Genomic DNA, 70,937 nt, shown 5'->3' with positions numbered 1-70,937 from the left:
CCTGCCAGGTTCAAGCGATTCTCCTGCCTCAGCCTTCTGAGTAGCTGGGACTACAGGCACATGGCACCATGCCCGGCTAATTTATTTTTATTTTTTTTTTATTTTTAGTAGAGACGGGGGTGTCACCATATTGGTCAGGCTGGTCTTGAACTCCTGACCTCATCATCCACCTGCCTCAGCCTCCCAAAGTACTGGGATTACAGGCATGAGCCACCATGTTCAGTCTAGAGACCATCTCTATTTAATACAAATTAATTTTTAAAGAACAGAATGCCTGGGAGGTGCTGGGGAGACTTGTAAGAGTTATGTGACAGCTGTCAGTGGTTTGGGTCACAGGAAGGAGAGAGGCTGTACTAAGGACATGATTTGGGTTTGATTTTTTTCAAGGACAGAGGAGATAAGGATTCCATTTACAGCCTGTGAGGATGATGTCCGGCTAAAGACAGAAAGAAAATGTAAGAGAGACTTGGGAAATCAAGAAACGCCCAAGAAACGGGGATGAGTAGGATGAGTTCAAGGGGTAGGTTAGCCTTGGGAAGGTGTATGACCACTTAGTCAGGCTGCTTCAGGAAGGATCTGATGTGCACATGGACACACACACACACACACACACACACACACACACACACACACACACACACACACAGGTGAAGGCAAGGCCAGTTCACCAGGCCTGGGAAGAGAAGGAGGCCCCAGAGAACTGTTCTGTAGGAGCTGGGGCTGGGGAAAAGTCACGGCTTTGAGCCTGCCGTCAGGAAGAGCAGGGAGCCGCCTGGGATTGTCAGGCATAGAGCTGGAACTTATTAATCAGTAATGAAGCCAGTCAGCGGGTTTATGGATTCTACCCTAGCAACCTGGGAGCAAAGCGGAGAAATAAACATTTCAGATGCCAGTTCCCTCTCAGTCCCCTGGACCATGCTGGCTTCTCCCTGTCAGGCAGAACGTCTGGATGGGCCTGTCCCTGGTGAGGTGGGGAGGCTGCTGTGCCGATGAGGCCTGGCCTGTGCCCTCCAGCAAGGCGCCCGCTTCTCAAGGGCTTCTGCTTGTGTGTGCCTTAGCTGCTGTGCACTTGGTCATCTCAGACCCCTCGCCAGGCCTTAGGTGTGTGGGGTGGGAGGCGGGACTGGAAGAGGGGTGCATCTGCTGTGTTCACTGTCAGCCCCAAAGTCCCTTTGCTCAAGGGGGAGAATGGGCAGAGGTTCCTGCGAGTCAGCTTCCTCCGGAGCCCTGACCTTTCATCTGCTTCTCAGTCACCCCCAGGGATTTACGCAAAAGCAGAGCCACTGCTGTAAAGAAAAAAAGCCCTCCCCTGAGGTGGCTTTCAGCCAGAGCCTGAACACTTTTTATGCGTATCTGTCACATGATGTCCTCCTCTGTTTAGTTTTTTTCCACCTTTAATTATCTTATGATTGCAAGATTACATGCTTATTGTCAGACATTCAAACTATGTGGAAAGGCCGGGCACAGAAGCTCATGCCTGTAATCCCACCCAGCACTTTGGGAGACCGAGATGGACGGATCACAAGATCAGGAGTTTGAGACCAGCCTCGCCAACATAGTAAAACCTTGTCTCTACAAAAAATACAAAAAAATTAGCCAGGCGTGGTGATGGGAGCCTGTAATCCCAGCTACTTGGGAGGCTGAAGCAGGAGAATTGCTTGAACCCAGGAGGCAGAGGTTGCAGTGAGCCGATATTGGGCCACTGCACTCTAGCCTGGGCAACAGAGTGAGACTCCATCTCAAAAAAAAAAAAAAAAAGAATATTCATATACATAAGAATGTAATCTTTATTTTTTATTCTGGTAAATATATACAACTTTAAAATATTTTGTAAAATTTTATAAAATATTTAAAAACAGGCTGGGCACAGTGGCTCGTGCCTGTAATCCCAACACTTTGGGAGGCTGAGGCAGGCAGATCACTTGAGGTCATGAGTTCCAGACCAGCCTGACCAACATCGTGAAACCCTGTCTCTACTAAAAATACACACATACACAAAATTAGCCAGGCGTGATGGCGCGCACCTGTAATCTCAGCTACTTGGGAGGCTGAGGCGGGAGAATCACTTGAACTTGAGGGGCAGAGGTTGCAGTGAGCCGAGATTGTGCCACTGCATTTCAGCCTGGGCACCAGAGTAAGACTTCATCTTAAAAAAAAAAAAAAAATGAAAAGGCCAGGCACAGTGGCTCATGCCTGTAATCCCAGCACTTTGGGAGGCTGAGGTGGGTGGATCACGAGGTTAGGAGTTCGAGACCAGCCTGACCAACATGGTGAAACCCGGTCTCTACTAAAAATACAAAAACCAGCTGGGTGTGGTGGCGTGCACCTGTAATCCCAGCTACTCGGGAGGCTGAGGCAGAAGAATCACTTGAACCCAGGAGGCAGAGGTTGCAGTGAGCCGAGATGTGCCATTGCACTCCAGCCTGGGCAACAGAGTGAGACTCCATCTCAAAAAAAATTAAAAATAGAAAAAATATATAATTTACTGTTTTAACCATGTTTAAGTGTACAGTTCAGTGGCATTCAGTGCATTTACATTGTTGTGCAACCATCATCACCACCCATCTCTAGAACCTTCTCATCTTCCCGAAATGAAATTCTGTATCCCTTAAACACTAATTCCCTATTTTTCCTTCCCCACTAACTGCTGGTAACCACCATTCCACTTTCTGTCTCTATGAATGTAACTATTCTAGAGACCTCAGATAAGTGAACTCACAATATGTGCCCTTTTGTGTCTGGCTTCTTCCACGTAGTAGAATATCTAAGGTTCACCCATGTTGTGGTATGTGTCAGAATTTCCTTCCTACAAAATTTATTTTCTACAAAAAATTAAAAAATATTAAAAATACAATTAGCTGGGTGTGGTGGCGCATGCCTGTGGCCCCAGCTACTCAGGAGGCTGAGGTGGGAAGATTACGTGAGCCTGGGTGGTCCAGGCTGCAGTGAGCTATGATTGGACCACTGTACTCCAGCCTGGGTGACAGTGAGATCCTGCCTCAAAAAAAAAAAAAAGTCCTTCCTTTTTAAGCCTGAATAATACTTCATTGTATAGATGTATCACATTTTTTACCCATTCATTCACTGATGGACATTTGAGTTGTCTCCACAACCCAAATATATTCTTTTTTTTTTTTTTTAATTGAGACAGTGTCTCATTCCATCACCCAGGCTGGAGTGCAGTGGCGCAATCTCAGCTTACTGCAACCTCCGCCTCCTGGCTTCAAGCGATTCTCCTGCCTCAGCCTCCCTCGTAGCTGGGGTTACAGGCGTCCGCCACCATGCCTGGTTAATTTTTGTGTTTTAGTAGACATGAGGCTTTGCCGTGTTGGCCAGGCTGGTCTCAAACTCCTGGGCTCAAACAATCCACCCGCCTCGCCCTCCCAAAGTGCTGGGATTATAGATGTGAGCCACCACACCTGGCAAGAATGTATTCTTAAATGAAAGAATATCAGTGAATCTTGTTTCTCACTCCCAAAAATTCTTTGGATGGTTTTAGTTTCTGATTGACACAGAGGAGCCCAGCAGGCAGGCCTCTCACACTCTGGATCCTGCAGTGCTTTTTGCTTCTGCACCTTTGTCCACTGATTTTGCCTTTCTCCTGGCAGTTTCCGTTGCCTGAAACTCTCTCTGTGCTCCCTCCCACCTGGCCATTCCCTTCCTGGCCCCTGGGAGTAGGCCAACTCTCCCCTCACCCAATCACTCCCTGTTGCTTGTATCTACAGCAGTACTTTGCAGATTAGCATGAGATTTACTTCATGTTATTTTGACTTTCCAACTAATGGTAGGCACCCCTTGTAAGGTGCCTTGTCTCTGGCATTCTCCCTGGTTCTACGTTTGATACTGGGCACAGTCATTTATGGAGGACTGGACTCCGTAGGATTCTGAAAGCCAGGTCAAGCAATTTAGACTCTGTCCTAGTGGGACATTCTTAAGCAAGGCAGTGACAAAACCAAGCAGTATTGTAGGCAGATTTGTGTTGGGGCAGGGGAGTAAGCTAGACTAAATGCCCTTTGCAAGCCCTACGAACTGAAGCTTTCTCTCCACATCTGGTTAATGCTCCCTGTCTTATCAATAAATGGACAATATACATTTACTGCACATTTGCAGCTGGTGTTCAGAATAATGGTTACAAAGTCATTGTGCAGCCTGGGCACGGTGGCTCATGCCTGTAATCCCAGCACTTTGGGAGGCTGAGGAGGGTGTTCGAGACCAGCCCGACCAACATAAAAAAACCCCGTCTCTACTAAAAATACAAAATTAACCAGGCGTAGTGGTGCATGCCTGTAATCCCAGCTACTCAGGAGGCCAAGGCAGGAGAATTGCTTGAACACAGGAAGCGAAGGTTGCGGTGAGCCAAGATCGCACCATTACACTCCAGCATGGGCAACAAAAGCGAAACTCTGTCTCAAAAAAAAAAAAAAGTCATTGTGCAGGCCTTGTGGCACAAGACTGGACAATAGTCAGCATGGTGGAGAGGAAAATGTACTGAATGAAGGGATCTGAAAAATCACATGAAATTGATGTGAACAGCTTTGTGCCAATTAATTTGGAAAACTAGATGAAAGAGACAATCTTCTAGATGCACAAGAACTAAATCAGTTAAGAAATCGGATATCAGAATAAACTAATAACCCTTTTAAAAAATACAAAACAGAAAGCCAAAAATCTCTCCCAAGGCTCCCACCTACCTCCACAAAAGAAGGAAAAAAGAAAGGAAGAAAGGAAGGAAGGGAGAGAGGGAAGGAGGAAGGAAGGAAGGGAACCAGGTTCAGACAATTTCATGGATGTGTTTTACCTAATCTTCAAAAAATAGGAAATCCTACCTAATGTAAATGGTTACAAAAAATAGAAAAGAGGACTGGGCATGATGGCTCATGCCTGTAATCCCAGCACTTTGGGAGGCTGAGGTGAGTGAATCACGAGGTCAGCCCGGCCAACATGGTGAAACCCCGTCTCTACTAGAAATGCAAAAATTAGCTGGGTGTGCGTTCTGTGCAGGAAACGCTCAAGGGGAGAAGAAAAGATGCACACATAATAATACCTTCAAGGGTAAACAACTTTTATCCCATGTAAATGGCAATGCAGATATAATAAGCAAATGATATAATAAGCAAATTGCAATGGGAAGGGGAGAAAAGAAAAGATACATATATATATCTTTATACTCACTAGACTATGGAGGATTCAGCACCAGACGAGGAAGCAACAGCTTGGGCTCCAGAGTCGGCCACTTGTCCATGCACAGACTAGGAGATGTCTCATGAAGCTTCCGCGCAGTCTGGGACCCTAGCTCTTTTCGTCTTTTTTTTTTTTTTTCAATATATATATTTTTTAGAGACGGGGTCTCGCTATGTTGCCCAGGCTGGAGTGCAGTGGCTATTCACAGGTGCGATCTCACTACTGATCAGCACGGGAGTTTTGACCTGCTCAGTTTCTGACCTGGGCCGGTTCACCCCTCCTTAGGCAACCTGGTGGTCCCCCGCTCCCGGGAGGTCACCATATTGATGTCGGACTTAGTGCGGACATCCGATTTGCACAGCACACTACAGCCCAGAACTCCTGGACTCAAGGGATCCTCCCACTTCAGCCTCCCGAGTAGCTGGGACTACAGGCACGCACCCCCGCGCCTGGCCCTAGCTCTTTTTTGTAACGAGTTGTTACGCATGAGGCCCAGTCACGAGGGCCCTTCGCAGCTGGGCTCAAGGAACACGAAAAGGTCAACTTGTTTTTGCGACTGTCTGTTGTTTTTCAGTAACTAACATATAGGAATAGGTTGAAATAGAGATTTCTCCAACTGTTCCGGGATTTGGTGACCATTGTTTGTGTCCATGTTCAATTGAATTTAAATTTAATATTTAACTTTTCTGGCTGGGTGCGGTGGCTCACGCCTGTAATCTCAGCACTTTGGAAGGCGGAGGTGGGTGGATCACCTGAGGTCAGGGATTTGAGACCAGCCTGGACAACGTGGTGAAACCCCGTTTCTACTAAAAATACAAAATTAACTGGGCATGGTGGCACGTGCCTCTAATCCCAGCTATTTAGGAGGCTGAGGCAGGAGAATCGCTTGAACCTGGGAGGTGGAGGTTGCAGTTAGCCGAGACTGTGCCATTGCACTCCAGCCTGGGCAACCAGAGCGAAACTCCATCTCAAAAAAAAAAATTAATATTTAACTTTTTCCTACACAGTGTGGTGGTGGATGCCTGTAATCCCAGCTACTCGGGAGGCTGAGGCAGGAGAATCACTTGAACCCGGGGGGCAGAGGTTGCAGTGAGCCAAGATCACGCCACTACATTCCAGCCTGGGCGACAAAGTGAGATTCTGTCTAAAAAAAAGAAAAAAAAAAGTATAATACAATTGGGAAAATGTGAACATAGATACTTGATGATACGAAATAATTACTGTTCTGTAAGTAAGAAGCCAAAAAAAAAAAAAAAGAAATAATTATTGTTATGGTGGGTATTAATGGTACTGTGGTTATGTTCTTTTATAGAAGTCCTTAGCGCTTAGAGGTATCTCTGAAAAAATCTACAAATGAAATGATATGATATCTGGGATTTGCTGCAAAGTATTCTGGGCATGGGGGAGTGGGTGAAGGTGTAAAGGCAACAAGATTAGCCATCAGTTTTTGTTTTGTTTTCGTTTTGCAACAGGGTCTTGTTCTGTCACCAGGGCTGGAGTGCAGTGGTGTGATCACAGCTCACTGCAGCCTTGACCTCCTGGGTTCAAGTGATCCTCCTGCATCAGCCTCCCAAGTAGCTGGGACCGGAGGTGCATGCCACCATGCCCAGCTAACTTTTATTTTTGTAGAGATGGGGGTCTTGCTATGATGCCCACGCTGGTCTCGAACTCCTGGGATCAAGCAATCCTCCCTCTTCAGTCTCCCAAGGTACTGAGATTATAGGCGTGAGTGACTGCACTGGGCCAGACATCAGTTTTTGAAATGGGGTTTATTTTACTGTTTTCTCTACTTGGATATATGTTGAAAATTTCCATAATAAAAAGTTTTAAAGGCTGGGCTTGGTGGCTCATGCCTATAATCCCAGCACTTTAGGAGGTCGAGGTGGGTGGTTTACTTGACCTCAAGAGTTCAAGACCAGCCTAGGCAACATGGTGAAACCCCATCTGTACCAAAACAAAATAAAACAGAACAAAAAAACAAACACAAAAACTAGCCAGGTGTGGTGGCATGCACCTGCTGTCCCAGTTATTTGGGAGGCTGAGTTTGGAGGATCGCTTGAGCCCAGAAGGTCAAGGTTGAAGTGAGCTGTGATTGTGTCACCACGCTCCAGCGTGGGTGACAAAGTGAGACCCTCCCTGTCTGAAAAAAAAAAAGTTTGAAAATGTTCAAATAAAAATGTGTGCATAAATATGTACAGCTGCTTTCCTGGTCACACTACATTTACCATAGAACTGAGTCCAGGACAGAGAAGAGAGATGTTCCAGGATGGCATGCCCATTGTACGTGGACTTCCAGCCACTTGGCCAACTGAAAGGAAAAGGAGAGAAAGAAAGGGAAGCTGGGGCCAGGTGCAGTGGCTCACACCTGTAATCCCAGCACTTTGGGAAGCTGAGGCAGGTGAATCACCTGAGGTCAGGAGTTTGAGACCAGCCTGGCCAACATGGCGCAACCCTGTCTCTACTAAAAATACAAATATTAGCCAGGCATGGTGGTGCTTGCCTGTAGTCCCAGCTATTTGGGAGGCTGATGCAGGAGAATTGATTGAACCTGGGAGGCGGAGGTTGCAGTGAGCTGAGATCGCCCCACTGCACTCCAGCCTGGGTGACGGAGTGAGACTGAGTCTACAAAAAAAAAAAAGAAAAAAAAAAAGAAGAGAAGTTGGGATGATGTTGAGAAGAGAGGGGAAAGGAGTTTGTGGAAAGGGAATTCTACATGATGGGAGAAGTAAACCAGAAGGGCCCAGAGGAGGGTGCCTGGGATAGGCAGATGCCTGGAAATGCACAAGGTTGGAAAGGACCTTCCTGGGCTCCACCGCACAGCCCTGGGATGCCCTCTCTCTCCCAGCTTCTTTCCCCAAAAGCCTCCATCTGCTTTTTGAACACGTGATTCAGACTGCATGCCCACTGGGACCATATGCCCATACTGCATGCACACTGTGTGCCCACAGAGACTCTGGGAGCACCGCCCAGGTAACTTGGGGCCTCTTTCACCAGTTCCGCCTGCGAATCCCTTAACTACTCCAGTGGCTGTTGCTGATGGTTCACACCTGCAACCCTCTATAGAGGTTTGCCCTCATGCCCTCAAATAATTGGTGCCACTCAGACCTGAGGTACTCTGGAGCTAGGCATTTTCTTTCTCTCTCTTTTTTTTTTTAAACAGAGTCTCTTTCTGTCACCCAGGCTGGAGTGCAGTGGTGCAATCTCGGCTCACTGCATCCTCCACTTCCCAGGTTCAAGTGATTCTCCTGCCTCAGCCTCTCAAGTATCTGGGACTACAGGCGCGTGCCACCACGCCCAGCTAACTTTTTGTATTTTTAATAGAGACAGCGTTTTACTGTGTTAGGCAGGATGATCTCAATCTCCTGACCTCGTGATCTGCCCGCCTCGGCCTCCCAAAGTGCTGGGATTATAGGCATGAGCCACCACGCCCGGCCGGAGCTAGGCATCTTCAACCACTGATTGGTATAGAGGCATACAGTCTCCTTTTCCTGGCTTCTGTGCAGAACAGATTCTGAGGTCCTGTGCCTGCTCCAGAGCTCCCCTCCCCGTGGGATCAGGCCTGAGGCTACACTCCCGGAACCACATCCTTGCTAGGCTTCTTCCCTCCTTTTCTCTCCTTACAGCTTCCTGCTGAGAGCACCCCCACTCACTAATTGCCACTTGTGCAAGAACTCATGTCCCTGGCTCTACTTTTAGGGAGGCTGACTTGAGACAGAAGGTGGGGTAGGCCTGCGGTTTGTTCTTCTCTGGGTTGTGACACTCAGAACACACTGTAGTGATTATGCATATGTTTCTCCCCACGGCAGAGACCAAGTCTCATGCCTATTTCTTTCCTCCATGCAACCTAAAATGATTAAAGCCAAAAAATCCTGGCTTGAAGCGCCCATTGGAAAGGATGTGCATGTGCCGGAGCTACTGGGCTACAAAGGAAGCTGTCTGGCACTGGTCTAAGCTGTGTAGGAAAAAGAAAAAACAGAAAACCTAGTTCTGTGGATTGTCACACCCAAGCTAAGCCACTAGAACTCAGCTTGAGGACCTCTCTGGCTGATTGTGTCCTGTATGTTTTCTTCTTCTTCTTCTTTTTTTTTTTTTGAGACAGAGTCTCACTCTTGTCACCTAGGCTGGAGAGCAGTGGCGCAATCTCAGCTCACTGCAACCACCACCTCCCGGGTTCAAGCGATTCTCCTGCCTCAGCCTCCCTAGTAGCTGGGATTACATGTGTGTGCCACCACACCTGGCTAATTTTTGTGTTTTTGGTAAAGACAGGGTTTCAGCATGTTGGCAAGGCTGGTCTCGAACTCCTGACTTTGAGACCAGCCTTGAACTCCTGATCCACCCACCTCAGCCTCCCAAAATGCTGGGATTACAGGCGTGAGCCACCACGCCTGGCCCTTCATTTACCTTTAGAAGTCCCCGGTGGGAGTCGACCCCATTCTAGTTCACCATAGCCTGTTTTAGTCTTCTCAAGTGTGGGTCTGACAGGGTCCCCCGAGCTTCTAGACAGCAGCATCTCCCTCAGTGCTGGAGCATCTCTCACGCTAGCCCTGGGGCTTCTTTGTGGCCCTGGGACTTCTTGTGTCTGGGTTGGGAGACTCCACCTGAGCATTCTGAAGCTTATGCAAACACCCCGAGGGCAACCCTTGGCTGAGTGGGGCTGGGAGCCATAGATAAGTACTTCCCTGTTCTACCCTTTGGGCAGAGAATTCTGAGAGTCATTTACATGGCTTGGAAAGTCTCCAGTGATAGCAAGTCCCAGTTTCCTACAATAATGAGGGGCTTGGATCAGCTTTCCCTCCTCCATTTCACTCGTCCCTGTCACTCCTGTTCCTCAGGACCATTCCAAGAAATCAACTAACTATAAAGAAGCCCTGCTTTGGGGGCCAGGGTTGGGAGAGTGAGGGTGAGGAGACAGGCTCAGGCGGACCCCTCATTAGACTTTGGTTAAGAGGTAACACCTTCCCATATACATCCTTCCCCATATAACCTTTCATTTTCAGGGCTTGGGTGGGGTCTCAGACACCGCAGCTACTACCCCTTCCCCCTAAATCTCTTCCCCTTTCTCACTCTCTGACCTTTCCTGTCTTTGATCTGGGTGAGACCCTCCAGATTCGCTGAACAGGCCCGGGAACCATTTCTTTTGTAAATCTATATATGGCGATTTGGCACCTGAGTCTGAAATTTCACGTTTATTGTAGCTCAGTGTCTCTGCAGAAGCTTCCATTTTTATATCCTGTTACACACTGATCATTCCATCCAGAGTTCCTCTTCCCAAAAACGCTGACACCTAGTTTTTTTAGTGTCTGTAACACAAGTTCCAGTTTTCCTGCTATTCGGGTCCACCCCTCTGGTCCTGTTCTGAGCTGGGTTACTAACGTCAGTGTTAAAATATTCCCACTCCCTGCCCACTGCACTCCCTGCCCACTGCCAGCGAAGCCAATGAGGCACACTCCCCAAAAGACCTGACTGGCAAATAGTCGGTGATTGCCTCTGCCTGAATACTACTTGGCTCTAAGTGCAGCCTCATCTTGTCCTCGTTTTAGCAGCCGAGTCATCTGGCTACTTAGTAACTGCTGATCCCTATTTCCTAATGCCTGCCCGACATTTCCACTGGGATGTCTTCAGGATCCTCACATTAATAAACCCATGATAGCTCATTATGTCGTCCCACAGAGCTCTGCCTCATGTATTTGTGGTCTCGGTGAATGGAGTCACTCAACCTCCCAGACTAGCCACCTCAGAGATACTCTCTCGTAAGGACTCCAGCCCCTCCACCCTCCCTATCCAATTTCATCTCTCCCGATCCTCTGGGTTCCTCAGCTTGAACGAGTCTCCATCCCCACTACCTCAGCTCATGTCCCATCCCTCCAACAGCCTCCTATCTGGTACCCCTCTGACCTCCATGGGGTCTTATCTTTCTCTGAGTCAACTCAGATCTGGTAGCTTTTTGGTTTAGAAACTTGCGTGATCTTTCCATCATCGGCCATATGAGCAGCCAGCTTTCGGTTCACAGGTGAGAACAACGATAAAAGTCTTCACAAATCAGCCCTAAGACCTTTCCCCAGCCTCAGTTCGGGCACGTTTATGAGGCCTCTGACCTTCCTTGAAGGTCATGATCTTAGGTCCAGTGGGACTAAGGTTTGAAGCCCTCATTCCCTTTTCATTTCTGCCACCAAGTCTCTGAATCCCAGCTTCTGACAGTAACCCCGTGACTGTGGTTCTCAAGTCCTCAGTCATTACTCTCTGCTCTCATCATTCTCTTCCTGTATTGAGTCAAGTTTCTCAATGATGACTGCCTGCTATTAATTTTCAAAGTCCCTAGCATACTGCTGGCTGTATCCAAATAACAGTCATCTGAGTACATAGTCCCCAGTCCCCTGGGGAGCATCAAGTGGCCAAAGCTCATTAGGAAACTACAGAAGTGGCCTGCAATGTTCACTCTTCATACCTGCTTTGAGGGCAGGATTCCAGAACACAGCGATCTTCTCCACCCACTCGTCTCAGTTTTTTTTTTTTTTTTTTTTTTTGAGATGGAGTCGTGCTCTGTCGCCCAGGCTGGAGTGCAGTGGCAGGATCGTGGCTCACTGCAACCTCCACCTCCTGGATTCAAGTGATTTTCCTGCCTCAGCCTCCTGAGTAGCTGGGATTATAGGCGCCCACCACCACGCCCAGCTAATTTTTGTATTTTTAGTAGAGACGGAGTTTCACCATGTTGGTTGGGCTGCTCTCAAATTCCTGACCTTGTGATCCACCCCCTTGGCCTCCCAAAGTGCTGCGATTACAGGTGTGAGCCACCATGCCAGCCTCTTCTCAGTAGTTCATGTCATCCTGAGAGACTCAACTTGGGCACATCATAGTACCTGCTTGAGTCTATTGATATGCTGAGGACAGGCCCCACCTGCTCTTGGAGTGGCCAAAGGGCTGGGTGTGGGGGGGGGAGAAGGTCAGGGAACCCAGGACCGCTGGAGCAGGTGCCAAGAGCCAACCAAATCCACATACAGGTTGGAAGCCACCCAGACTGCGGATGAACAGTTCTGAACTCAGAACTTGTGAACCCCTAGGTCGTGAATCCCCAGAAATTATCGGTAAAATCTGATAATATATATACTGGCACTTCTGGGAAGAAGATTCACAATTCTCATCACATTCTCAAAGGCGTTTGTAACACAAACATGAGCTTCAGGAAAGGAGAACAAGTGGCCCTATGGAATTATTATTTTGTCAGAATATGTTTCTTCCTGATTACAAAAGCAATTCACGTTCATTGGAAAGTTGGAAAACAAAACGAGCACCAAGAAAACTATAAAATCAGCACTGGCTGGGCGCGGTGGCTCACGCCTGTGATCCTGGCACTTTAGAAGGCCCAGGAGGATGGATCACCTGAGCTCAGGGATTCGAGTCCAGCCTGAGCAACATGGTGAAACCCCAACTCTACCAAAAACACAAAAAATTAGCCAGTGTGGTGGTGCACACCTGTAATCCCAGCTACTTGGGAGGCTGAGGTGAGAAGATCACTTGAGCCTGGGAAGCAGAGGTTGCAGTGAGTGAAAATGGCACCACAGCATTCCAGCCTCGGTGACAGAGTGAGACCCCTTCTCAAAAATAATTAATCAATTAATTAATTATTTAAAATCAGCCCTGATTCTACCCTTCCAGAGATAACCATGTCAATATTTTTGTGTGTTTCGTTCCACTCCTTTTTCTGTGCACACGTAGACACATGTTATGCTTCTAAACCTGGGGAAGATGCTCCTTTGTCATCTGCTTCTATTTAAGATTTCATAAACCATTTCCCAGGTCATTAAATATCCTTCTACAACTTTAATGACTTAGATGAATTCATAGTATTCAATCATTTCAGTGCCTTATTTTATATTGCTTTTTGGTATATATTGCTATTATAAATAACGTTGGGAAAAATATCCTCTTACATACACTTTTTAAAAAAGAGATTGGGGTCTCAGTTGCCCAGGCTGGCCTTGAACTCCTGAGGTCCAGTGATCCTCCTGTCTCAGCCCTCCTCATAGCTGGTATCTACAGGCATGCACCATCGTCCCCAGCTTTACATACACTTTAAAAAATATTTCTTTGTTTTCTTTTAGTACAATTCTAGAAGTGGAGGGGGTTTTTGTTTTTCAGAATGTTTTGAGACAGAGTTTCGCTCTGTCACACAGGCTGGAGTGCGGTGGTGTGATCTGGGCTCACTGCAACTTCAGCCTCCTGGGCTTAAGTGATTCTCCTGCTTCAGCCTCCCAAGCAACTGGGATCACAGGTGCGTGCCACCACACCTGGATAATTTTTGTATTTTTTTGTAGAGATGGGGTTTTGCCATGTTGGCCAGGCTGGTCTCAAACTCCTGGCCTCAAGCAATCCACCTGCCTCGGCTTCCCAAAGTGTTGGGATTACAGGCATGAACCACCATGTCTGACCAGAAGTGAAGTTTTTCGAATGAAAGAGTATAAACACTTTTATTTAAGGATTTTGTATTGAAAAACGATTCTCCATAAAGTTGACTGCAATTTATTCTCCTACCACCAGTTTATGAGAATACTCACTTCCTTGCATTTTCTTGCAACGAATAGTTGTTGGGTGTTATCTTTTCGGGAGGTGGGAGGGGAACGTTTGCAATCTGATAGGTAATATACCACATTTCAGGTTTTACTGAAGCCCTGTGTGGAAGCCGGTCAGGACTGCAACTGTTGACTGCAAGGTTAACATTGCCTGAGAATTTTCCCCAGAGTTTTGGTAACCCTATGACAGGTGCTATTCAATAGAAGATGATTCTGCTTTTCTTTGCCTGTGTAGCAGACCCAGAGACGTGGCAACAGCTTAATTTCCAGGCAGTGACTAGTTTAGAGTCCATGAGATTGAGTGGCAGTAAGTAAACATTTGGTGGCTCTTTAAAAAGAAAAGATCCCTTCCCCTCACCCCCAGTTTAAGTCAAAAGTTTTCTTTTTTTTTCTTTTTTGAGATGGAGTTTCGCTCTTGTCACCCAGGCTGGAGTGCAGTGGTGCAATCTCGGCTCACTGCAACCTCCGCCTCCTGAGTTCAAGCAATTCTTGTGCCTCAGCCTCCTGAGTAGCTGGGAACTACAGGTGCCCACCACCACGCCTGGCTAATTTTTGAATTTTTAGTAGACATGGGGTTTCACCATGTTGTCCAGGCTGGTCTCAAATTCCAGACCTCAGGTGATCCACCTGCCTTGGCCTCCCAAAGTGCTGGGATTACAGGCATGAACCACCGTGCCCAGCCTAAGTCAAAATTTCTGTCTTGTGAAAGTTTTAAGAATTGTGGCTCATCCCAAAGGCCCCCTAGCATGCACCAATTTTCTGGATAATTTCAGGAAAAAATGAGCATGTCTGAATAAAAGCCATTCATAATTAACAAACATCTGCATAAAGGCATGTCTTAGTCTACACAGTGGACATGCTGGGGACTCCAGAAACTTGCATGTAACTGAAATCCTATAAAAATTATATGTTTTTAAATGTATATACAACTTACATTTCTCCATTTTTAACTTCTCTAAGATTACCCTCAAAAGTAAGCCCAAGGACCAGCCTGGTGGCTCATGCCTGTAATCCCAGCATTTTGGGAGGTGAGAGGATCACTTGAGCCCAGGAGTTCGAGACCAGTCTGGGCAACACAGTAAGACTCCGTCTCTACACAACAACAAACAAGTAGAATAAAATTAAGCAAGCCCGGGGTGATTCTTTTATAAAGTAAGTAATAACCTATGTTGCAAATTCACGTTTTTGCCTAGCGAGAGGGCTGGAAGTCACTTACTCAGTTAATTCACTCACCTCACATCGTTACCTCACATAGGGTGCCTAACACTGTGTTCGGAGTTGAAGAAGGGATTTTCATTTTTGTTTTGGGTCTCAGTCTTGTCCCTTGGGGCTTTTTTTTTTTTTTGAGATAGAGTCTCACTCTGTTGCCCAGGCTGGAGTGCAGTGACGTGATCTCGGCTCACCGCAACCTCCGAATCCTGGGTACAAGCAATTCTCCTGCCTCAGCCTCCCAAGTAGCTGGGATTACAGGCGTGTGCCACCACACTCGGCTAAGTTTTGTATTTTTAGTAGAATCAGGGTTTCACCATGTTTTCCAGGCTGGTCTCAAACTCCTGACCTCAAGTGATCCCTCCACTTCGGCCTCCCAAAGTGCTTGGATTACAGGCGTGAGTCACTGTGCCTGGCCAAGAGTTTTTATTTATCTGAAATACTATTGCTTAAAGAAACCAGACTTCAGGCCGGGAGTGGGAGGATCCCTTGAGCCAGGAGTTCGAAACCATCCTGGGCAGCATAAGGAGACCCCATCTCTACAAAAAATTTAAAAATTAGCCAGATGTGGTGGCAGACACCTGTGGTCCCAGTTACTCAAGAGGCTGAGGTAGGAGGATCACCTGAGCCTGGGAGGTCGAGCCTGCAGTGAAATGTGATTGTGCCATTGCATTACAGCCAGGGTGACAGAGCAAGGAAAAAAAAGAAAAGAGCAAGAAGGAAAAAAAAGAATCTCCTAGCACACTCAGCCTTCAGACCTCAATTAGTTTCTCCTTAAATCTTACTCATAGGTCCTTTGCTAGGTTAGAAGTCTAGAGATTATAATTAAGGAAAAGAAATAAGTAATAATGGCCATGAGCTCTTGAGTGAAGGTCATCCTGGAGAGTAACAAAGGTAACATTAGCTACTTGTAGCAGTCTGGTGGGGCTGCCGTGGTGGAACCTGGAGGTAATTCTGGGCCAAAGATGCAGAGCTGACTGAAAAATTGTTTCCTGTCTCTACAGTTGCACTGCTATTAGTGAAAATCTCTTATGTTTCTGTATCATATCTTTTTTTTTTTTTGACAGACGGAGTCCCTCTCTGTTGCCCAGGCTGGAGTGCAATGGCGCGATCTCTGCTCACTGCAACCTCCACCTTCCGGGCTCCCCACTTCCGAGTAGGTGGAACTACAGGTGTCAACCACCTCGCCTGGCTAATTTTTTTTTTTTGAGATGGAGTTTTGCTCTTGTTGCCCAGGCTGGAGTGCAGTGGCGCGATCTCGGCTCACCGCAACCTCTGCCTCCCGGGTCAAAGCGATTCTCCTGCTGCAGCCTCCCAAGTAGCTGGGATTGCAGGCATGAGACACCACACCCGGCTAATTTTGTATTTTAAGTAGAGACGGGATTTCTCCATGTTGGTCAGGCTGGTCTTGTCTCGAACTCCCGACCTCAGGTGATCTGCCCGTCTCAGCCTTCCAAGTGCTGGGATTACAGGCATGAGCCACCATGCCCAGCCTAATTTTTGTATTTTTAGTAGAGACGGGGTTTCACCAACTTGCCCAGGCTGGTTTTGACCTCCTGACCTCAAATGATCCACCCACCTAGGCCTCCTAAAGTGCTAGGATTACAGGCGTGAACCACCGCGTCTGGCCTCTATCGTGTCTTTCTAAGAACCAGTTGCTTCTAGAGACATAGAGCAGTTCAGGTGATTTTTGTTTTTCACAGACTAGCTTAAGGAATTGGGTAAAGAAAGACGTTCTGGGCACATTGCTGGAGATTCCTTGTGCTGTGGAAATGACTTGAACATAGCAGTCATTTTCCAGATGAGTTGTCAGTGGTTTGTTGTTTCTTATGACAAGGCTGCTAGACTCATGGTTGAACAATTACACACATTCAGCCAGTCAGGGTAACACAGTCACTGAAGCGATGGAGAGTTTCACTAATTCCTCCCTGTCAGAAGAATGAAGCATATGATTATGTTAGACGAACTGATAAGAACCAGAGTTTGAAGCCAGGGGAGGTGTCTCGTGTCTGTAATCCCAGCTACTTGGGAAGCTGAGGCAGGAGGGTGGCTGGAGCCTGAGAGTTCAAGACCAGCCTGGACAACATAGAGGGACCCTGTGTCTCAAAAACACAACAGCAATGGCCAGGTGCAGTGGCTCATGCCTGTAATCCCAGCACTTTGGGAGGCCGAAGCAGGCAGATCATCTGAGGTCAGGAGTTCGAGACCAGCCTGGCCAATATGGTGAAACCCTGCGTCTACTAAAAATAAAAAAAAAATTACCCAGATACGGTGGCGTGCGCCTGTAGTCCCAGCTACTTGGGAGGCTGAGGCTGGAGAATCACTTGAACCTGGGAGGCAGAGATTGCAGTGAGCCAAGATCGTGCCACTACACTCCAGGCTGGACGACAGAAAGAGACTCCATCTCAAAAACAAAACAAACAAAAATCACAACAGCAATGGCCAGGCGTGGTGGCTCATGCCTGTAATCCCAGCACTTTGGGAGGCCGAGGCAGGTGGATCACTTGAGGTCAGGTGTTTGAGACCAGCCTGGCCAACATGGTGAAATCCCGTCTCTACTAAAAATAAAAAAATAAAAATTATCTGGGTGTGGTGGTGCATGCCCGTATCCCAGCTATTTGGGAGGCTGAAGCAGAAGAATCACTTGAACCTGAGAGGCGGAGGTTGCAGTGAGCCTAGATCGCACCACTGCAGTCCAGTCTGGGCAACAAAAGTGAAACTCTGTCTCCAGAAAAAAAGGAGAAAAAAAAAAAAAGCACAAAAGTAACAACAAAAATAAGACACAGAATTTGTCTGGGAGTCAGTGCCCCCTACGAGGTTGATAATCAACAGCAGTTGCTTTCCTCTGCCTACCTGCAATGCTGTCGTGAAGCACAGATGGCATTCAAAAATGTTTGCCTAATGAATGAATCTATGACTTAGAAGTCCTGAAACTGAGTAGCTTGGAGTCAGGTAACCCACAGGGATCCTATAAATAGCAAGACTGAAAACAGCTCCATTCATGCAGTAATTGAGTTACACCCTAGCTAACTATACAGGGTGTCCATGCCGTCTGGAAACAGGCAGAAATATAGAATGTCATCAAGAACAACTTCAGAAAATAAATAGTGGGTCCAATGCGGTGGCTTGCACCTGTAATCTCAGCACTTTGGGAGGTCAAGGCGGGGAGATCACTTGAGGTTGAGAGTTCGAGACCAGCCCGGCCAACATGATGAAACCCTGTCTCTACAAAAAAATACAAAAATTAGCTAGGCCTGGTGGCAGGCACCTGTAATCCCAGCTACTTCAGGAGGCTAAGGCACAGGAATTGCTCGAACCCGGGAGGTGAAGTTCAAACTGCTGGGAACCCCAGCAGCGCTGGGCTGCAGGACCAGAGGCAATAATGGCAATAGGGAAGGCAGGAGCAGAGGTGGGGCCAGTCCACAGAACAAGGAGAGCCCTGATTCCACTCCCACGCCGCTGGCTCCCAGGTCTTTCTGGAGAAACAGTTCCCTTAAGGGGACTTGCCTTTCTTTTCTCTCAGCTTCCCCAGCCAACCCAGTGCTGGGTCACCTCAGATTGGAGGACCTGGGAGAAAGTTCATCACTTGTCCTTGTGATGAGGTCAATAAGTAATACAAGGGCGGCGCGGTGGCTCACACCTATAATCCCAGCACTTTGGGAGGCTGAGGCAGGTGGTTCATGAGGTCAGGAGTTTGAAACCAGCCTGGCCAATATGGTGAAACCCCGTCTCTACTAAAAATACAAAAATTAGCTGGGCACAGTGGTGCGCGCCTGTAGTCCCAGCTGCTCCGGAGGCTGAGGCAGGAGAATCGCTTGAACTCAGGAGGCAGAGGTTGCAGTGAGCCAAGATTGTGCCACTGCACTCCAGCCTGGGCAACAGAGCAAGACTCCATCTCAAAGAAAAAAAAAAAGAAATAATACAAGGAGGTTGATTGTTAAATTAACTACCAAGTAACGAGGCTTTCCTGTTGTTAATGAAAGAGCATAATTGGTCAATAAATGTTTGGGGAAAACAGTTAAAAGGATTCTCCAGGATGGGTGTAGTGGCTTATGCCTGTAGTCCCAGCTACTCTGGAGGCTGAGGCAAGAGGATTGCTTGAGCCCAGGAAGTTGAGGCTGCAGGGAGCTACGATTCCACCACTGCACTCCAGCCTGGGCGACAGAGCAAGACTTGTCTCAACGACAACAACAGAAAAGAATGTTCTAGCATGTACAGTGCCAACTGGTTTATGTTTCTAGACATTATATTAATCTTCCAGGATCCTCAGAAAACACATCACCCTGCCTGGTCCGAGTGCAAGTGATGTTTACAACTAATTGATCACAATCAGTTACAGTGGGTTTTTTTCTGTTGTTTTTTTGAGATGGAGTCTTGCTCTGTCACCCAGGCTGGAGTGCAGTGGTGTGACCGTGGCTTGCTGCAACCTCAACCTCCCAGGTTCAAGCAATTTTCCTGCCTTAGCCTCCCGAGTGGCTGAGATTACAGGCATCCGCCACCACACCCGGCTAATTTTTTTGTATTTGTAGTAGAGACGGGGTTTCACCATGATGGCCAGGCTGGTTTTAAACTCCTGACCTGAAGTGATCCACTCGCCTCAGAAAGAAAGAAAGGAAAGAAAGAAAGAAAGAAGGAAGGAAGGAAGGGAGGGAGGGAGGGAGGGAGGGAGGGAGGGAGGAAAGAAAGAAAGAAAGAAAGAAAGAAAGAAAGAAAGAAAGAAAGAAAGAAAGAAAGAAAGAAAGAAAGAAAGAAGAAAAAGAAAAAGAAAACACTTTACTCCAACATTGGCCAGAGAGTTTTACCAAGGAGGAAGGCAATGATGATTTCTACACTCAGGAAGGAAGGGGAAGGAACCTGTATTGGGCCTTTAAAAGAAATCTGCTCACATTATTACCACCATGAAACAATCACAAAAGGTTCAAACTCTAAAAGCACATTTGAACCTCTACATATTTCAATGGCTGCAAAGTTCTCACACATCCTGATGTAAGAAACAGTTTTAAAAAGACAGTGTGGGCCATGCACAGTGGCCCACCACTGTAATCCCAGCACTTTGGGAGGCCGAGGTGGGCAGATCACTTGAGGTCAGGAGTTCGAGACCAGCCTGGCCAACATGGTGAAACCCCGTCTCTACTAAAAATGCAAAAATTAGGTGGGTGTGGTGGCAGTGGCCTATAATCTCAACTACTCGGGAGGCTGAGGCAGGAGAATTGCTTGAACCCACGAGGCAGCAGTTGCAGTGAGATGAGATGGTGCCACTGCACTCCAGCCTGGACAACATAGTGAGACTCCGTCTCAGAAAAAAAAAAAAGAGAGAGAGACAGTGGTGTGCATAAAGAAAAAACAAAGTTGCAAGTCAGAAATAAATACTGACTAGTTTCTTTTTTAAACTTTTAATTTTGAAATAATTATAGATTCACAGGAAGTTGCATAACTGTAGTACAAAATCAAAACCAGGAAATTGCCACTGGTACAATCCATAGACCTTATTCAGATTTTGCCAGTTTTACCCACACTCATTTCTGCATGTATGTGTGTATATGTGTGTGTGTGTGGCCCTATGCAATTTTATCATATGTAACTTGCACTACATCAAGATGCTTAACTCTACCATCACCACAAGGCTCCCTTGGGCTGTCCATTGACTCCCCTCCCATTCCTAATCCCAGGCCACACTAAACTGTTCTCCATCTCTAGAATTCTATTATTCAGTGAATGTGATATAAATGGAATCATGTGACACATATCCTTTTGAGGTTGGTTTTTTTCTCCACTCAACATAATTCCCTGGGGATCCGTCCATGTTGTTTGTAGCAATAGCTCCTTCCTTTTTCACTGCTGAGTAGTCTTCCACGGCATGGCTGTATCAAAGTTTGGTTAACCATTCATCCATTGAGCAATGTTTGGATAGCTTCCAGGCTTTGGCTATCACAAATAAAGCTGCTGTGAGCATTTGTGTAGAAGTTTCTGTGTAAAAATAAGGTTTATTTCTCTGGGATAAATGGCCAAAATTGTAAGGGCTGGGTTGTATGGTAAATCCGTTTTTAGTTTTAAAAGAAACTGCCATGGCTCAAGCCTGTAATCCCAGCACTTTGGGAGGCTGAGGTGGGAGGACAGCTCTAGGCCAGGACTTCAAGAGCAGCCTGGGCAACACAGTGATAGACAGATAGATAGATAGACAGTAGATAAATAAACACATAAATGGACCTGGCACAGTGGCTCATGCCTGTAATTCCAGCACTTTTGGAGCCCGAGGCAGGTAGATCACTTGAGGTCAGGAGTTCGAGACCAGCCTGGCCAACATGGTGAAACCCCATCTCTACTAAAAACACAAAACTTAGCCAGGTGTAGTGGCACATGCCAGTAATTCCAGCTACTAGGGAGGCTGAGGCAGGAGAATTGCTTGAACCCGGGAGGCAGAGGTTGCAGTGAGCCAATATCATGCCACTGCACTCCAGCCTGGGCAACAGAGCGAAACTCCATCTCATAAATAAATAAATAAATACGTTTTAATAAAGAACTGCCAAGCCATTTCCAGAATGGCTGTACTATTTTACATTTCCACCAGAAATCTACAAGTGATCCAGTTTCTCTGTGTCTCCAGCATTCGATGTCACTATTTTTAATTTTTGCCATTCTGATAGGTATGTGGTGATACCTCATTGTGGTTTTTATTTTTTATTTTTTAAAAGTGGCCAAAGATAATTTCTCTAAATGCCTGGCCAGTGGCCAATGGCCTTCTGGGTAGTCAGAGGCTTAGAACCTCATTGTGGTTTTAATTTGCATTTCTCTAATGTCTAATGACAGTGAGCATCTTTTCACACGCTTAATTGCCATCGTATATCTTCTTCAGGGACATATCTGTTCATGTCTTTTGCCCTTTTTCTGATTGGATTGTTTATTACTGATAGGTTTTTTTTTTCTTTTTTGTCTTAAGGTCAAGTGAAAGTTTTTTTTGTTTTTTTTTGTTTTTTGTTTTTTGTTTTGAGACAGAGTTTTGCTCTTATTGCCCAGGCTGGAGTGCAGTGGTGTGACCTCAGCTCACTGCAACCTCTGCCTCCAGGGTTCAAGCAATTCTCCTGCCTCAGCCTCCCAAGTAGCTGGGATTACAGGCACCTGCCACTATACCTGGCTAATATTACTGATAAGTTTTGAGAGTTCTTTACGGACTCCAGATACTAGCCCTTTGTCAGATATGTGATTTGCAAATATTTTCTCCTAGTCTTTGTCTTTTCATTCTCTTAACAGGGTCTTTGGCAGAGTAATTTTTAATTTTGATGTGGTTTCTTCTTAAAGGTTAAAAAATAATAATGCTCTCAGGCCAGGTGAGATGGCCTGTAATCCCAGCACTTTAGGAGGCTGAGGCAGGTGGACTGCTTTAGACCAGGAGTTCCAGACCAGCTTGGGCAACATGTCTAAACCCCATCTCTACCAAAAAAAAAAAAAATTAGCCATGTGTGGTGGCACGTGCCTGTGGTCCCAGCTACTCAGGAGGCTGGGGTGGAAGGACTGCTTGAGGCCAGGAGTTGGAGGCTGCAGTGAGCTGTGATCATACCACTGCACTCCAGCCTGGGTGACAGAGCGAGCCCCTGTGTCAAAATAATAAAAATGAAAATAATAATAATCATTATTATCATCTCCTGGCCTGCCCTGTCATCCATGCGAAGTAAAGGGCCTGTACAAATCTCATCTACCCATTCAGTCAACGTTTATCGAGTATCTACTGTGTCCAGGTTCAGTCCCAGGTGCTAGTGATCTGAAAATGAATAAAATACAGTTGCTATTAAGTGTTCATAGTCTAGTGGGGACAGAGACTTTTTTTTTTTTTGAGACAGAGTCTCACTCTGTCAGCCAGGCTAGAGTGCAGTGGCGCAATTTCGGCTCACTGCAACCTCTGCCTCCCAGATTCAAGCGATTCTCCTGCCTCAGCCTCCCGAGTATCTGGAACTACAGGTGTCTGCCACCATGCCTGGCTAATTTTCGGTATTTTTAGTAGAGACAGGGTTTTACCATGTTGGCCATGCTGGTCTCGAACTCCTTACCTCAGGTGATCTGCCTGCCTCAGCCTCCCAAAGTGCTGGGATTACGGGCGTGAGCCACCGCACCCAGCCAGGACAGAGACTTCTGAGCACATGCCTTCCATGGAAGTGTGGTAAGGGATGTAAAGCAGGCTGTGGGAGCCCAAGACAGAGCACCAGCTCTGACCAGGGAAGTGGGGAAGGCCACTCCTTGCTTGTCAGTTACAAACCAGTTGAAATTTTAGTATTATTCTTGCTATATACAGGTTATAGTATATTCTATAAAAACATTTCCAACCATTATTTTCATCACGATTACCACTGGTTCATTTTCTGCAAGATTCTTTTCCTAAATACCAAATGGCTAATACCCAAACCGAGATCTTGTGAAATTAATGGGGATTCACCCCTAGAAATGATCGTTTTGCAAAAATACGATGACAACGATTAGTTCAACAAGTGGTCTTTGCTGTGAAGCTCGGGCATCAAGGAAAGGTGTAGATAGGTCTTGTTGCATAACAGTCCTTGGTCCTAATATAGCAACGTTCATCTGAGAAGCTTAAAGGACTTGCCTCACATGACAAGCTGCCTCATTTTTGCACTGACTCTTTGAGGAAGGCAAGATAAGATTTATTATCCAGTGGCCTATATTCCAAGTAGAGAAGGATCCTCCCTACCCAGGTAACTAGAAAGGTATGTCTAATGATACATTTAGGAGGGAGGCAGGGATCCAGGGGTAAGAAGGAGATTGAATCTTTGGTTTTAGGCTGCAGTTCTCCATCAATAATTTTTTTTTAAACGTAAGTCCTGATCTTGCTTATATAGGACTGATTAAATTCTTTCTTTTCTTTCTTTCTGTTTTTTTCTTTTCTTCATATGAGCTGTGGTTTTGCTGTAGGACTTTCTGTTTGTTTTGAGACAGAGTCTCAATCTACAGCCCAGGCTGGAGTGCAGTGGTGCAATATCTGGCATTGCAACCTCTGCCTCCCGGGTTCAAGCGATTCTCCTGCCTCAGCCTCCCCGGTAGCTGGGACTCAGCCTTTCCAGTAGCTGGGACTACAGGTGAGCGCCACTAAGGCCGGATAATTTTGGTGGTTTTAGTTAGAGATGGGGTTTCACTATGTTGCCCAGGCTGGTCTTGAACTCCTGGCCTCAAGTGATTTGCCCACCTTGGCATTCTGAAGTGCTTGGATTACAGGCGTGAGCCACCACACCCAGACTGATTATTATTATTATTATTTTTTGAGATGGAGTTTTGCTCTTGTTGCCCAGGCTGGAATGCAATGGTACAATCTCAGCTCACTGCAACCTCTGCTTCCTGGGTTCAAGCGATTCTCCTGCCTCAGCCTTTCTAGTAGCTGGGATTACAGGCGCCCACGACCACGTCCGGCTAATTTTTGTATTTTTAGTGGAGACGGTGTTTCAGCATGTTGGTCAGGCTGGTCTCGAACTCCTGACCTCAGGTGATCCACCTGCCTCGGCCTCCCAAAGTGCTGGAATTACAGGTGTGAGCTACTGCGCCTGGCCTTTAAATTTTCATTATAATAAATACTTGAGCCTCAAAACCTGAGAATGCTTTTCAGCCCTATGTCTAATCAGGACCTTGTCTTATTGATTTTCCCTCCATGATGTCCTCCCCTCATATCCTCCCTTCCTTCCTATTCTTACTGAGGTTTGGTTCACTGGACACTTGACATCTCGCTGTCCAGCCTCAGCTTCTCTCTGCCCCAATCCACCCTGTACACAACCCCAGTGGATTAGTATCACAACAGCAACATCTCCTCCTCTCACTCCGTGACTCAGAACTCTTCAGTCGCTCCCCGCTGCTTACAAAAAAAAGTCCAAACACTTCACTCTCCACAATCAGCCTCAATCTCCCTTTCCAACCTTTTTTTTTTAAAAAAAAAATAAGAGATGGGGTCTTGCTCTGTTGCCCAGGCTGGAGTGCAGTGGCTATTCACAGACGCAGTCCCACTACTGATCAGTATTGGAGTTTTGACCTGCTCCGTTTCCGACCTGGGCCGGTTCACTCCTCCTTAGGCAACCTGGTGGTCCCCTGCTCCTGGGAGGTCACAATATTGATGCCGAACTTAGTTCAGACACCCGATCAGCATAGCACACTACAGCCCAGGACTCCTGGGCTCAAGCGAACCTCCCACCTCAACCTCCTGAGTAGCTGGGACTATAGGCACGCGCCACTGCGCCTGGCCCTCTCCAACGTTTTTTTATCTCTTATGATTTTTCTCTTTTTTTTTGAGACGGAGTCTTGCTGTGTCGCCCAGGTTGGAGTGCAGTGGCACGATCTCAGTTCACTACAACGTCCGCCTCCTAGGTTCAAGCAATTCTCCTGCCTCAGCCTCCTAGCTGGGATTATAGGTGCCTGCCACTACACCCGGCTCATTTTTTGTAGAGATGGTGGTTTCACCATGTTGGCCGGGCCGGTCTCGAACTCCTGACCTCAGGTGATCCACCCGCTTCGGCTTCCCAAAGTGTTGGGGTTACAGATGTGAGCCACCACACCCGGCCCTCTCATGATTTTTCTAAGCACCCACTTAAACACCACGATCAGTAGATGGTCAGCTCCATGAGGTGAAGGACTCGTATCTTTCTTGTTTGCCACCATATTTCCAGCTGTCAGGACCATGCTTTGTGGGTTTTGCTGAGTAAATGAATGAACCATCCCCTCCAACCATTGTTTCCAAAACTCACTGCTTCCAAAAGCTCCTTTGCCATTCCTATCCCCCTCCCCACAAGTCTCTGCACACTAGGTGTCTTCTTCTCATCCCCAGAGCTAACCCCACCAGAAATAGCCTTTTCACTCCCATCTGATGATCTGAATCCTGTCCATGTTTCCATTTCCAGGTATGACTCAAATTCCAACTTCGAAGCCTTCACAAACATTTTTCTTTCTTTTTCTTCCAAATGATTGCATTCATTCTAAACAAGGGTACAGACCCTACACTCTCAGAAACACAGCAACAGATGCGTATGAAGCTAAGCCAGCTCTGGTGAAACAGTAACAGGGAGAGAGCTGCCATCCAGGGCCCCATACCCCACCTTTGGTCCAGACGGCCCCTTGGCCCTGGTGTCCCTGCTGTCGGAACACACTGGACTGGGGTACAGGAGTTGCAGATTCGCTGAGGCCGGTGTCAGGGGAAGCAGGGACTCGAACATGAGCCAGGTTATTCCTCTCCTCCGGGCCAATTTCCCTCCACAACCCAGGGGCTTCAGTCTCACATCACATTTAAAAACAGAAAATAGGCAAAATGGGCCGGGTGCAGTGGCTCACGCCTGTAATCCCACCTCTTTGGGAGGCTGAGGCGGGCAGATCACGAGATCAAGAGATTGAGACCATCCTGGAGAACATAGTGAAACCCCGTCTCTACTAAAAATACAAGAATTAGCTGGGTGTGGTGGGGCATGCCTGTAATCCCAGCTACTCAGGAGGCTGAGGTAGGAGAATCGCTTGAACCTGGTAGGTGGAGGTTGCAGTGAGCTGAGATCGTGCCACTGCACTCCAGCCTGGCGACAGAGCAAGACTCTTTCTCAAAAAAAAAAGAAAGAAAGAAAATAGGCAACACGTTTGGCTAAAATAAAACGAAAACGCTGCAGGGAAGAGACTGCTGTGCTGGTGGACGGGCTGCCCTGCTCACCTGTGGGAAAGGCAGGGCCAGCAAAGGCAGGAGAGCTCCCAGTGGGCAGCTAGGCTGTGTGTGTGTGTGTGTGTGGTCCTCCAGGTGGTGCCAGGGAGGATGCAGGGACAGGGACAGTCCAGGCAGACAGCTATCTGGTGAGTAGGGCTCTGCTTGAGGTGTTCTGGCATCAGGAGGCTGCCTGACCCCCAATGGGCATGACACAGGCTCCAGGGAACAAGGGGACATCTGCCTAAAGAATAAAAGACCAACTTGGCCGGGCGCGGTGGCTCACGCCTGTAATCCCAGCACTTTGGGAGGCCGAGGCGGGTGGATCACGAGGTCAAGAGATCGAGACCATCCTGGTCAACATGGTGAAACCCCGTCTCCACTAAAAATACAAAAAATTAGCTGGGCATGTTGGCGCATGCCTGTAATCCCAGCTACTCAGGAGGCTGAGGCAGGAGAATTGCCTGAACCCAGGAGGCGGAGGTTGCGGTGAGCCGAGATCGCGCCATTGCACTCCAGCCTGGGTAACAAGAGCGAAACTCCGTCTCAGAAAAAAAAAAAAAAAGACCAACTTGGTCAGAGCGCAAGCTTTGCCTGCATCATGGCCCTGGCTCTGCAAAGGGTACCCCCAACTCTGGAGACAAGCCGTGGCCTCAAGCAGCAGCTGACTATGCTGCTGAAACCAGGACACATCTGCATCATACTCACAGAAAGCTGCGCCATCTTAGTGTGACAGGCCACACTCGGTAACCCTAGGGTAAGCTGGAAAAGAACTCCAGATGTGCCCTGGAGAGCCCCCCACCTCTAAGGAGCCACCTCCCAGGGAGCCCCCACCACCCCATTCTTCAAGTTTGGCTTGAGATTTTAGGAAGCATAATTTCAGGTGAGGAAGAGAACAAAGTCCTGGCCCGGCCCACTCTGGCAAGGATCACTTCCTACCTCATCGGCACCAGAGGAAGTCACATATACAGACAGGACACACACAGCATGCATGGGGCTCGAGGAACCATGCCTGCACACCACTCCCACACACATGATATAACCAAGTGGCAGCCAGAGAGGCCCAGGCACACTCAGGGTGCCGCCTTTGGGGCATCCATGTAGGCCGGGTTGGAAGGAGGCTGGCTGGTGGGGTAGGGTGCAGCTGCTCCTCCAGTCTCATGGTAGGCCAGCAGGCCCATGGGCTGGGCCAGGTAAGGTGGTGGGTACTGTTTGGGGTAGGGTGCTGCTGGCATGCCTGGCTGGGGAGGACATGGGGTGGTAGCCCTGGTAGCTCTGTCCAGGGTAGCTGAGCTGCACACTTGGATGCTGAGGGTAAGGGGCATGCACCACAATAGTGGACATGGTGGTGGTCACAACCAGACGCAGTCAGCCTCACATCTTGTAGAGGGAGCAGCAAGAACAGGTGAAGCAGATGATAATAGTGACAACAGACAGCACAAAAATGGTCAGGCTGACTGCCACGGTGGCGCTGAACCCCTTATTAGCCTCTGCTTTCACCCAGGGCTTCCTGTACCCCTGGACTTCCTCTCTTTCCATCATGGGCCACTCAGTTTCAATTTCCTCTCTTTTCAGAGAAAGGGAAAGCAAATCTCCTCCAGATGACATCAGCCACAGGAAGGACTGCTTCACGAACTTTCGAGCCCACGATGGTACCTTCCTCCTGAGAACAGCTACTGTGTTTTCGGTACTATTCATTCATTAGTTCCACATTTACGAAGGTGAATAGAATGCAGGCCCTGCCATTGAGGAGCTCACAGTCTAGATGGCCGGCTGCATACTGCCTCATGTTGTGTCATGATCTTTTTGTGCGTGCGTCTTGTCTCTCCAATTCCATGACAGCAGAGGCCATGTCCTAAACTTCTTTGCCTTTCCCAGAGCCCTTACTTAGCATGGTGTTCGATTAATATCTCTCTTTTTTTTTTTTTTTTTTGAGATGGAGTCTCACTCTGTCACCCAGGCTGGAGTACAGTGGTGCAATCTCGGCTCACTTCAACCTCCGCCTCCTGGGTTCAAGCGATCCCCTGAGTATCTGGGATTACAGGTGCATGCTACCATGCCCGGCTAATTTTTTTTTTTTTTTTTTTTTGTATTTTTAGTAGAGATGGGGTTTTGCCATGTTGGCCAGGCTGGTCTCAAATTCCTGACCTCAGATGATCCACCCACCTGAGTCCCCCAAAGTGCTGGGATTACAGATGAAAGCCACCATGCCCGGCCAATAAACATCTCTTGAATGAGTAAAATAATTTGATTTCATTTGATACTTTCCCCCTCTGTGGTTTACTTCTGCTACCTAGGTAAAATACCACCCATATGTAGAAATGTATTTTATTTATTTATTATTATTATTATTTTCATAGAGATGAGGTCTCGCTTTGTTGCCCAGACTGGTCTTGAACTCCCGGGCTCAAGTGATCCTCCCACCTCAGCCTCCCGAAGGGCTGGGATTACAGGCGTGAGCCACCGCACCCGGCCTAGAAATTTATAAGTGAGGAAACTGAGGCACGGAATGGTGAAATAACTTGTTCCACACTTCAAGTGACTCATGGTTGCTTCATCCAGAACACATGCTGGACAGCTTTGGAACCAAAGACAGCTATGTGTCCTTGGTGCCAGTATTTACATGTCTCTTAGATTCTGAGATGCAAATTGTGCCCCATATACACCATGCAGACTTTACCAAAATCATGCATATGTTTGAAGTCAGACTTTGGTTTATGCAGAATGATTAATATTTTTTCTTATATTCAATATCAAGTTGTGTGAAAGGTAACACATGATAGATTCAGAAATATTCCAGAGAGGAAAGAGTGGGTGGCAGTTGGTGAGCTGCAACATTTTTCCTTTCACAGAACAATTCTTGTAGAAGAAACAGCATTGCTGACTTTTTCTATTTTCAGCACAAAGTAACACTTAACTAATTAATATTCAAGTGAAGGTGTATAGCCACAGACCTCATTTAATTGGCAAGTACTGCAAAACAGCAAACTAACCCACAGCAGGGGATGCAAATGGGTGGTCTGCCTGCGAAACTGAACTCACAGAAAAGGTTTCAAGGTTTCTCAACTTAATTTTGAATACATGTGAAATGATATTTATGGCCGGGCGTGGTGGTTCATGCCTGTAATCCCAGGTACTTTGGGAGGCCAACGCAGGCTTACCTCCCAAAGTACCTGGGATTACAAGGTCAAGAGATCGAGACCATCCTGGCCAACATGGTGAAACCCCATCTCTATCAAAAATACAAAAAAATTAGCTGGGCATGGTGGTGCACACCTGTAGTCCCAGCTACTCGGGAGGCTGAGGCAGGAGAATTGCTTGAACCCAGGAGGCAGAGGTTGCAGTGAGCCGAGATCGTACCACTGTACTCCAGACTGGTGACAGTGCAAGGCTCTGTCTCAAAAAAAAAAAAATTATATTTATATATTTTTTTCTTTTTTTTTGAGACGGGGTTTTGCTCTTTCACCCAGGCTGGAGTGCAGTGGTGCGATCTCAGCTCATTGCAACCTCTGCCTCCCACCACCACCATCCCCCGGGTTCAAGCAGCTCCTGAGTAGCTGGAGTTACAGGCACCCACCACCACATATGACTAATTTTTATATTTTTAGTAGAGACGGGGTTTCACCATGTTGGCCAGGCTGGTCTTAAACTCCTGACCTCAGGTGATCCACTTGCCTTGGCCTCCCAAAGTGCTGGCATTACAGGCATGAACCACCACATCCGGCTGATATTTATATTTCTATAAGGCAAGAAAAATACGGGAAAACCAAAGACTCACGTATCCATCAATCCAACCTGAAAAACAGAACAGTACCAGTAGCCCTGAAGGCTTCTAGACACATACAGTGCATTGAAATAATCGGAATTAGCTGTCAACAGTTACAAATTGGGACATTTCACACAAAAATCTGGATTTCCAGCCTCTCTTGAAAAAGCTGGCACCCCTGTGCCTATGTTCCCATAGGGAAATACGGGGCTGGCACTGCATGGGATGGCATGCGGATCACCCCATCTCACCCTTATCTGTTCTCTGCTGCCTCCTCCATCCACATGACCCGTCCAGCCCTGGAGGCACCTGCGTTGGTAACCCCTGCCATGCGTTTCCTTTCTGGATTGGCTCCTTCTCCCTTGATGCTGTTCAAGCTCTCCATTTCCCTAGTTCTCCTGCCTCTGTTTTGGGATATCTCCTTTCCTGATGGAGCAGGACCTTTAAGAGGCACTAGAAGGCCAGGTAAGGTGGCTCATGCCTATAATCCCAGGATATTGAGGGGCTGAGATGGGAGGATCGCTTGAGCCCAGGAGTTCGAGACCAGCCTAGGCAACATAGTGAGATGCCATTTCTACCAAAAAAAAAAAAAAAAAGAAATTTAAACCTAGCCAGGCATGGTGGTGCACATCTGTGGTCCTAGCTACTCAGGAGGCTGAGGCAGGAGGTTCACTTGAGTCCAGGAGTTCCAGGATACAATGAGCTATGATCATGCCAGTGCAACTCCAGTAAGGGTGACAGAGTGAGACCCTGTCTCTTTAAAAAAAAAAAAAAGTACAAACCACAGTGCTTCAAATGGTCATTAAAAAAAATAAAAAGAGCCATTAGGCTCCATGGAGATGTGCAGACAAGGAGAAACTGTCTGCCTTCAATGGACAAGTATCCATGGAGGAAAATGACCTGTGGACCAGGCACGGTGGCTCATGCCTGTAATCCCAGCACTTTGGGAGGCTGAGGCGGGAGGATCACTTGAACCCGGGAGATGGAAGTTGCGGTGAGCGGAGATTGCACCATTGCACCAGCCTGGGTGATAGAGTGAGACTCTGTCTCAAAAAATAAAAAATAATAGCCTTTCCAGCCCTGGACCCAGACTCTACAGCCGCCGAGATGTTGATGCCTAAGAAGAACTGTATTGCCATTTATGAACTCCTTTTTAAGGAGAGAGTCATGGTGGCCAAGAAGCATGTCCACATGCCTAAGCACCCGGAGCTGGCAGACAAGAATGTGCCCAACCTTCATGTCATGAAGGCCATGCGGTCTCTCAAGTCCCGAGGCTACGTGAAGGAACAGTTTGCCCGGAGACATTTCTACTGGTGCCTTACCAATGAGGGTATCCAGTATCTCCATGATGACCTTCATCTGCCCCTGGAGATTGTGCCTGCCACCCTATACTGCAGCCATCCAGAGACTGCCAGGCCTCGGCCTAAAGGTCTGGAGGGTGAGCAACCTGCAAGACTCACAAGAGGGGAAGCCGACAGAGACACCTACAGATGGAGTGCTGTGCCACCTGGTGCCAACAAGAAGGCTGATGCTGGGGCTGCGTCAGCAACCCAATTCCAGTTTAGAGATGGATTTGGTCGTGGACGTGGTCAGCCACCTCAGTAAAACTGGAGAGGATTATTTTGCATTGAATAAACTTACACCCAAAAAAAAACCTTAAAAATAAATAATAAGGCTGGGCGTGGTGGCTCATGCCTGTAATCCTAGCACTTTGGGAGGCTGAGGTAGGTGGATCACCTGAGGTCAGGAGTTCAAGACCAGCCTGGCCATCATGGTGAAACCCCATCTTTAAAAAAAAAATTAAAAAATAAATAAATTAATTAATTAAATAAATAATAAATACCTTGATAGTGACGTCGAAACTGGTGTTTGACCAAATATTTGGGTACCGTGACCTAGCCAAGTTGACGCATTAAAATTAACCATTTTTCATTGTCTGGGTGAGCGTGTATGCAGGAATTGGAAGGTGGAAACACAGGTGCCAGAAGGGGGCGTGGTGAACAAAGGTGCCGAGGTGGGAAGATGCTGAGCACTCTCAGAGAATTGAGAGAAGCCCAGCGGAGGAGCAAAAAGTACAGCATGGGGGTGAGGTGGTAGAAGGGGACAAAGTGCACAAGACGGGTGGGGAACCGTGGAGGATAGGAGCAAACGTGACTGGATGAGCGCTAGGTCCACAAGGACCTTGAATGCCGTGGGAGGTGTCAGAGGTTTTCAAGCAGGGAATGGGCACAAGAGGACTGTGTTCAAAAACTCTGGTAGACACATAAAGGGTGAGGTCGAGGGGGACAGATTGGAAAGTTCTTCTGGACAAATGATCCAGTTTTTTTGTTTGTTTGTTTGTTTCGAGATGGAGTTTCACTCTTTCACCCAGGCTGGAGTGAAGTGGCACAATCTTGGCTCACTGCAACCTCTGCCCCATGGGTTCAAGTGATTCTCCTGCCTCAGCCTCCCGAGTAGCTGAGATTACAGGTGCTCTCCAATACGCCCAGCTTTTTTTTTTTTTTTTTTTGTAGTTTTAGTAGAAACGGGGTTTCGCCATGTTGGCCAGGCTGGTCTTGAACTCCTGACCTCAAGTGATCTGCCGCCTCACCCCGCAAAGTCTTGGGATTATAGGTGCCCGGCCTGTTTTTTTTTTTTTTTGAGACACAGTCTTGCTCTGTCACCCAGGCTGGAATGCAGTGGTGTGATCTCAGCTCACTGCAACCTCCGCCTCCCAGGTTCAAGGGATTCTCCTGCCTCAGCCTCCCAAGTAGCTGGGATTACAGGCATGCGCCAGCATGCCCAGCTAATTTTTTTGTATTTTTAGTAGAGATGGGGTTTTACCATGTTGGCGAGGCTGGTTTTGAACTCCTGACCTCAAGTGATCCACCCACCTTGGCCTCCCAAAGTGCTAGGATTACAAGCGTGAGCCACAGCGCCCGGCCTTTTTTTTTTTTTTTTTTTAGATAGGGTCTCACCCTGTGTTGCCCAGGCTGAATGCAGTCATACGATCATGGCTCACTGCAGTGTTGCACTCCCAGACTCAAGAAGTCCTCCCACCTTAGCCTCCTGAGTAGCTGGAACTACAGGTGCATGCCACTACACCTGGCCAATTTTTTATGTTTTGTAGAGATGGGAGCTTGCTATGTTGCCCAAGCTGGTCTCAAACTTCTAGATTCAATGGATCCTCCCACCTTGGCCTCCCAAAGTGCTGAGATTATAGGCATGAGCCACTGTGCCTGACCCAGATTTTCTTTTTCTTTATTTAAGAGATGGGGTCTTGCTCTGTCATCCAGGCTGGAGTGCAGTGGTGCAATCATAGCTCACCACAGCCTTGAGCTTCTGGCTCAAGTGGTCTTCCAGCCTCAGCCTCCCAAGTAGCTAGGACTACAGGCATGAGCCACTGTGCCCAGTTTGTATTTCTTGAGAGGACACTAGGTTGGACAGTTAAAGCAAGATGTCTTTAAAGGGCTGGGTGCAGTAGCCCATGCCTATAATCCCAGCACTTTAGGAGGCTGAGGCCAGAGGGAGGATCACCTTAGCTCAGGAGTTTGAGGCTGCAGAGAGCTATAAGTGCACTACAGTCCAGTCTGGACAGCAGATCGAGACCCTGTGTCTTAACAAAAAAGTCTTTAAATAAATCAAAGCTAAAATCTTGAAAAAGTTTTAAAAACTTTAAAAATGAGCCGGCACAGTGGCTTACACCTGTAATCCCAGCACTTTGGGAGGCTGAGGCGGGCGGATCATGAGGTCAGGAGTTTGAGACCAGCCTGACCAACAGGGAGAAACCCTGTCTCTACTTAAAAATACAAAAATTTGCCGGGCGTGGTGGAGTGCACCTGTAATCTCAGCTACTTGGGAGGCTGAGGCAGGAGAATTGTTTGAACCCAGGAGGCAGATGTTGTGGTGACGCAAGATCATGCCATTGCACTCCAGCCTGGGCGACAGAGTGAAACTCCGTCTGATTAAATCTAATAGACATCAAGGTCTGTAGGACAATAACAGCAATAATCTATCTGTAAGTAGGAAGGTGTAGGGGAGAGTGAATTGGTTTGAAGTACGAAGTATAAAATTTCAACAAGGGACTGATATGCAGCCTGCAGCCCTGTGAGGTAAGGCCAGGCTTTCAGTTCTGTATCACCTGAGAGTGATTGCTAAAAATGTTCCTACTACCTAAGAGGCAGCGTGGCCTCCTGAGGGCATATGACTCAACCCCCTTCACTGTACTTCCAAGACTACAGTCTTCGTTCACTTTGCATGAACAAAGGCAGAAGTGCACTAAGCTTTGCTGTTTGAAAATATTTTTACCAATTTTAGTGGTAGAGAAGATGCCCTTTGATACAATTTTGGTTTTGGTCTTGTCTTCTTTGTGGAAGGAAAGCAGATTCCAGGCTGTATCTGCTGTTCAGGAGTATAACAATTGCCTAAAACATTCCTAGTTTTGTATGGACCAGACCCCAGCCTAGAGTAGAAGGGCTTACAGCAATATCTTAGAGCCTAAGGTCTCTGCTTTTCCCTTTAGAACTTTTATTGGCCTCCATAGTAACATTCTTCTAATTATCATGAATCTGATGATTTGCTTTATCGGAAGTCGCAAACAAATGAACAAGCCCAAAAAGGCTATGATATTTTAAAACATAAAAAGAGAATAAGTAGGTCTGGGTGCAATGGCTCATGCCTGTAATCTCAGCACTTTGGGAGGCCAAAGTGGGTGGATCATTTGAGGTCAGGAGTTCAAGACCAGCCTGGCCAACAGGGTGAAACCCCGGCTCTACTAAAAATACAAAAATTAGCCTGGCATGGTGGCAGGCTCCTGTAATCCCAGCTACTTGGGAGGCTGAGGCATGAGAATAGCTTGAACCTGGGAGGTGGAGGTTGCAGTGAGCTAAGATCACGCCACTGCACTCCAGCCTGGGTGGCAGAGCGAGATTCTGTCTCAGAAAAAAAGAAAAAAAAGGCCGGCGCGGTGGCTCACACCTGTAATCCCAGCACTTTGGGAGGCCGAAGCGGGTGGATCACGAGGTCAAGAGATCGAGACCATCCTGGTCAACATGGTGAAACCCCATCTTTACTAAAAATACAAAAAATTAGCTGGGCATTGTGGCACGTGCCTGTAATCCCAGCTACTCAGGAGGCTGAGGCAGGAAGAATTGCCTGAACCCAGGAGGCGGAGGTTGCGTAAGCCGAGATTGCGCCATTGCACTCTAGCCTGGGTAACAAGAGTGAAACTCCGTCTCAAAAGAAAAATAAAAAAATAAAAAAATAAAAAAAAGGGAGCGAGAGAAAGTAGGGAACTGCATTTACCTCCACACCTATAATTATCCTTATTATAGGGAAGTTCCGTGTCTGAACTTTATTCCAAATCCACCCTAAAGAAAAGTATGAATCAGCTGGCCCTTCCCTTGGACCTTGCAGAAAAATGACTGGCAATTATGAAGTTCACTAAAGGCTTTAAGTTACCTATCTCTTGGAATCCCTTTTACAACTCCTTTTCTTCTAGCTTCGGAATAGCCCATCTTTGTGCCAAGTTTTAGGTTACTTGGGCACATTATTTAGGTGCATTGCAATCATGTGATTTTAGTCTATCTTAGTCTCCACCCTGCACAGAGAAGTGTGACAAATTTTCTGTCCTCTGTGGGCTCACACACAGCTGCAGTACCATACGGAATTACAATGGCGGTTTGAACAGTGGAGACTGTGGGAGCCCAGCGTACAGAGCAACCTCCTCTACTAGGGGAGTTGAGAGGATGGGGAGCTAGACACGTATATGTGGATCCAGATGCTACCTGGTGCTAAGCTCTTACTCCCTACAAAGCATTAAAAAAAAAAAAAAACTTAAACACTACCTCTCCTCCCCCGCTCCCCCCTTTTTTTTGAGACGGGGGTTTCACTCTGTCACCCAGGCTGGAATGCTGTGGCGCAATCTCAGCTCACTGCAAACTCTGCCTCCTGGGCTCAAGCGATTCTCCCACCTCAGCCTCTGGTGTAGCCGGGATTACAGGCGCGAGCCACCACGCCAGAACTCCTGGACTCAAGTGATCCCGCGTGCCTAGGCCTCCCAAAGTGCTGGGATTACAGGCATTATCCATCACGCCCTGCCTCAAAAAGCACTTTCAATTCATGCACAAGCCCTTGAATCCCAAACACTCTGAGAGGCAGAGACTACTTTTTGGGCGGGGGAGGGGAACGGAGTTTCGCTCTTGTTGACCAGGCTAGAGTGCAATGGCGCGATCTCGGCTCACCGCAACCTCCGCCTCCCGAGTTCAAGCGATTCTCCTGTCTCAGCCTCCCGAATAGCTGGGATTACAGGCATGCGCCACCACGCCTGGCTAATTTTGCATTTTTAGTAGAGACGGGGTTTCTTCCTGTTGGTCAGGCTGATCTCGAACTCCCGACCTCACGTGATCCCCCCGCCTTGGCCTCCCAAACTGCTGGGATTACAGGCGTGAGGCACCGCGCCCGGCCGACAGGTACTACTTTTATTCTAACTCTATAAATAAGGAAGCCGAGACACTGTCAAGGGAGTTGCCCCGTGCCTGTAAGCAGGGAGCTGAATTGCTGGTTAGAGGAATTGCAATTCCTAGGCTCTGGTTCACTGCCCTACCTCCAGGGATGGGGGTGGAAGAAGGATGGGGTGGTGTTGCAGGAAGTACATTCGCATCAATATGAGCACTCAAAATGCCTGGAAACATTAAGAAAGGGAGCGTGCAAAAACATTTCCCTGGTTTCAGCCATCTCTAGCCCTTTTTAGGTCACTTCAAATAAAAATTGCAAATAACTGCCATGTGGAAAAGATATGCAAATGCTGCTTAATGGAAAAGTCATTTGGAGTGCTGTGAAAGTTGGCTCATTTATTTAGCTGCCTCAAGTGTGCACATCATTCTTTTTCAGAGTGACTGTGTTTGAAGACAAAGCTTTGTATGTTTTCCCGCTTCCTCTCCAATTGGATTTTCCAATTATAACATATTGATTAACAAAATACCCTGGTGGTTTGAACTGAGTATGCCTATGAGCAGGGGTTAATTGAAAATAGGGAACTGCTGTATATTTTAATTCTTTTTAGGTACTCCCATGGCAGTACCCCGTACTCGGCTCTACTCTAAAGTAAAACAAAGCCCAGAACCAGGGTAGTCAGTGCATCCCATTGTTCCTATATGCAGTTTGAAGAGCTTTCGGAACTCAGTTTTTGAACATGATTCATGTTTACCCTGATTCATAGGAAAACGAAACTGAAACAAAACCGAGGTCCCTCACCAATGCTCCATGAAAATCCACTAATCTCCGGGCAGGAAGGGACCTTAATGATCATTAAACCTAGTGGCTCTCAAAGGGGCATTGTAGACATCTGTGTATTTCTGATTGTCACAATGACTGGCAAGGGCTACTGGCATTTAGTGGGCAGGAGCCAGGCATGCTAGGATGCTCTGTGATGCTGGTCAGTCCCATACAGCGAAGAACTGAACCGCTGGACACTGATGTCGGTGAAAAACTAGTTCGTTATCATCTAAGCTTAGAATTAACCCTGTTATACGAAGGAACACAAATTTTCTTTGCCCAGTTTCCATAGATCCTGAATTTGCCACAAATGCAACTACTGTTTCGATTGAAGGAAGATTGTACTGTTTTATTTAAACATTATTAATTGTTCATCGTTTTGGAAAATGAGGTTCCCAGTAGCAATGTTGCTCATAGAACTTGAGTTGTGAAATCAATACACCTTTCCAGTTTGCATTTGTGGCTCTACTGGGCAAGTATCTTACCATCAGTTAGTGTAGCTGTGCGGGGGCATTTACATATTAAAATACGTATGGTTTTATTATAATCATTTTGCATTCGTTTTTTAATAGACAGGTCACGTTCTTTGAAATTATTTGTAGGTTCACATTATATTACCTATGATTTGTTATTTCAGTATGGTTAAAGGGGGCGTTAGAAAATACTAGTTATGAAAAGGAGTTGGATCTTTCACAGGGTTATGGAATGTAGCTGACTCCTTTTATAGATGAGAAAATTGAGACTCCAAGCCTTTAAACAACTTGCCCCCAACACAGTGTGATATTCTCCCTGTTACATTCGAATTTCCATTTCGAGTTTAAAAATTGGGAAGGGAGAGAAGTTATGTGTATGGTAAATTATGTGATGAGCACGAACTATTTGAATTCTGGCAGCAGAAGACCCTTTGGGGGGTGGTGCAAACCACTGCGTTTTATTTAATTCCGTAGGTTGAGGGTCAGAAGAGAAAGGGGAAAGCGGTCATAAGAAACCACGGATGTGCAGCCGCCGGCTCAAAGCCGGGGATCCACTAGTAAACACGTTTTCTCCTGTTTAAGGGCCTGCGGCACCGAAGCCGAGACTTGGGGTGGCCTTCCTAGAAGGCAGCCACGGGAACAGGTTCCTCCGACGGCAGAAACCCATTTCCTCCCGTTCTTTATCCACCGCAGCGGCTAAAGGGTCACCCCGAGCCCAGGCCGATAACCCCGTTGCAGCCCCTCCGGCAGGCCCAGGTTGCACCAGCTACAAAAATTCCCGACACTCTTAGGCCCTAAAAGAGCCGTTCACCACCCCCGGGGTCCCCGCAGTGCCGGTGGCCACTGGCCCTAAGCCGCTGGGCAACCCGCGGGAGGAAACTAGGAGCAAATGTAGCCCACATTCCTGCGGAGAGCCGGGGTCCCGGGAGAGCGCGCCAGCGGCGGCTCTGGATCAGCGCGTGACTGTCTCATTGTTCTCTCGCCGCGGGGGGCGGGGGCGCGCGCGCACACGTCTGGGGGTTGGGGCAGGAGGGGCCGTTGTATGTTTCTAGGCGGCGCCCCCCGCTGCCTAGGCAACCGCGCAGAGAGGTGTCCGGCCACCACCGCGGAAATCCCCGACTCCCGCCCCGGTCACCATCCTAGTCTACTCCCTCCTCCTTCCTCCACTTCCCTCTCTTCTCCGCTTCCCACCCCTCCCCCCAGTCCCGAGCACTCAATATTCACACCACCGTTTCCTGCTTCACAAAATGGCCACCCGCGCGACACCTGCGGTCACGTGGCCTGCCGCCCTCTAGGTTTTGGGACTCTGCTTAGCTCCGACTTCGAGGAGGCTACACGCGGAAGAGCGAGGGCAGATTAGACTAGTAAAATCCCACCACATCTCCAAGCCCAGGGACTGAGAGAGGAAGAAGAGTGAAGGCCACTGTTGGACAAAAAAAGGAAAAACGAAAGCTGAGTGCTTAGGGTTGGAAAGGGGAGGGAAGAGGCCTAGGTTAATATTTTCAGGCCTCCTAGCTGGCGGAAAGCGGGAGACTTCAGTTCTCGCGAGATCTCGAGAACTCCGAGGCTGAGAACACGGTTTTAGCAGAGAGCAGGGGAAGTGTAGCTTGAGAGAACTGGGACAGCATTTGGCGCCCTGAGCTCCAAGGCAGGACGACGAGGGGCGACGAGACTGCGTAGGAAATCCCGTGAGGTTAGATCTGAGGGAGCGCGCAGAAGCTGGGAAGAAGTCGCCGCGGCGGGGGATTGCGGTGTGAAAGGGCGGGCACACGCTGTACGTGCTGACGTAGCAGGGTTTCGAGCGGGTATATTAGATCCGTGGCCGCGCCGTGCGCTCCAGAGCCGCAGTTCTCCCGTGACACGGCCTTCGCGGTGGAACAAAAACATTCGCTCAGCAGCAGAAGACACCGAGTTCTCGGTACTCTTCAGGGATGAGTCATGTGGCGGTGGAAAATGCGCTCGGGCTGGACCAGCAAGTGAGTTTCAAGGACCCCACCGGGCTGGCTGCTGCGTGAATCCCTTGACCTAATCTGGCTAATGGCGCAGCGCTAACCGGCACCCTTACTTTCCAGTTCCTGGGTGCCCCGGGGCTATGGAGGGTCAGGGAGGCGGCAGGAACGTTGGTTGGGGCTGTCGCCAGGGCCGGAGCTTAGCCCGCTGTATTGTCCCCGGGCCGAGCACAATGGCGGCTTTTGTGTGTGCTTGCGCAGGCGGCCGTTGAGGGGGGAGTGCGCGCGCTTTCACGGGGACGCGCACGCGCGAAACCCGACTGGTGAGTGACGCAGGGGGGGCTTGGAGGAGTGCGCAGCGCGGCAGGACGCGACTGGGGACCCTTTTGGCCTGGAGGGCTTCAGCCCTCATTGCTGCGCAGCCTGGATTCCCGTCCGGGAGACCCGGCGGCATCGGGTGTTTGCGTGCCTGCGAGCGAGGAGTGGAAAGCGGCCCAGGAATGTGGGAGGGGGCGGTGCGGCGCGGTAGGGGGGGGGGTGGCCTTCGCTCCGGGTAATGGCGGCAGCCTCTTTTGTGTGGTGCTGGGCGGCGCTGTGGCCCACTCCCGGGAGACAGCGGGTCCCAGGCGGGCGAGGGCCTGGAAGGGAGGATGGAATGGGCTTCTTGTTTCTCCTGGGCTTCTTCCGCCGGCCCTTTTGCTTCAACCCAGTTTCCGCAGGGTCGGCGGGCCGGGCGCCGCGGCCTGGAAGGCCGCGTTTCCGGAGTGGAAAGTTTTGTGACGCAGAAGATTGGGGAGGAGTGGGGGCGGGGTGTAGAGGGGAGGGGAGGGAGGCGAGGGAGGCGGGAATGTGCCGCTGCGCGCTGGGCTCTGGAGAGGGAGGTTGGACGCGGCGGGGAGCTTAGGGAACCAGCGAGGCCCTTTCTCCTCCTTGCTTGCCCCAGATTGTCCCTGTGTGGCGAATTAGCTGGGGGCCGCGCGTTGTTTTTCTGGGGTGGAGAGGCCATCGCGGATTGTAGGAGTGTCTTCATGTTAGTGACGTTTGATCCCGGAATCCGGCATTGGAAAAACACCCGGCTTTAGGGGGGAAGTAAACAGTTTCGTTGTGGACTTGTTGCTGCCTGTGGAATAAAATCTTGCAGTGGGTCCGAGGCCCCCAGATATTTTCTCTTAACCAGACCCCACTTTTCTAAGGCTTTAGAGGCGGAGGAGAGAAGGACGTGTGATCTGAGAGGAGGTTATGGGCTTTGGTGGCAGGAAGTCTGCATCCCGCCGCAACAGTGGCACCAGGCTTCAGATAAGTTCTTGTGTGGTTTACGCGGAGCCTTTAAATAAACTTCTGCCTACTGTAATTAGGAGAGAGTTGATTTCACAAACTCCGAAATCATCCTGAGATGAAGTTTAGTGGCACAAATTAATTGAATATATATTTTAATGTAGTCATGTGTAATATTTATTTTTAAGGAATCGAACGATTTGTTCTTTTGGGAGCATTTCCCCCCGTTAATGAACCAATTATATTAACTCTTCTAATTGCTAACACTTCACATGTTGAATTGAACACAGACATTTTAAAAATCTGCTACCAGCAGCACACAGTATTCCCAGTTTTACCATTTAGCTATAGTGTCTGAGGATTCCAGGCAGCAGTGAACCTTATTTAAAAAGCAAAATGTACTATGACAAGTACATAAAGTTTGTGTTCCTACCGTGCTTTTAAATTATCAGTTTCTTAACTAATGGCAGCAAGAGAGAGCGTGGTGGTGTTTTTGCTCATAGAAATTCTGGAAATTAGGTGGCTGAAGTCTTACACTCATCTTTTAAACATTTTATTTAAAAGTGTAGCATCTGCTTCCAATTTTCGGTGACTCCATTTGATGATGCATGCAGTTTGGCAGTATCATACTAAGCTTTAAACACGATTTATAAACATGGCATAGCGTGTCTTTTGCAAACAGGTTGGCAACAGTACTGTGTGACTTGGTCTTTTGTGGCTTTTTTGAGAAAAAGGAAACACTTTCTGCATTTACAGTTTTAACCCCCTACTTGTTAGTAGTTCCTGGTTAGTTACAAAGCATTATGAAGGTAGCAGATAACCCTTTTCTAGAATGTTGAAGCTTTTGAGCTATCAATGTAAGGGGATGGGTAGAAATAGAGATTAAAGGCACTAAAATGTCTTACTCTTTAAGAGCATCGAATGCCAGTTGTGCTATTTATTCAAAGTCATCCTTGAAGTTATGTTAAAATGGGAGAATAAATAGGTAACTACTTCAGGCTGGGCTCGTGCTTGTAATCCCAATACTTTGGGATGCCAAGGCAGGTGATCACCTGAGGTCAGGAGAACAGCCTGGCCCAACAGGGCAAAATCCTGTCGCTACTAAAAATACAAAAAGTAGCGGAGTGTGGTGGCACACCCCTGTAATCCCAGATACTTGAGGCGGGGGTTGCAGTGAGCTGAGATCATACCACTGAATTCCAGCCTGGGTGACAGAGGAAGAGACTGTCTCAAAAGAAACAAATGAAACAACAAACTACTTCAGAATTGTGCTTAACGTAGTGTTCTGTAAGTGGTGGGTATATTGCTATTTTTTTGTTGTTCTTAAGAGTACTACCCTACTAAAAATACTTGTGCAGTATTTGGGGTGAAAGAACTAAAGAACAGTCAATTCAAAATTTGTCTTGACATTTTTCAGGTGTGGTGTGCATTTAATTTTAAAATATCAAGTATTACAGAAAGTTGGCATTGGAAACATTTATGATTGGCACTAAAATCCCTTTTCTATTTGACATTTAAGAATAATTTTGAGATTCAGTGAAAGCTTTAGTTTGGTGATTAGGGAGCCTGTATTACGGAACATTCTACAGTGAGAATTTATTTTGAATGAATGAATTTTAAATTTGGACAGTTTCTACTGGATAGCACAAGCATCTTGGTGTGCCGCCTTCTGCAGTATATACAATAGCAATATTTTGCATTACTTAGACTGTTACAAACTTGAAAGCATTCTCAATCACATTCCCATTAAGAATATCCACCCTGTGAAGTGGACAGGGCAACTACTTGAATGCAGTGCTGACAAATGCTAGCAGGACTAGTTTTGTCTTAATATAGTATGTGAGCATACGGGCTGCTAACCATCTCTCTCTCTTCTAGTTTGCTGGCCTAGACCTGAACTCTTCAGAAAATCAGAGTGGAGGAAGTACGGCCAGCAGTAAGTAAAACATCTTATGGATATATTGAATATTAGAGCTTAATATCTTAAGATTTCACTGGGCTTATCTAAATTTTAAGAAATCTGCATTTCAGTTTTTACTGCATAAAGAATTATGTAGACTTTGTGTTACAGAATTATGTAGTACTTACTGATCAATATAAAGCATCGTTGCCTTTCTTTTTTCTTCATCTTTTTTTTTTTGAGACAGAGTTTCGCTCTTGTTGCCCAGGCTGGAGTGCCATGGCCTGACCTCTGCTAACCACAGCCTCTGTCTCCCGGGTTCAAGTGATTATCCTGCCTCAGCATCCTGAGTAGCTGAGATTACAGGCATGTGCCACCACGCCTGGCTAATTTTGTATTTTTAGTAGAGACGAGGTTTCTCAGTGTTGGTCAGGCTGACCTTGAACTCCCAACCTCAGGTGATCTGCAGCCTCCCAAAGTGCTGGGATTATAGGTGTGAGCCACTGCTTCCGGCCTACTTTTGCTTCTTTACCATAGTTTAAGCTATATTCTGCCTGCATATGGAACAACTATCAAGTTTCCTTAAACTCAGCAAGCCCCAAATTAAAACCTACAATACCTTGAAATTAACTTCCCTTTGCAGCTTTTTCTTGTGTATTTATTGTATGTTTTGCGACTTAACTGGCATAGAAACAAAAGACTTGGTGGCTGATTGTGACATTTAATTACATGAGTAGTCTTAGGTTGTTACAGTAATAATACTTATGCTATAAGTGATCCTCTTAGTTTTTAATGACAGTTCTCTCAAATCTAGCAGGCCTTTTTTAAAAAATCACATTAAATGACCACTAGTGGCTAAATGTGTTCAATTTGTGGATTTCAACTATTAGGTTCCAAATCAGCTTTTTTTAAAAAACACCTTTCAGAGTTCTCCTTATGAAGCAGTAACCCATTTAAAATTAAAGTAGATTCTTCCCCTGCCCCTCAATTTCCAGGTAAGCAGACTGGAAGGCTGGAGATTTTAATTTCCCAGGGCCATTTTTTAGTTGCAGAAATTTAAATGGAAGGTTTTAGGCATCTAATTAATTTTATAAATTTTTTTTAGAAGGGCGCTATATTCCTCCTCATTTAAGGAACCGAGAAGCTACTAAAGGTAAGTCCTCACAAGTAACTTCCTAGGTCTGTTTTTTGCCTCATTTTTAGAAGTTGAAGCCTAAGGAGAATGAGGCATTTTCGGGAAGTCTAAACATTGTGTTCTTCCCCTATGCTTCTATCAGGATTGATTGGGAGTGATTCTCCGATTTCATCTCCTCGCCTTGCTGCTTTTGAAAGGTTTTGTCCAAAATGTATTACAATATCTGGTGTCTTCCCGTTGCAGTTGTAATGTAGTGATAGATAACAGCTAGTATATGTTTAATATTATGGGACAACTGTTTGGGTGCTTTATATTATGTAAAATAGACGATCTAAAATTTGGAGGAAAAGGGAAGGTCAGGAATAGTAAAGATCAGGAGGAGGGAAGATACTGGATAAAGGCAGATTGGAAGTGTGGAGAGTCCAAAGGGGAGCACATGGTTTGCTGTTGTTCCTCCATCTCCATATGTGTAGTCTGTATTAGCTTCGCCGACCTGGTGATGCATGGATATAAAATCTGTATTATTTCTACCAGATGATCACTTTTTTTTTTTTTTTGAGACGGCACCTTGGTCTGTTGCCCAGGCTAGAGTACAGTGCTGCAGTCTCAACTCACTGCATCCTCTGCCTTCTGGGTTCAAGCGATTCTCCTGCCTCAGCCTCCTGAGTAGCTGGGATCACAGGCATGCACCACCACACCTGGCTAATTTCTGTATTTTTAGTAGTGATGGGGTTTTGCCGTGTTGGCCAGGCTGGTCTCGAACTCCTGACCTTAAGTGATTTGCCCGCCTAAGCCTCCCAAAGTATTGAAATTACAGGCGTGAGCCACCACTCCTGGTCAGTATTATATTCTTTTTAGAGGAGGCTACTGTGTAATTTGTCTTTATCATCATGGATGTTCTCAGTATTCCTAGTATACTAACCAGAATTGACCCTCATGTATATGGTAGCATCACAGAGGTTTTAGAGCTGGAAGAGATGTGGCAATCTCACTCAACTCTTGGCTAGCAAAGGCTGTTGGTCACCTGACTGGCTTAATGGTAGGAGGTAGAAGGCAGAAGAAAAGTAACTGAATTCAGAAACTATTTAATAAGGTGTTGCTGAAGCTAGTTAAACCCTCTACTTGTCTTTAAACCCTCTACCTGTCTTTGGGCTAATTTACATGTTTGTCATCCCCTTACCTGGATATTTATAGCTATACCCAGGAACCTTGTTTACACTGAGAATATATAGTGATGAGGATTTTCCTTTTTCCCAGGTATTCCTGATTGTCATCAAGCTTATAACAGATGAACCACTAAAATAATAGTACCATTTGACAGTAGTATTCTTGTACTTTATACTATTGAAATGAAAAAATACTATATTAAGTCAAGTAATCTGACAGTCTAAGAATGTTCTAAATGAATACCACCTCCAAGAAATATGGAAACGGTGGTAATGGTTTCTTTGTAAACTAATTCACACCTATAAAATGAGTGGAAATTAAATCGTGATGGTCATATAACAATATCATCATCAATGTGTTAAAGGCAAAGCTATTGACCACTTAGAAGTGGTATTCATTCAGAAACATTCTTAGACTATCAGATTGCTTGATTTACTGTACAGGATTTTCTTTTTCTTTTTCTTTTTTTTTGAGATGGAGTCTTGCTCTGTCCCCCAGTCTGGAGTGCAATGGCTTGATCTCAGTTCACTGCAGCCTCCGCCTCCCGGGTTCAAGCAATTCTCCTGACTCAGCCTCTCGAGTAGCTGGGATTACAGGCATGCACCACCACGCCTGCCTAATTTTGTATTTTTAATAGAGACAGGGTTTCTCCTTGTTGGTCAGGCTGGTCTCAAACTCCTGACCTCAGGTGAGCCGCCCACCTCGGCCTCCCAAAGTGCTGGAATTAACAGATGTGAGCCACCGTGCCCAGCCAGTGGACAGTAATTACAAACGTTGTCTTGGTGTAAACCAGCTCTAAATCTTGGTTCTCTTACAGTGCCATGGTAGGAATACCTTGAGATTGAACCTCAAGCCCACAGAGATAAGATAGTGGAGGCCTTCAAATTCAGAAAGATTGATAATACCTTAATATGGTTCCTATTTCTCATTAATAATAAAATGGATTTGTGCTTTTTTAATTGAAGGTTTCTACGATAAAGACAGTTCAGGGTGGAGTTCTAGCAAAGATAAGGATGCGTATAGCAGTTTTGGATCTCGCAGTGATTCAAGAGGGAAGTCTAGCTTCTTCAGTGATCGTGGAAGTGGATCAAGGGGAAGGTAAGTGATTTATCTTCTCACCTTATATGTGTATATAGTAACAGTTTAATTTTATCCTGACCACCTATTTGGATGTGAGAGGCTTTTGCTACGTTGAACCTGTTACATCGAATTAGATGAAAATTGGAATATGGTCATTGGCATAATGTGTAATCAATTACTTTTTTTTATTTCTCGAGTTTTCTATGTTCTACTTAAGAGTACATCTAGTGAATGACCTAATTTGGTTGGGATTTTTGTGGACTCTATAACAATTTTTAAACACGTTGGATTTTTGATTACACAAGTGTGGTGAACTGACCCCACGTGCCTAATAGCTGTGGTTAGTCCTGTGTCCTGATTTTTCGCAAACAGACCTAAAACTCTAAAAACATCTTAGTTCAAGTAAGGATAATTTTCTACTTTTTATCCAAAATCTGTCACACGGGTGAATTGTCCTTTAAATGAAATCCTAGTATAACTAGGACGATTGATATTTGGTGTATTATTTTCTTTTTTTCCCCACCACTAAATATATTTGAGCACTTTAAATGAAGGTTGTGAACTGTGTGCCAATTTCAGATAAAACCTTGATACTTTTTTGTTTTTTTTTAACTGTCCTGTGAAGTGAAGGAATTCAACCAAAAAACGTTGATTCTTAATTGTGGCATCTGTGAGGCCTTTTAGGCTATAAAACTTTATAGAAATATAAAGGTTACTAATTTTAGAAAATGAGGTTACGTAAATGATACTGGTTAGAGACTCTTAATTGTCAAATAACTCAGAATTGGCTTGATGACATCTTTGTAGTTAGCCATAACTTAACTCTCCAGATACAGTTCTAGAGTAGGGGTAGAAATCTGATAATGGTTAAATGATGCGATTCTGATTAATCGCTTGTGCTGTTCAGATTTGATGATCGTGGACGGAGTGATTATGACGGCATTAGCAGCCGTAGTGACAGAAGTGGCTTTGGCAAATTTGAACGTGGTGGAAACAGTCGCTGGTGTGACAAATCAGATGAAGATGATTGGTCAAAACCACTCCCACCAAGTGAACGCTTGGAACAGTAAGTTTTTGAAATGTATGTTACTTGTGATGAAGCCTTATTAGCTAGTATAACAAGTGAATTTACCAATCTTTTGATTTGAGGGAACTCTTCTCTGGAGGCAACACTGGGATTAATTTTGAGAAATACGATGACATTCCAGTTGAGGCAACAGGCAACAACTGTCCTCCACATATTGAAAGTGTAAGTATTTTTTGCTTGACTTTTTAAGACACAGGGAGATGTCAGTGTTTTCATGGTATGTTAGAATGTGAGATGGGCTTCATAAAGTCATATGTAGACCAAAGTTCATAGGTTTGTGGAAAAGGAGAAGTTGAGTTCAGTGTCACCATTATGAATAATTTATTACCTGAAATCGAAAATGGGTCAAACATAGGAAGAACCCACAGTCTTCTCCAATGTACATTAAGCCTGGGGATTCATTTTTCTCAAAGTATAATATGATAATTTTACTTAAAGCAACTATAAACTGAGTTACAAATTAGCTGTTAGTTGGTTATTTCTATTACTAGCATAAAACAGAAAATGGCTCTAGATAGCATTTCTAACCCCATTGAATTTCTTAACAGTTCAGTGATGTTGAGATGGGAGAAATTATCATGGGAAACATTGAGCTTACTCGTTATACTCGCCCAACTCCAGTGCAAAAGCATGCTATTCCTATTATCAAAGAGAAAAGAGACCTGATGGCTTGTGCCCAAACAGGTAAGCTCAGCTGATAAGAGTAAACATTATCATATTTGTTCTATAAAGGACTAGACAAAATATTTTGGTTTTTATGGGCCATGTGGTTTTGCAGCTGCTCAAGCACGGCTATTGGAGTGTGAAAGAAGCCATAGATGATACGTAAATTATTGGATATGGCTGTATTCCATAAGAGCTTTATTTACAAAAATAGTCTGTTTGCTGACTTCTCTCATAGATGGACCAAAGAAGCCACTTTTTGGAAAACTTAATTTGACCATAAACTAAAAGTACTAATTACTAGTAATAAGGCAGTTAAACACTGTCATCAGCAGGGCGCAGTGGCTCATGCTAGTAATCCCAGCACTTCAGAGGCTGAGGCTGGTGAATCACAAGATCAGGAGTTCAATACCAGCTTGGCCAACATGGTGAAACCCTGTCTTTACTGAAAATACAAAAATTAACCGGGCATGATGGTGAGAGGCTGAGGCAGGAGAATTGTTTGAACCTGGGAGGTGGAGGTTGTAGTGAGCTAATAAGATCGCACCACTGCACTCCATCCAGCCTGGGCGATAGAGCAAGACTCCATCTCAAAAAAGGGCCAGGGGACACTCATCTACCAATGTCTGTTCAAAAGTAATGAACGGGGTTTGTTTGTTTGTTTGTTTGTTTTTAAACAGGGTCTGGAAAAACTGCAGCATTTCTCTTGCCTATCTTGAGTCAGATTTACTCAGATGGTCCAGGCGAGGCTTTGAGGGCCATGAAGGTAGACATTTCTTTATAAAATGGGAAATTATTGTAGAACTTCAGTCTAATGAAAAACAGTTTTCAAGTGTAATCTGTAATCTGTAAATTACAAAAGTATTAGGTGGAGTTAACTTAAAAATTAACTCATTTCTTAGGAAAATGGAAGGTATGGACGCCGCAAACAATACCCAATCTCCTTGGTATTAGCACCAACGAGAGAGTTGGCAGTACAGATCTATGAGGAAGCCAGAAAAGTAAGTATTAGTTTCAGTGATTACTAGCTTTTTCATTGATTCTAATTAAATGTTTTATGATCATGTAAAAATGATAGCGTAAAAATTTTGACTTTGAAGTTCATAACATTTTTTTTGCTTACAGTTTTCATACCGATCTAGAGTTCGTCCTTGCGTGGTTTATGGTGGTGCCGATATTGGTCAGCAGATTCGAGACTTGGAACGTGGATGCCACTTGTTAGTAGCCACGCCAGGACGTCTGGTGGATATGATGGAAAGAGGAAAGATTGGATTAGATTTTTGCAAGTATGTTTTTTGTTCGTTTCTTTGAGATGGTGTTTTTTGTTTTTTTGAGATGTCGTTTTACTGTTGTTGCCCAGGCCGGAGTGCAATAGCACGATCTCTGCTCACTGCAACCTCTGCCTCCCGGGTTCAAGCAATTCTCCTGTCTCAGCCTCCTGAGTAGCTGGGATTACAGGCATGTGCCACTGTGCCCAGCTAGTTTTTGTATTTTTAGTTAGAGACAAGGTTTCTCCATGTTGGTCAGACTGTTCTCGAATTCCTGACCAATTTTAAGATTGAGAAGTGATGTATTTCAGTCATGTAACTTTTACAAAAAGCTTGTTCGTTGTAATTTTAATGTTGAAAAATCAGTAACATCTTGGTGGAGGCTTAGAATGACCAGCTCATGGGACAGTCATCTAGGAAGAGCTAATTTGGCTATGTGATCTTGGATGACTTATGTAGTGGCAAGAATCCTGTGCTGTGTCTTTAAAATTACGCAATATGAGGAACCAACTTAATGAATATATATTTGTAATAATTTATACAATGGTAATTACAATTGTACTAACAGCCATACCAAGACCATCTCTTGATTTCTCCTCAAATTCTAAACTCAGGCTTGTTTTTTTTCCCCCATGACATGACAGATACTTGGTGTTAGATGAAGCTGATCGGATGTTGGATATGGGGTTTGAGCCTCAGATACGTAGAATAGTTGAACAAGATACTATGCCTCCAAAGGGTGTCCGCCACACTATGATGTTTAGTGCTACTTTTCCTAAGGAAATACAGGTACTGTTTGATGTTGCAAATTTTATTTATTTAGAAATTTGTTTATCTCAGCAGCTAATGAAAAAAATTTTTTTTTTCTTCCAGATGCTGGCTCGTGATTTCTTAGATGAATATATCTTCTTGGCTGTAGGAAGAGTTGGCTCTACCTCTGAAAACATCACGCAGAAAGTAGTTTGGGTCGAAGAATCAGACAAACGGTCATTTCTGCTTGACCTCCTAAATGCAACAGGTAAAATTATGAATTTTTTATTTTTCTAGAGATGAGGGTTTCTCTGTGTTGCCCAGGCTGGGGCATAGGGGTTATTCACAGGCACAATCCCATTACTGATCAGCACAGGAATATTTGACCTGCTCTGTTTCTGACCTGGGCTAGTTCACCCCTCCTTAGGCAACCGGGTGCTTCCTTGCTCCCAGGAGGTTACCACGTTGATGCCAAACTTAGTGTGGACTCCTGATAGGCATAAGCCTCCAGAGTGGCTGGGACTGTAGACACAAACTACTGCGCCCAGCTAAAATTATGAGTAATTTTCATTTGGGCTGAGTGCAGCCTGTAGTCCCAGCTCCTTGGCAGGCTGAGGCTATAGTGTGTCGTGTCACCTGTGAATAGCCAGTGCCCAGCTTGGGCAATAGAGCGAGACCCCCATCTTTTAAATATATTTCGATTACCCTCGTTACTTTTCCTTCTCAATTTAAAACATGCTGTTAAGAGCCTGTTTTTAAGAAGATATATATATGTATTTTAATTGACACATTAAAATTGTGCATATTTTGTAAGTGCAAAGAGAACTGAGCCATATTAGTGATAAAAACCTGTAATTTTTCAACTATAGGCAAGGATTCACTGACCTTAGTGTTTGTGGAGACCAAAAAGGGTGCAGATTCTCTGGAGGATTTCTTATACCATGAAGGATATGCATGTACAAGTATCCATGGAGACCGTTCTCAGAGGGATAGGGAAGAGGCTCTTCACCAGTTCCGCTCAGGAAAAAGCCCAATTCTAGTGGCTACAGCAGTATGTATAAACATCTTTTACTCAAGTTGAGCATGTTCAAGTATTTGTTTTCTTTTAAGTGGGCCATATCTAATAAACGTTATTTTCCAGGTAGCAGCAAGAGGACTGGACATTTCAAATGTGAAACATGTTATCAATTTTGATTTGCCAAGTGATATTGAAGAATATGTACATCGCATTGGTCGTACAGGACGTGTAGGAAACCTTGGTAAGTATTTGATTACTTGATGGTTTCATTGTTTTTCATTGTGATGCATGCAGCAAAGAGCTTACTAGGATCTAAAATATATTTTTAACAATGAACGTGATAGGTTAGGTTTTGCTCAAATCGCTTGTTTAAGTATTAGATTGTAATATTTAAAAAATTTTACATGAGAAAATAAGAACAGTCGCAGGTTACTTTATGGAAGACCTTTGTTAATACGCCTTTTTGGAAACTTTCAGGCCTGGCAACCTCATTCTTTAATGAGAGAAACATAAACATTACTAAGGATTTGTTGGATCTTCTTGTTGAAGCTAAACAAGAAGTGCCATCTTGGTTAGAAAACATGGCTTATGAACACCACTACAAGGGTAGCAGTCGTGGACGTTCTAAGAGGTGAGGTATACAGATGGCATATAATGAGGGGAATGGGTGTTCACTTACAGTTCCTAGTGTTTCCTCTGCATGCATAACATCCAGGGTTAACTTTGCAGTATTCAAAAAGCTTAATTATCTTAGGCTTCCTAGATTCTTTGGTTAAGGGGTTGTATCTGTTGGGGGAAATATGGCTGGATGGGGAATTGTTTGAATGGAAAAATTAGAAATTGGTCATTGGGAAGTATATAAGAGTTAGGTTACTTTAGTGGAATTTCATCTTCATGTGAACCAACACAATTTTTTTCCTATAGTAGCAGATTTAGCGGAGGGTTTGGTGCCAGAGACTACCGACAAAGTAGCGGTGCCAGCAGTTCCAGCTTCAGCAGCAGCCGTGCAAGCAGCAGCCGCAGTGGCGGAGGTGGCCACGGCAGCAGCAGAGGATTTGGTGGAGGTAGTGTTAATCTGTAACTTCATAGCTTTGGGAAGGGCTTTTTTCCTTTTAGTCATCTTTTTCAAAGCCTAATTAAACCATTGGGGAAGTTGAGCACTATAGAAACTTGATGGCAAAGTACTTAAGGGAAGGATTGTATTTAATGATGGATAACTTCATTAATTTATCTCTCTTTTAAATCTCTCATTAGGTGGCTATGGAGGCTTTTACAACAGTGATGGATATGGAGGAAATTATAACTCCCAGGGGGTTGACTGGTGGGGTAACTGAGCCTGCTTTGCAGTAGGTCACCCTGCCAAACAAGCTAATATGGAAACCACATGTAACTTAGCCAGACTATACCTTGTGTAGCTTCAAGAACTCGCAGTACATTACCAGCTGTGATTCTCCACTGAAATTTTTTTTTTAAGGGAGCTCAAGGTCACAAGAAGAAATGAAAGGAACAATCAGCAGCCCTGTTCAGAAGGTGGTTTGAAGGCTTCATTGCTGTAGTTTGGATTAACTCCCCTCCCGCCTACCCCCATCCCAAACTGCATTTATAATTTTGTGACTGAGGATCATTTGTTTGTTAATGTACTGTGCCTTTAACTTTAGACAACTTTTTATTTTGATGTCCTGTTGGCTCAGTAATGCTCAAGATATCAATTGTTTTGACAAAATAAATTTACTGAACTTGGGCTAAAATCAAACCTTGGCACACAGGTGTGATTACAACTTAACAGGAATCATCGATTCATCCATAAATATTATAAGGAAAAACTTATGCGGTAGCCTGCATTAGGGCTTTTTGATACTTGCAGATTGGGGGAAAACAAACGTCTTGAAGCATATTAATGGAATTAGTTTCTAATGTGGCAAACTGTATTAAGTTAAAGTTCTGATTTGCTCACTCTATCCTGGATAGGTATTTAGAACCTGATAGTCTTTAAACAAGCCATTCCAGTCATGATGAGGTGATGTATGAATACATGCATACATTCAAAGCACTGTTTTCAAAGTTAATGCAAGTAAATACAGCAATTCCTCTTTCAGCGTTTAGGCAGATCATTAATTAATGAGCTAGCCAAATGTGGGCATACTATTACAGGGAAAGTTTAAAGGTCTGATAACTTGAAATAGGTTTTTAGGAGAATTCATCTACTTAGACTTTTTAAATGCCTGCCATAAATGAAATTGAAATGGTAGAATGGCTGACCACAGCAATGACCAGCCCTCATTAGGGCCCTGGATGATTTTTGGTCTAATAACGCATGCTAGTGTTGATGTTTTTTGGTCAAGAGGGTATGAACAGGAAGAATTAATGCAGCAGGCTTTATTTTAAATGCCGATTCACATTACTCTGTTCAAGCTGCGTTGAGATGTTAAACTGGCTTACTATAGACTTTGTAAAAATGGCTCCAGAAGAGTAAAACTGAAATCTTTGAGATCACACAGGTTGGAAATATGTACATAACTGCACAAGGTGTCGATTCTGCTCTACAGTGCAGTTTTAGTCAGTTTTAGTTGCATAGGTTTCCATTGTATTTATAGTCTGTTTATGCTAAATCTGGCCAAAGATGAGCATTGTCCACCACTAAAATGCCTCTGCCACTTTGAATTCTGTGCTAACTTTGTGGCCAGAATGCGGTGATCAAAACGCTCCATCTTTTTACAGTGGCATAGGAAGACGGCAAAAATTTCCTAAAGTGCAATAGATTTTCAAGTGTATTGTGCCTTGTTCTAAAACTTTTATTAAGTAGGTGCACTTGACAGTATTGAGGTCATTTGTTATGGTGCTATTTCAATTAGTCTAGGTTTAGGCCCTTGTACATTTTGCCCATAACTTTTTACAAAGTACTTCTTTTATTGCACATTCAGAGAATTTTATATATATGTCTTGTGTGCGTGTCCTTAAACTTCCAATCTTATTTTGTCTCTTGGAGATTGTTGAACGCAGCTTGTCTAGGAAGGGGATGGGACTAGATTCTAAAATTTATTTGGGACCATGGGAATGATAGTTGGGAAGAAAACTATTTGCACACGACAGATTTCTAGATACTTTTTGCTGCTAGTTTTATGTAATATTTATTGAACATTTTGACAAATATTTATTTTTGTAAGCCTAAAAGTGATTCTTTGAAAGTTTAAAGAAACTTGACCAAAAGACAGTACAAAAACACTGGCACTTGAATGTTGAATGTCACCGTATGCGTGAAATTATATATTTCGGGGTAGTGTGAGCTTTTAATGTTAAGTCATATTAAACTCTTAAGTCAAATTAAGCAGACCCGGCGTTGGCAGTGTAGCCATAACTTTCTGATGTTAGTAAAAACAAAATTGGCGACTTGAAATTAAATAATGCCAAGGTTTTGATACACTTGTCTTAAGATATTAATGAAACACTTCAAAACACTGATATGAAGTGTCCACAGATTCTCAGATGTTTGTTGTGTGAATTTTGTTTAGTTGTGTGTTTTTTTTTTTTTTTTTTCAGTGAATGTCTGGCACATTGCAATCCTCAAACATGTGGTTATCTTTGTTGTATTGGCATAATCAGTGACTTGTACATTCAGCAATAGCGTTTGAGCAAGTTTTATCAGCAAGCAATATTTTCAGTTAATAAGGTTTCAAAAATATGTAAGGATTTAAACTTGCTGAATGTGAAGATTGAAACTCAAGTCACTGTAGCTTTAGTAATTGCTTATTGTATTAGTTTAGATGCTAGCACTGCATGTGCTGTGCATATTCTGATTTTATTAAAATAAAAAGTTGAACTGCACAGTCTCCTTTGTTGTTGTTAATTGTGGTTTATTTTCAGAGGTGAAAATAAAGTTGTGCTCTTGCCTGAAAAATTGTAAAATGTTATTTTTTTGGTTGTCCAGTGTTGTTTTTTGGGGATACAGAATGATACAAGTATTTACAATGAAAAATGAAGATGGTGTATGTTTGAAATAAAGTGAAACAGGATTTTTGTAATAGATGGAAATCTAAAAGGCCCTTCTTGATGTACAGCGTATATTAGAAATTGGCTTGTACTTTGAACAATTTGACATGGGTGAGAGTCTCTGTTCTTTTAAGTATCTGATAACGAAGAATGAACAGTGAAAGAATGAGCAGGATAAAATCAAGTGTTAGTAGTACAAGTGATGGTAAGTATGTACTTAGGGAAGGAATCAAGAATGTATTTGGGCCAGGTGTGATGATGATGTGGCCCTGTAGTGCTAGCTTAGTTGGAAGCTGGAGGGCAGGAAGATTGCTTGAGCCCAGGAGTTGAAGTCCAGCCTGGGCAACATACAGCAAGGACCTTCTCCTTTAAAAAAGCTGGTAATAGATGTCTACCATACATCTAGCAGCCTACTACTGTACATGCTGCAATTGGTTACTACTACATGTGCATAGGTGTTTCGTTAGGTTGAGCCATAAGAAATTACTGGTTTTGGGTAAAAATGGCCAAATACTAGCAGTTTGATATGGTTCATCCTAATGAATATGTGTATTCAGCTTTTGTTTCACCGTAAGTTGAAGGTTTGCAGTATGATAATAATTTTTTGCATGGTAAGGAAGCATGGTTGAACTCTAAGCCTAAGTATTTAGGACAGAATTTTGAAACATGGCCAAATGGATTTTGAAGATTGAAAAAACGATGGTACTTAGGAGTCTGTTTAGTCAAAATAAGCATGGTAAGGCTTGGGATTGCTAGATCAAATAATAGACAAAAGTGACTGGTGGAGTGAAATTGGATACTAAGGAGAGGGGTCCCCTTTATGTGAATTAGGAGTGAACACGACAGTCTGCCCTGGCGGAACTGCAAAAATTTGAGATTATTTCTAGTCTAGCATGGTTAGGATTATGGTGACATTCATTTATGTTTACATACTACATTAATCTCTGGTTTAATTGCATTTAAATGCAATTGTCACTCGTGCTCTGTTAATGTGTTTCCTGGATTCTTAATTTCAACTCAGGATTTTAAAAATGGCTTTATAGGAGCTGTGTCTAACCTTCATGCTTAAAAAAATAGATTTTCCTTGCTCCTATACTCTTAAGTGACCTGCATGAATGGCCACAGGCTTGTTCTTTGGAGCTCAGTGACTAATATATTGTTGATTCGGCCTCACCACTCCCAGAATGCAGAGGTTCCACTTACTGTAGATACAGGGCTTTGAAAGTTTTAGGACTCGTTGCTTTTTTCTGTCCCATTCTATTTTTAATACAATTCTGGGTATATTTAAACCTGCTTTGCTCCATGTCCTCATTTCAGTTTATGATCTATTTTTCAGCATGTTTAGTGTCGTTTCTAATGTGGCTGTCCTCTCTAATGACTACTATTCAGTTTCCTCATTTTTTTTCCTCTGAGTTTTCTCTACACACTTGACTGGGTTTTCTTTAGGATAAGTCTGAGAAAGGACTTTTCCGACAAAGCACTGTTTAATTATATTACGGAAGCATACTTTGTGACTTGGAAAGATGTTTATCGTGGAAGAAAACAGACCAATACAATTTAAGAGCAGGGAATAGGTGTCTCAAAACAAGATAAACATAATAAAGTCAGCAATTTCACTCCTAGGAGGATTCTCCCCAGGAGAAATGAAAATGCTAAGTATGTGAAGGTTTTGAAGCATTATTCATTGTAACCAAAAAGTGAAAACATGTCCATCAACTGGCAAATGGATAAACTAAATATATACATAAGATGAGATACTGTTTAGTGATTTAAATGAAATACTATCTCCTCTCTAGGGGACCAGCCACGTCCCCAATTTCCTCCCCACTCTTCAAAGCTCATTAGGCAGGCCTATCAGTACTATGACACATTTATATTCTAAGGTTTTCTGTGGATGTATATCCAATTTTAGTCCTGATGTTACTGTGAAGCAGATGCAATCATGGTTTTCTGGATATTTACTGTCTTCCTTGTTACATTGAAGATGTTTCATTTTTTGAGAGAAGTAAAGTGCTTCCTATCTTTCATTGGAAATCCTCCATTCACTTCCTTTTCCATTCATTCTATTCACAGCAGCCCATCTTATCTACCTAACAGTCAATTAACATTAGTGGTATGCAGAATGGTCCCTGAACCTCTCCTCCAGACCTCAATCACCTGATGGGATCTTTCAGTGCAAGGCGAGGGTTGACTTAGGGTGCATTCAAAACCTGATTTGGTGTCTGCTTGAGTATTGGCACTGGGAGATGTAGTGATTAATTTAGATTAGTCTTTTCTTTCTTGGAACCTAGCCGTTTTCTTTTATGTTTCTCCAACTTGGTGTTGCAACAGAAAGTACCTGGGAAATGATTCTAGGGCAGCTCTCCTAACAGGATCATCCACCTCTGGGGTTCTCTCGGGAATCTGGTTTTGGTTTTGGTTTTTGCTTGTGTTTTTATTCCTAAAGCTCCCCAGGCAATTCTGATAGAGCAGGCTCAGGTGTGGCGTCCACTGTTCTCTCCCCTTCTCTTTGTCATCTGTTTCCAACTTAGCATTGCCATGATGTTTCTGGTTCTTCATGGTGGAAGCATCTCTATATTCCAAATTAAAACAGATATTGCAAACAAATTAATGGCATTCTATTACGTGGCCCCTATGGTGGTGGTTCTAATCTATCATTGCAGCTTTAACTTATTCCCAGACCTTATCCTGTAGTTGAACGTCATGCTACTGTCTAGACACATCCTGTGCTTGCTTCTGCCTCTGCCGTAGTTTTTGCTCACCTTGTTCCTTCTAACTAGAATCAGAGCTAAATTAATGTTTTAAAATATTATATATTGTACTCAATATTAAGCTGCTGGCTGGGTGTGGTGGCTCACGCCTGTGATCCCAGCACATTGGAAGGTCAGTGGATTGTCAGAGTTCAGGAGTTTGAAACTAGCCTGGCCAACATGGCGAAACCTTGTCTCTACTAAAAATACAAAAAAATTAGCAGGGCATGGTGGTGCGCGCTTGTAATCCCAGCTATTTGGGAGGCTGAAGCAGAAGAATCGCTTGAACCGAGGAGGCGAAGGTTGCAGTGAGCCAAGTTTGTGCCACTGTACTCCAGCATCAGCAACAGAGTAAGACTCTGTCTCAAAAAAAGAAAAACAATTATATATATATATATAAAGCTGCCATTTACAATTACTAGTGACATAGAGAAAATACTTGCTCCAGTGGGTAGAGGAAAAAGTAGGTTACATCTCAGTGTGCAGAATGATCTCAAGTATTTTGAAAATACGTAGAAGACCAGAAGGAAATCTGCTAAAATAATAGTTCTTGCTTCTGGTTGAAATTATAAAGATTTTCTGCTGCTTTATCCTTTCCTGAGCAAATTTTATACAATTAAGATGTATTTTCTAATAAAACTTTATAGATTCACAGGAAGTTGCAAAAACAGCACAGAGAGATTCCACTGTACCCTTCACCCAGTTTCCCCCAATGGTAACATCTGGCATGCTGTAGTACAAAACCAGGAAATTGCCATTGGTACAATCCACAGACCCTATTCCAATTTCACCAGTTACTCAGTTGTAGGCACTCATGTATGTAGTTCTGCGCAGTTTTATCCTATGTGTAGATTTGTGTAACCCCCTCCACAGAATGGTTCCATCATCACAGTGATCTCCCTTGAGCTACCTCTTTTTTATTTTTATTTTTTGAGATAGAGTTGCCCAGGCTGGTGTGACCACAACTCACAGCAGCCTCAACCTCCCAGGCTCAAGCAATCCTTCCCACCTCAAACTCCTGAGCAATTGGGACCACAGGTGTGCACCACCATGCCTGGCTATTTTTTTTTTTTTTTTTAGAGATGGGGTCTCACTATGTTGCCCAGGCTAGTCTTAAATTTCTGGGGTCAAGTAATCCTTCCACCTTGCCCAGCACTCTCAAAGTGCTGGGATTATAGGTGTGAGCCACCACACCAGGCCTGTCATTATTTTAAAATTGTGGCTGCTCTAATTGGTGTGAAGTAATATCTCATTGTCTTAATTTGTGTTTCTCTAATGGCTGGTGATGTTGAACATCTTTTCATGTGCTTATTTGCCATCCTTGTATTCTTTTTGGTAAAATATATGTCTGTGTCTTTTGCTCTTTTTTTTTTTTTTTTTTTGAGATGGAGTTTCGCTCTTGTTACCCAGGCTGAAGTGCAATGGCACGATCTCGGCTCACCGCAACCTCCACCTCCTGAGTTCAAGCAATTCTCCTACCTCAGCCTCCCGAGTAGCTGGGACTACAGGCGTGCGCCACCATGCCCAGCTAATTTTTGTATTTTTAGTAGAGACGGGGTTTCACCTTGTTGACCAGGATGGTCTCGAGATCTCTTGACCTTGTGATCCACCCGCCTCGGCCTCCCAAAGTGCTGGGATTATAGGCGTGAGCCACTGCGCCCGGCCTTTTGCTCATTTTTAAATTGATAGTTTTTTACTGTTGAGTTTTGAGAGTTCTTTATTCTAAGTACAAGTCTTTTTGTCAGTTTGCAAATATTTTCTCTCAATACGTAGCTTTTCATCTTAACAAGGTCTTTTGCAGAGCAAAAGCTTTTAATTGTTCTTTAACATTTAAAATTTTGATGTAGTCCAATTTGTCAGTATTTCCTTTTCTTTCTTTCTTTCTTCTTTCTTTCTTTCTTTCTCTTTCTTTCTTTCTCTCTCTCTCTCTTTCTTTCTTTCTTTTTCTTTCTTTTTGAGACAGAGTCCCACTCTGTCACCCAGGCTGGAGTGAAGTGGCGTGATCTCGGCTCACTGCAATATCTGCCTCCCAGGTTCAAGCCATTCTCGTGCCTCAGCCTCCTGAGTAGCTAGGATTACAGGCACCCGGCTAATGGCTAATTTTTTTATTTTTAGTAGAGATGGGGTTTTACCACTGGTCTCGAACTCCTGACCTCAGGTGATCCACCTGCCTTGGCCTCCCAAAGTGCTGGGATTACAGGCGTGAGCCACCTTGCCCGGCCAGTATTTCTTTTATGGATCATGCTTTCCGTGTCATGTAGAACACTTCACCTAGCCCTACGTCCTAAAGATTTCCACCTGCTTTTCTTTTCTTCTAAATTTGTAGTTTTACATTTAAATCTGTGATCCATTTTGAGTCCATTTAAAAAGTGTGAGGTGTAGGTTGAGGTTCATTTATTAAATCTACAGATGTCCAATTGTTCTAGCATCATTTGTCAAAAAAACTGTCCTTTCTCCATCGAATTGCTTTTGTATTTTGTCAAAAATTAGTTGGCTGTCCTTGTGTGAGTCTATTTCTAGGTTCTCAAATCTGTTTCATTAATCTGTGTGTCTATCCTTCCACCATTTCTGCAGAATACTGCACTAATTTCTTTTCTACTCAAATTATTTTTTATTGTTGTGAGGTGCAGAGTTATGAAACCTTGCATCTGGCTAAGGGCAGTTCTTTTTTCTTTTTTTTTTTTCTTTGAGACAAAGTCTCGTTCTGTTGCCCAGGCTGGAGTGTAGTGGCGTGATCTCGGCTCACCACAACCTCCACCTCCTTGGGTGCAAGCAATTCTCCTGCCTCAGCCTCCCAAGTAGCTGGGATTACAGGTGCGCACCTCCACGCCCAGATAATTTTTGTATTTTTAGTAGAGATGGGGTTTCACCATGTTGGCCAGGCTGGTCTTGAATCCCTGACCTCAGGTGATCCATTCACCTTGGCCTCCCAAAGTGCTGGGATTACAAGTGTGAGCCACTGAGCCTGGCCTCAATTATTTTTATCTATATAGTAAGTCTTAAAGTTGGGTAGAGTAATTCCTCCCACTTTGTTATAGTTTTGCCAAAGTGATTTAGCTCTTCTAGTTAATTCGCCTTTCCACATAAATTTTAGAATAAGCTTTTTTTCTATGTAAAAACAAATCTCGCTGGAATTTTGATGGTAATTCTGCTAAACCTATAGATCAGTGGTCAGTTTTGAGGAGAATTGACATGTTTACTATGCTCAGTCCAAAACTTTTTTTTTTTTTGAGACAGGGTCGGGTCTTGCTCTGTCACTGGGCTCAAGCAAGCCTCTTGAATTCGCCTCCTGAATAGCTGGGACTACGGGTACACACTACCACGCCCAGCTAATTTTCGTATTTTTATTTTTAGTAGAGACAAGGTCTCACTGTGTTGCGCAGGCTGGTCTCCAACGCCTGAGCTCAAGTGATTCTCCCACCCCAGCCTCCCAAAGTTCTGGGATTACAGGCGTGAGCCACTGTGTCCAGCCTAAACTTATTTTTATGTTGTGAACTTAGAATATCCAACAACGGTAAAGATTGTCTAGTACTTCCTAACATGGAATTCTCCTATTTGTTCATCCTAGGATCGTGCTCCTCTGTGGAGCAGGTGCCTCCATGAAATGCCACATTTTGTGAAGGAAGTGCACATAGAAATATTCAGGAGTCCAGTGTGAAGTCATGGCAGCCTTAGGTATTTAAGACCAACCAACCCTCCTGCTGAAGACAACCATAACTCATGCAGGCATGAGTCTGTAAGCATTGTTAGTCTGTAAGCACCTTTTGGAAGGTTTCCTATCGGGGACAGAGATAGACGCTTTCTAATAGTCAAGTAAGTTAATAACTGCCTGGGCAGAAAATGCAGTATTCAGCTAATTCCAAACTTGGAAGGAATTTTCTACCTTTAAGTTTCATCTTCTTAAAACTCATCATTTTGAGAGTACTTTGGAGTTACTTGAGTATTAATTCTCAGCATGCATTCAACCTAATTACCTTAATGTCCCAAGATTTTAATAACGCTTACAATTTCCATGTCAGTTTTCATCAGGGAGCCTTGTCCTTGAATGCTGCTGCTGTGACTTCCTGTAGAAGGTCTTTAATTGGAACACACCTGGGCAGAGCCTTCCCTTTCACATGGAGCACAGAAGCAGCTGCCATGCTCAATTTGCAGTCCTCTATTGCACAGGGATTTTTTTTTTTTTTTTAAGGAGTTTAGGAGTGGAGGTTTAATAGGCAGGAAGAAAAGAGAGAGGAAAACAACTCTTTCTCTAGTGGAAGGGAGGGAACTTCTGAGAGGAAAAGACTTTTTGTTTTTTGAGATCGAGTTTTGCTCTTGTTGCCCAGGCTGGAGTATAATGGCGCCATCTTGGCTCACTGCAACCTCCACCTCCCGGGTCCAGGCAATTCTGCCTCAGCCTACTGAGTAGCTGGGATTACAGGCACCCACCACCACGCCTGGCTAATTTTTGTATTTTTAGCAGAGACAAGAGTTCACCATGTTGGTCAGGCTGGTCTCAAACTCCTGACCTCGTGATCTGCCCACCTCGGCCTCCCAAAGTGCTGGGATTACAGGCGTGAGCCACCGCGCCCAGCCTGTACAGGGATTTTGAAGAAATCTACAGTGTTAGCAGAACCCATGGGTATCAGTGTCACAAGTATGCTTTGCATCTAAGAAACATGTTTTCTTAGAAGCAACACTGGGGAAACTATGTGATTTCATTCTTACCCACCCACGGGAATGAAGTCTTACTGCATTTATGAGCAATACCCATGGTTGAATCTTCGTTTACTTATTTTCTCTTTTCCAACCTTTTCATTTTCTTGCATGTACACCTGAAAGTTGCCTTCAGGCCGGGTGTGGTGGCTCACGCCTATAATCCCAGCACTTTGGGAGGTGGGCACATCACCTGAGGTCAGGAGCTTGAGACCAGCCTGGCCAACATGGTAGAAACCTCTACTAAAAATACAAAAATTAGCCTGGCATGGTGGTGCACACCTGTAATTCCAGTTAGTAGGGAGGCAGAGGTTGCAGTGAGCCAAGATGGCACTGCTGCACTCCAGCCTGGGACACAGATTAAGACTCTGTCTCAAAAAAAAAAAAAAAAGTTTCTTCCAAATTTTTGAGTGAGTGAGATAAGGTATAAGAATATAAAATGGGCCGGGCACGGTGGCTCATGCCTATAGTCTCAGCACTTTGGGAGGCCGAGGCGGGTGGATCACGAGGTCAAGAGATCGAGACCATCCTGGCCAACATGGTGAAACCCTGTCTCTACTAAAAATACAAAAATTAGCTGGGTATGGTGGCACGTGCCTGTAGTCCCAACTACTTGGGAGGCTGAGGCAGGAGAATCACTTGAACCCAGGAGGCAGAGATTGCAGTGAGCCAAGATTGCACCACTGCACTCCAGTGTAGGCGACAGGTGAGACTCTGTCTCAAAAAACAAACAGAAAAAAAACAGAAAAAAATAAAGTCAGTCACCTATTCTTTGTGGTTTTACTAGAATGAAACAGCAGCACTGGACACTGAGCACACCCTCATGGACACCCTTTAGTCCCTAGGTTTCCTCTTTGGCCTCTCATGCTTGGCCCTCTTCATCCTTCACAACGCAAATATCAGACAATATATCACACGCAAATACTAGAGGCCCTCGGGATTCAGTTACTGACCAGCCTCTCTGACTCCAGTCTCTCTCTAAGTGCCTTCACCCATCTTTGTGGCTTTAGATGTCATCTCTTTTAATGATTTAATTTTAAAAATTTTGTTTTTTGAGATAGAGTCTTGCTCTGTTGCCCATGCTAGAGTGCAGTGGCTCAATCTCAGCTGACTGCAACCTCTGCCTTCCAGGTTCAAGGATTCTCCTGCCTCAGCCTCCTGAGTAGCTGGAATTACAGGCATGAGCCACCATGCCTGGCTAATTTTTGCATTTTTAATAGAAACGGGGTTTCGTCATGCTGGCCAGGCTGGTCTCGAACTCCTGACCTCAGGTGGTCTGCCTGCCTTGGCCTCCCAAAGTGCAGGGATTGCAGGCATGAGCCACCGCGTCTGGCCGCAAGTATTCTTAGGCACATTGCCATCCTGAACCAAATCGGGGTTCTGTTAGAAAGGAAGGAGTGGAAGGCAATATCTGTCACAGAATGGGGAGAGAATGAAGGCGGAGGGGCAGCTGTTGCTGGGGTCTAGGCTGAAGGAAGAATGGAAGAACAGCTGACATGAGCAGTGCTCAGAAACAATGAGGCAGCCTTAGGTCACTGACTAATGGAGAGAGGTGGTGAAATGCAGAGTGGTCAGGGTGGCTCTGAGCTTCCTCCCATGGGAGAGAGAGTAGTAGAAGGATTGGGGCAGGGTTGGGTCAGAGTTATATATTTTGTGATAGTCTACTTTTTTTTTCTTTTTCTTTTTTTATAGAGATGGGGTTTCACCATGTTGGCCAGGCTGGTCTCGAACTCCTGACCTCAGGTGATCCATCCGCCTCGGCCTCCCAAAGTGCTGGGATTACAGGCGTGAGCCACCGCGCCTGGCCGATAGTCTACTATTATATGTCCATAGGAACCATGGAATCATCAACTGACTTTTTTCTTTCTTTCTTTCTTTTGAGACAGGGTCTTGCTCTGTCACCCAGGCTGGAATACAGTGGCATGATCTCAGCTCACTGCAACCTTCACCTCCTGGGTTCAAGCGATTCTCCTGTCTCAGCCTCCCAAGTAGCTGGCATTACAGGCACCTGCCACCATGCCTGGATAATTTTTGTAGTACAGACGGGGTTTTGCCATGTTGGCCAGGCTGCTCTCGAACTCCTGACCTCAGGTGATTCGCCCACCTTGGCCTCCCAAAGTGCTAGGATTACAGGTGTGAGCCACTGTGCCCAGCAATGGCCAGGCATGGTGGCTCATGCCTGTAATCCCAGCACTTTGGGAGGCCGAGGCGGATGGATCACCTGAGGTCAGGAGTTCGAGACCAGCCTGGCCAACATGGTGAAACCCCATCTCTATAAAAAAAGAAAAAAAAAAAAGTAGACTATCACAAAATATATAACTCTGACCCAACCCTGCCCCAATCCTTCTACTACTCTCTCTCCCATGGGAGGAAGCTCAGAGCCACCCTGACCACTCTGCATTTCACCACCTCTCTCCATTAGTCAGTGACCTAAGGCTGCCTCATTGTTTCTGAGCACTGCTCATGTCAGCTGTTTTTCCATGCTTCCTTCAGCCTAGACCCCAGCAACAGCTGCCCCTCCGCCTTCATTCTCTCCCCATTCTGTGACAGATATTGCCTTCCACTCCTTCCTTTCTAACAGAACCCCGATTTGGTTCAGGATGGCAATGTGCCTAAGAATACTTGCGGCCAGACGCGGTGGCTCATGCCTGCAATCCCTGCACTTTGGGAGGCTAAGGCAGGCAGACCACCTGAGGTCAGGAGTTCGAGACCAACCTGCCCAACATGGTGAAACCTCGTCTCTACTAAAAATGCAAAAATTAGCCAGGCATGGTGGCTCATGCCTGTAATCCCAGCTACTTGGGAGGCAGAGACTGGAGAATCACTTGAACTCATGAGGCAGAGGTGGCAGTGAGCTGAGATTGCGCCACTGCACTCCAGCCTGGCGACAAAGCGAGACTCCATTTCAAAAGAAAAAAACAAGATACACTTTCCTAATCTTAACCCCCTCTTCCTAGGGGCAGCCATACTCCCTCCTTGCTCTATAGTTTAATCACCCAGATACCCAGCCCTAAATTTTGCTTTACCTGTTTTTGAGCTTCCTTTGTTGTATAATATTCCATTTCATGAACACCACAATGTATTTATTTATTTATTTGTTCATTTTTAAGACATAGTCTTGACCGGGTGTGGCGGCTTATGCCTATAATCCAAGCACTTTGGAGGCCAAGGCGGGCGGATCACCTGAGGTCGGGAGTTCAAGACCAGCCTGACTAACATGGTGAAACCTCGTCTTTTTAAAATAAATAAATAAATAAATAAATAAGTAAAAAAAAAAAAAGACAAAGTCTTTCTCTGTTGCCCAGGCTGGAGTGAAGTGGCCTGATCTCAACTCACTGCAACCTCTGCCTCAAGGGTTCAAGTGATTCTCCTGCCTCAGCCTCCTGAGTAGCTGGGATTACAGGCGCGTGCCACTACACTCAGCTGCTTTTTTTTTTTTTTGAGACAGAGTCTCACTCTTGTTGCCCAGGCTGGAGTGCAATGGCTTGATCTCGGCTCACTGCAACCTCCGCCTCCTGGGTTCAAGCGATTCTCCTGCCTCAGCCTCCCGAGTAACCGGGATTACAGGCATGCACCAGTATGCCCATCTAATTTTGTGGTTTTTTTTTTAAGTAGAGATGGGGTTTCTCCATGTTGGTCAGGCTGGTCTCGAACTCCCGACCTCAGGTGATCGGCCCGCCTCGGCCTCCCAAAGTGTTGAGATTACAGGCATGAGCCACCGTGCCTGGCAATTTTTGTAGTTTTAGTAGACACGGGGTTTCACCCTGTTGGCCAGGCTGATCTCAAACTCCTGACCTCAGGAGATCCCCCAGCCTCGGCCTCCCAAAGTGCTGGGATTACAGGCATGAGCCACCGTGGCCAGCCAACCACAATATATTTAATCCATTTTATTATTGCTGGACATTTGAGTTGTTTCCAGTATTTTGCTATTGAGAACAACTGCAAATCGAGATTAGTGGTTGCAGAATTTTCAAACCAACACAAAAGTAGAGAAGGAATGGTATAATGAACCCCCATAGCGCCATCTGCAGCTTCAACAATTAACACTGCAATGTAATTGTTTGTAACGAGGAATGCACATGAGAATCTCTGGAGGTGACTTTGCCAAACACAGAGGCTCCAGCTCAATCTCCGGAGATTTCTGAGTTGTTGGCTTGGCTTGTGGGTTGGGAATATGTAGTTTGCAAGCATTCCCCACGTGACTTGGGGGCACACCTCTGGGTAGGAATCACTGTTCCAGTGGCTCCCCCTTACATGTATTCTTTAATGTGACTGATATCGCCTGGTTCCTGCTTTAGCTTTCCTTTTTCCTTTTATTTATTTATTTATTTATTTATTTATTTTTTTGAGACGGAGTTTCGCTCTTGTTACCCAGGCTGGAGTGCAATGGTACGATCTCGGCTCACCACAACCTCCGCCTCCTGGGTTCAGGCAATTCTCCTGCCTCAGCCTCCTGAGTAGCTGGGATTACAGGCACACGCCACCATGCCCAGCTAATTTTTTGTATTTTTAGTAGAGACGGGGTTTCACCATGTTGACCAGGATGGTCTCGATCTCTTGACCTCGTGATCCACCCGCCTCGGCCTCCCAAAGTGCTGGGATTACAGGCGTGAGCCACCGTGCCCGGCTATTTATTTATTTATTGAGACAGAGTCTCACTCTGTTGACCAGGCTGGAGTGCAGTGGCACGATCTTGGCTCACTGCAACCTCCGCTTCCCAGGTTCAAGTGATTCTCCTGCCTCAGCCTCCCGAGTAGCTGGGACTACAGGCATGCACCACCACACCCAGCTAATTTTTATATTTTTAGTAGAGATGGGGTTTCACCATGTTGACCAGGCTGGTCTTGAACTCCTGACCTCTGGTGATCTGCCTGCCTCGGCCTCTCAAAGTGCTGGGATTACAGGCGTGAGCCACTGTATCTGGCCTATTTATTTATTTATTTATTTATTAGAAGGAGGGCTTTGCTATATTGCCCACCTTGGTCTTGAACTCCTGGGCTCAAACAATGATCCCACCTTGGCCTTTATTTCCAAAGTCGGATTACAGGCGTGAGCCACTGTGCCCAGCCCCTACTTTTTTAAAAACTACTCCTTCCTTCACACTCTCACACTAGCCACACCGAGACACGTTTATTCTTCTGATCTTTTTCTCACTTCCTGGCTTTGGCACATGCAGTTTCTTTCTTTCTTTCTTTCTTTCTTTCTTTCTTTCTTCCTTCCTTCCTTCCTTCCTTCCTTCCTTCCTTCCTTCCTTCCTTCCTTCCTTCCTTCCTTCCTTCCTTCCTTCCTTCCTTCCTTTCTTTCTTTCTCTCTCTCTCTTTCTTTCTTTCTTTCTTTCTTTCATTTTTTGGAGGCAGAGTCTTGCTCTGTCTCCCAGGCTGGAGTGCAGTGGTGCGATCTCGGCTCAGTGCAACCTCCGCCTCCCAGGTTCAAGCGATTCTCGTGCCTCAGCCGGTGGAGTAGCTGGGATTACAGATATGAGCTACCACACCTGACTAATTTTTGTATTTTTAGTAGAGACCGGGTTTCACCACGTTGGCCAGGCTGGTCTTGAACTCCTGATCTCAAGCAATCTGCCCACTTTGGCTTCCCAATGTGCTGGGATTACAGGTGTGGATTACATGCAATTTCTGTCAAAGACTCTCTTACCTTTCTCCTTCTGCCTGATTTATCCTTCAAATCTCTTTATAGTGGCTGGATCAGTCAGGGACCTGAGAGAAAACAGAAGCACACCTGGCAAGATTTTTTTTAATTTGTATTTTTTAAAGTTTACATAGAGTAAAACTGAATTTTTGAGGCTGTACAGTTCTGATTTTAATATAGTCAGGATACAGAGCACCTCTGTCATCTCTAAACTCTCCCTCTTGCTGTTTCTATCACACCCTTCCCTGACAACCAATTATCTGTTCTCCATCACTGTGGTCTTGCCTTTTCCAGAGTATCATATAAACGGAATCATATAGCATGTAACATTTTGGACTGGCTTCTTTCACTCTGCATGCCTTAGAGATTCAACCATGTCGTTGTGAGCATTAGTACATCTTTCTTTTTATCTTGGAATAGATGCAGTATTTCATTGAATTGACGTACCACAATTAGTTTAACCATTGACATGTTGAAGGACATTTAGATGGCTTCCAGTATTTTGTGATTATGAATAATGATGTCACAAACATTCAAGTACAAGTTTTTCTATGAAAATAGTTTTTATTTCTCTAGGGGTAAATATCTACAAGTAGGATTATTGGATCACATGGTAAGTGGATATTCAACTTTATAAGAAACTGCCAAGCTGGTTTGTATTTATGTATTTATTTATTGAGACAGCATTTCACTGAGTCACCCAGGCTGGAGTGCAGTGGCACGATCTCAGCTCACTGCAACCTCTGCCTCCAGGTTTAAGCGATTCTCCTGTCTCAGCCTCCCGAGTAGCTGGGATTACAGGCTTGTGCCACCACACCTGGTTAATTTTTGTATTTTTTTTTTTTTTTTTTTTTTGAGACGGAGTTTCGCTCTTGATACCCAGGCTGGAGTGCAATGGCGCGATCTCGGCTCACCTCCGCCTCCTAGGTTCAGGCAATTCTCCTGCCTCAGCCTCCTGAGTAGCTGGGATTTCAGGCACGCGCCACCGTGCCCAGCTAATTTTTTGTATTAGTAGAGACGGGGTTTCCCCATGTCGACCAGGATGGTCTCGATCTCTTGACCTCGTGATCCACCCGCCTCGGCCTCCCAAAGTGCTGGGATTACAGGCTTGAGCCACCGCGCCCGGCCAATTTTTGTATTTTTTATAGAGACAGAGTTTCATCATGTTGGCCAGGCTGGTCTCAAACTCCTGACCTCAGGTGATCTGCCTTCCTTGGCCTCCTGAAGTGCTGGGATTACAGGTGTGTGCCACTGTGCCCAGCTCCAAACTGTTTTCCAGAGTGGCTGTACCATTTTGAACTCCCACCAGCAGTGTATGCGAGTTCCAGGGACTCTTCCGTCTCAGCAGCACTTGGTGTTGTCAGGGTGTTTTTTATTCCAGACATTCTAATATTTAAGTTGGTATCTCATTGTGATTTTGTTTTGCACTTCCCTAACAGCCAGTCATGTTGAGCACGTATCCATGTGCTTATTTGCCATCTATCTTATCTTATTTGGTGGAATATTCATTCAAATCTTTTCCCCATTTAAAAAATTGGCTTGTTTGTTTTCTTATTGTTCAGTATTGAGAGTTCTTTATATATTCTAGATATAGGTCCCTTGCCAGATATGTGATTTGCAAATATTTTCTTCCAGTCTGGAGCTTTTCTTTCTAGTCTCCTAACAGTGTCTCTCTCTCGATTTTTTCTGAGACAAGGTCTCGCTCTGTTGCCCAGGCTGGAGTGCAGTGGTGTGATCGTAGCTTACTGTAGCCTCAACCTCCCAGAGTTCAGCAATCCTCCCCTCAGCCTTCTGAGTAGCTGAGACTACACGCATGTGGCAACACACCTGGCTAATTTTAAACCTTTTTGTGGAAACAGGCCTTGCTATGTTGCCCAGGCTGGTCTCAACCTCCTGGGCTCAAGTGATCCTCCCGCCTCAGCCTCCCAAAGTGCTGGGATTGCAGTTGTGAGCCATGGTGCCTGGCACTAACAGTGTATTTAAGGGACCAACCTATTTTTAATTTTGGTGATGCCCAATTTACTGATTTTATCTTGTATGGATCAACTTTTGGACTCATGTCTAAGAACTTTTTTTTTTATAAAGATGGGGTTTCACTATGTTGGCCAGGCTGATCTTGAACTCCTGACCTCAAGTGATCTGCCCACCTTGGCCTCCCAAAGTGCTGGGATTACAGGGGTGAGCCACCATGCCCAGCCATGTCTAAGAACTCTTGTTCATTTTTTTTTTTTTTGAGACAGAGTCTTGCTCTGTCACCCAGGCTGGAGTGCAGTGGTGTGATCACGGTTCACTGCAGCCTTGACTTCCCAGCTGAAGTGATCCTCCCACCTCAGCCTCCTAGGTAGCCAGGACTACAGATGTGTGCCACCACAGTCAGCTAATTTTTGTATGTTTCGAAGATGGGCTTTCACCATGTTGCCCAGGCTGGTCTTGAACTCCTGGGCTCGAGCAGTCCTCCTGC

General features: G+C 45.3%; 2 protein-coding genes and 1 pseudogene across 3 annotated transcripts; 2 read left to right on the top strand and 1 right to left on the bottom strand.

The window, feature by feature from the left end:
* Window positions 1-27,689: 27,689 nt before the first annotated feature.
* On the bottom strand, window positions 27,690-28,155 carry LOC105714272 (protein shisa-5-like; annotated as a pseudogene).
* A 2,839-nt stretch (window positions 28,156-30,994) lies between these two features.
* Window positions 30,995-32,017, top strand: LOC105714295 (small ribosomal subunit protein eS10-like). The gene has a single exon (XM_064364614.1). The coding sequence runs from the start codon at window positions 31,490-31,492 to the stop codon at window positions 31,985-31,987; it is 498 nt and encodes a 165-aa protein (XP_064220684.1). The 5' UTR covers window positions 30,995-31,489; the 3' UTR covers window positions 31,988-32,017.
* Window positions 32,018-39,712: 7,695 nt separating this feature from the next.
* Window positions 39,713-55,223, top strand: DDX3X (DEAD-box helicase 3 X-linked). Of its 2 annotated transcripts, none has more exons than XM_012448140.3 (17): window positions 39,713-40,085; window positions 43,212-43,269; window positions 44,339-44,386; window positions 46,501-46,633; window positions 47,523-47,681; window positions 47,765-47,864; window positions 48,251-48,386; window positions 49,046-49,131; window positions 49,268-49,366; window positions 49,491-49,651; window positions 50,278-50,422; window positions 50,507-50,651; window positions 51,253-51,434; window positions 51,525-51,642; window positions 51,879-52,032; window positions 52,329-52,465; window positions 52,656-55,223. In XM_012448140.3, exons 1-17 carry the CDS (start codon window positions 40,041-40,043, stop codon window positions 52,733-52,735), a joined length of 1,986 nt encoding a protein of 661 aa, XP_012303563.1. In that variant the 5' UTR covers window positions 39,713-40,040; the 3' UTR covers window positions 52,736-55,223. The 2 variants fall into 2 exon arrangements, with proteins under 2 accessions (XP_012303563.1, XP_012303562.1); XM_012448139.3 differs by having other exon boundaries at window positions 52,326-52,465.
* Window positions 55,224-70,937: the final 15,714 nt, after the last annotated feature.

The sequence above is a fragment of the Aotus nancymaae genome, unplaced genomic scaffold (assembly GCF_030222135.1).
Source record: "Aotus nancymaae isolate 86718 unplaced genomic scaffold, 86718_ANA_hifiasm-v0.15.2.pri h1tg000058l, whole genome shotgun sequence".
Classification (NCBI taxonomy): domain Eukaryota; kingdom Metazoa; phylum Chordata; class Mammalia; order Primates; family Aotidae; genus Aotus; species Aotus nancymaae.
Note: the sequence above shows the minus strand (reverse complement) of the source record. Positions and strands in the feature narration are given on the sequence as shown.

Excerpts from the sequence above, each read along its gene's own strand:
- LOC105714295 (XM_064364614.1), top strand. The coding sequence starts at position 31,490 with ATGTTGATGCCTAAGAAGAACTGTATTGCCATTTATGAACTCCTTTTT.
- DDX3X (XM_012448139.3), top strand. The coding sequence starts at position 40,041 with ATGAGTCATGTGGCGGTGGAAAATGCGCTCGGGCTGGACCAGCAA. Across the intron at positions 40,086-43,211 it reads CGCTCGGGCTGGACCAGCAA|TTTGCTGGCCTAGACCTGAA; the intron begins GTGAGTTTCAAG and ends TCTCTCTTCTAG. Across the intron at positions 46,634-47,522 it reads GGAAGTGGATCAAGGGGAAG|ATTTGATGATCGTGGACGGA; the intron begins GTAAGTGATTTA and ends TGTGCTGTTCAG.